This window comes from Pelmatolapia mariae, linkage group LG12 (assembly GCF_036321145.2).
Source record: "Pelmatolapia mariae isolate MD_Pm_ZW linkage group LG12, Pm_UMD_F_2, whole genome shotgun sequence".
NCBI classification, from domain to species: domain Eukaryota; kingdom Metazoa; phylum Chordata; class Actinopteri; order Cichliformes; family Cichlidae; genus Pelmatolapia; species Pelmatolapia mariae.
The window spans coordinates 14489940-14550887 of NC_086237.1; the positions used below are offsets into that span (position 1 = coordinate 14489940).

Below are 60948 nucleotides of genomic sequence, written 5' to 3' on the forward strand. Positions count from 1 at the left end.
GCCACCTCGACGGCACAAGACTCGGCGGTCCATCTGCATCTAAAGGACAAAGGTCACTCCTTCGAGGACACCAATGTTCACATTTTGGACAGAGAAGACAGATGGTGTGAAAGAGGAGTGAAAGAAGCCATCTATGTTCGCTGTGAACGACCATCTTTGAACAGAGGCTGTGGCTTAAGACACCAACTGTCTGCCATCTATAATCCAGTTTTGAGATCCCTTCCCAGATTTCCTGACCTCAGGAAATCACATGATAGGGTGGGGCTAGGTTTCAAAATGAGTTCACCTGAAACCATGGCTGATTGTGACCGACACCCATTTTCACACCTTGGCTCGTGTGATTAGGTAGAGGATCATTACACATGTGTCCATTGCCCCCCTTGGGGGGACACTCCCATAGGGCTTAAATCTGGGACTCTCCACCATTTCACCTTAGAACTGAAGAAGCTCAGATGAGAGGTGAAATGTCTTCAAGCAACTTAAAGAAGTCCAGACGCTTTTTTCTTTCCAAGCTCCTTAGACCACATTTTTACAAAATTTCTCCACTCCGCTGGGTCATGGTGGTGTCTGTGCAATAAAGTCTAGATCTAGTTCATGTATTCATGTATTTTTTTTCTTTTTAGGTTTGGCTCCAAAGTCTTTTCTCCAAGCACTGGAGTCATCCTCAACAACCAGGTGTATGACTTCTGTCATAAAATGGATAGCATCTCTCCTGGTAAGGGATCGGCAGGATGCATTTTACATTTAATATATATATGAAACACAAGTAATCAGAGCAGAGAAGCGTGCAGATGCTGAGCCATAGTAAGGATTCTTTGAAAGCTAACAACACAACGAGGTCTGGAGACACATCTAGCAGGCTGCTCAGGAAGTTTTTATTGCTGTGGAAAACATCCTGTACACTGATGTAGTTTCAGACATACAGACAACTATTCTTTTCTCAAACAACATTTTAAGACAGTTAGATAATGTAAGTAATAATACAAACACCAATCTGTTGAAGGATAAAAATAATCCCTTAATTTTGTGGTGAATGGAAATTTTGTGAATTGGATATTTGAAGATCTCTCATGGATGCTGTTGCTACTCAATAATATTCTAAACATATAAACACATTAGAATACCAGTATTATGAGCTTTCTCTCTTTTGGTAATTAAGCAAATTTGAACTCATCTGCATTAGAACTGTTGCTTCACTGCAAGAAGGTCCTGAGTTCAGCTCCACCATCAGGCCGAGGTCTTTCTGTGTGGAGTTTGCAGGTTGTCCCTGTGTTTGCGTGGGTTCTCTCCGGGTACTCCGGCTTCATCCCACAGTCCAAAGTCATGCAGTTAGTGGGAATGGGTTAATTGGAAACTCTAAATTGCCCATAAGTGTGAATGTGAGTGCGAGTGTGAATGGTTGTTTGTGTCTATGTGTTAGCCCTGCGACAGATTTGTCGAGGGTGTATGCTGCGTCTCGCCCTAAGACAGCTGGGATAGGCTCCATCTCCCCTGGCATTGCACCTCACAGTTTTGAGCTTTGACCATCCACTTGTTCCAATTACACACTCGTTCTGGTAACTTCACCCCTTCATATTATAATGAATAATAAATAAACACTCAAAGAAGCAACACAACCACAACAAACATGACATGCTTTTTTATTTTATATAATATGTTCCTTCTCTTTTAAAATTCCAGCCTTTGTATTAACAGGTAAAGAACACCATGTGGTCAAGTAAGGTTCTGGTTTTGTAGTCCATCCTCTGCACATTGTAGTTTTTTTTTCACAGCAGACATACGGTGTCATATTGTCAAAGAGACTAATGTCAGCGTCAGTGTGGTCGGATTCTCGGTGCACCACTGTGCTCTTTTCCTAAGTCCTTGTGAATTCTCCTGCACATCTTTCTTCGACCTCTTTAATTGAAGTTAAGTTTATTCAGTCTTAAGACATCTTAACATTTTTGAAGACAGCCAGGCCTTCATCATTTGTTTATGCATCGGGAGAAGCACTTCTAAATTTGTTTATAGAGTATAAAAAAAATGCAGGTATGGAAACAATGATGGATCACTGATTTATGTGTGAAGCATTTGTACACATGATTCAAGCACAACTTTGTGTGTCCACACTGTTTTCTGTTTTCTTCTGGGTTTTCTCATCATTCACAGAGATTCATGGATACTTTATAGACTGTTGGGTTTTTTTTCATGCCACTCAAAGCCTTTGTTGTACTCCTCAGGGGAGCGGCCTCCCTCCAATATGGCTCCATCTATGCTGAAGTCTAAGTCAAAGACACTGGTGATAGGAGGGTCTGGTGGGAGCATGATCACACCAGGCGTGGCCTCGGTAAACATACAAAGTGCCATCGAGACAAATTAATTCAGACTGATCCCCCTCTTTGTTATAGCTTGCATCATAATCAAGAGCGTCTTCACCCTAATCCATCCTATAATCATCACTTTGTCATCTCAAAGATTGACATTTAGTTTTCTATTTCTCTCCAAGGCGATCATGAACCACCTTTGGTTTGGAAAGAGCCTTAAGGAGGCAATTGATTCTCCAATTGTTTATGTTAACTCTAAAGGTGAAGTAAAGTTTGAATCCAAGACTAAAAAGGTAGTAAAGTCAGTAATTTATATGATAAAATGATAAATTCTGCAGCTTTTGTTCCATCTGAGTCTTTTCTCCTCTTTGCCTTGTAGGATGTAGTTGATGCTCTTGAAGCTAAGGGACATCAAATATTAAAATTTTACAATGTCGTTAACTCTGTGGAGAAGGAGAGCGATGGCTGTATCTCTGCATGGTCTGATGAAAGGAAAAAAGGCAAAGCAGCTGGTTACTGAGACCAAGAGTCAGTGATGTTACATATACAGCACGGCTTTAAGGTTATGGACACTCCTGCAGCCAAGAAACCACAAAGTAAAACAGTTTTCTGATTCTCAGTAAAGATGATCAAGAAGAAACAGCTCATCTGTGACTGAATCTGATCTCTTTTCACTGTTCTGTTCAGATAAATTGTGCACATTCTGACTCTTTGCTGCCATTTCTCACAGGTTAATGGTGAGCTCAGTAAAGATCACTGTCCATGTTTATTTTTCCAGCTATAAACATCTGTGACTTAATCATACACTTATGTTTTACTTGTGTGTCTGAAATAGATTTTTATACTGAAAACATAATGTGGCCATCAGATTATTTAAATCCCAAATTTCATTAAAAGCAGTGCAAAAACAGTGTTGTAAAAACCATGCAGTGTTGTTACACCAGTGCATTGGCTGAACTTTCAGCCAAATTGTTATCTTAAACATTAATATCTGCATCAAATTTCACAATCAAGATTCCTTATTTTAATCTTAACAATGTTTTCAGAAAGTTGGGGCAAAACACAATGGAGTGCAGTATTATGTAAAGCTGAAAAACAAAAACAAAAATACATATAGAATAGATTCTTAAACAGCTTTCATGTTAGAAAGCTTTTTAAGAATCCACCAGCAGGAGGCGACTCTGATCGCCAAAATATTCATTTGTAAAAAGTCTATTAGAAAAACGGTTAGAGACTTCCTGCTCCATTCCACCAGTAAACACATTGTTTAATCTGTAAATTTTAGCCCTCATGACTCCCAATAAGAGAGATAAAGTAGGGTACACTTTAGGCAGCCTTAAGTTATTTACCAGTTGATTTGTGTTTTTTTAAAAACAAAACAAAACAAAACAGTTAACCCCGATGTTAGACCAACCTTTTTAACATATCTGAGAGCCTCTCTTTCCTCCTTCTCAGTTTGCGTCTGTTTCACGCCTTGCGATTGCATAGTTTCATGTACAGCATCCCGATGACCGATGATCCCGATCCTCACTGTCTCAAAGTTTGTCTCCTACCCATTTCTGAGGCAAAAGAGCGAGCCAAGAGAAAAGTGAATTCATAGTGGTAAACTTTGTTTTCTTTGAAAGCAAAAAGACTGACCCTTTTTTTTTCTTGATTGAGGAATAATGACCAAAAGTTTGCTTAAGAGAATGAGAACAGTTTATATCTGTTTGACACTTTATGACTTCCAGCTGGGCTAATCAAGGTTTCTTAAGCTTTACCCTTGTTACAACCTCGATGTTATTGTGAATCAAACTAAAACAAGTTAATGCCCTTGAGTGCAATTTTGAATATTTAACGATACCAATCTTGGTAATATATAAAGTCAAATTATAACAAAGAATTAACAAGATGTAACAGTCAAAATGCTCAGTTTCAGACTTGATAAATGAAACTTCACAGTGTCTATGTTCTTCTTTTATATACAGTATAAGTGAAACTCACAATTATAGAGTCCAACATCACCGGTGCAGTTGTTGTTACAGGTGTGTCAGCATCAGCAAAGCGAGATCTCGCTGTTAGAGCCAAACAGAAAGATCAGCTCATTTTTTTGTCTGAAAATACTGAGCCAAATACTGATTTTTATTTTTATTTTAGTTATTAATTAAAATTAATTGGTTAATTTTAATTCTAAATTGCCCATTGGTGTGAATGGTTGTCTGCCTCTCTGTGTTAGCCATGCATCAGATTGGCATCCTTCTTGTCCAGGATGTACCCTGCCTCTCTCCAAATAAAGATAAACAGAAGGATGGATATTAAGATTTTGTGCTCCATTAGTTTGTCCTGCTATTGTGTATATATTTTTGTATTATGTATGTATATGATTGTCATAAATCAGTGTGACAATTTATAAGCTGTTGCGCTCAGCTTAAAAATTTGTAGGGTAAGCAGGTCGGGGAGCAACAGTTTCCTGACTGTACTTTGTAGTTGCTTTGCGTGTTATAGTGAAAGGAAGTGATAACCCAGACTCCAGCTGGATATGTTTGTTTGGTAATGTTGATGTTGTATAAAATACATTTTAAACATTTTTGTACATCTTCCTTGTTTTATTATGGGACTACATCCAAGCTGCCTTTTATGAAGTACAAGAGTCAAACGGGTTACTTTAAAGGTTCATAATATTTCTCTGCTCATGTCACAAACACGTACACAGTTTTTTTTTGTGCAGCCAGTGATGACTGGGAAGTTCTTCATGATCAAACACAGTGGTCTGAGCCAAAGTCTAAATATTTAAGGAGCTTTTTGGAGTAAGTGCAGGGTTACTGGCAAGGCAGATGCTAACTGTAAAGTAGCCAGCTCATAACACTTGTGTTGACCTTAAGGATGGAATGACTACCAAAGAGCTTTAGGACAAAAGAGTGAGGGCGGCTCCAGAGCCATGCAGTCAGAATCTGGAGATTTTCACCAAAGAAGTAGGCTGGATGTGACAGAGCTCAGAAAGGAATAGCAGACCTCATCAGCTGAATGCTAAAGCTAGCAACCAGTTCAGAAATGCTCAGTGTAGGTTGTTGATATTCAAGATCTGTTAAATGTCAGGCAGCAAAACTGAGATACAGAACACCCAACAGAGCAACAGAGAAAAGCTGGAAATGGGACATCAGCAATACAGGAAAACATCTATACAAGTATCTAATATATGTTGGTTGTGAGAAAAGAGTCGTCAGGAACCAAAAAGAAGAAATAACACGAACTCTGCTCAGCTTAGCCAACAATAATTAAACCCAAAAGAAGAAGGAAAAGAACCAATTGATAAAGATGGACAAACTAAAGTAAAAAGCTGAAAAGTTCCTGACAGAAACTCTGGAAAAAAGGTTTCCTGAGGAAATTTCCATGATGGAGACTTGTAAAGATGGTAGCATAATATTATGCAAAATGCATTAAAACAGGTTATAGGTAGTCTTTGACTGCACAGCCACATATCAAAGCACTTCCCTGATTTCACAGCTGTGGCAGGGAAAGACCTAACTAACTCCCTCATTGAAGGAACATCTCACCAAGTCCTGTTGAAGCTACAGCATGCTTAGATTTTTGTGATAGCTACAGAGAGATCTCTATCAAGAACTAAAAGAATACAAGTTGCTCGTTAGCTCATTTTGTGCAACTGCGTCACCGAGCTGGACAAGCTACATGCTGCAAAACTGTGCTGAGGACAACCAGACACAGATCACCTCACAGGCAACAAAACGTGTAAAGTGTAAAGCAGGCAGTGGAGATAAGTCAACACAGAATTGCAAAACCAGAATCTGAGTGGTCATAGAAGCTGGACAATGTGATTATCAAGAAGTATAGGAAACTAGTAAGTGTATATTCATAATTTGAATTACCTGTTGCTGATTTAATTCTCAGATTAAAAGTGCATACTCATGCCAAAAAAGGAAGAAAGTCAAGACTTCACTTCCTGTTCTGCCACTTTAGGTGACATGGCAGAGGCAGAGATATAGATCGTGCTCTTCAGTCAAGGGAAGCAGTTCTGTGGAAAAAATGCTGAACAACAAGAAGGAAAGTGGTTATCAAGAGGTAGCCTTCTATATCAGTTGTCGCCAGTCATGCATGCAATCAGGCATGCAAAGAGAAGGCAAAACACACTCCGATCTCAGACAAAAACCTCTCTAATTTTCATATCTCCACACGAGGAGCTTGGCAAGATGCACCTCTTATCAAAGGTATGACAGCAGTGCTGGACATATGCTGCTGTCAGGAAAGCTCTGTTACAATCTAAACTGTGTGGGCATCGTAATGGAAACATTGAAAGTCAGATTGTGGTGAGCTATGCGATGGAAGGATTCATACCTGATGAGGCACCATTCATCGAAAAGGGAGGAGCAGGTTGCAGTGCAGGCTTTGGATAATGTAGAGATCTGAGTTATCTTGGTGTCAAAAGGCATCGCATGGTTACTCAAAGCCCCAGCTGCTTTGCAGAGTAGTATGAAAGCTAAAGATCCTGTAATTGCACAAAGTGCTCAGTTTCACTGTGAAAGAGCAAACGATTGATGAGGAGGGCCTGCACACATTGATGTGTGAAGTTAAGCGATTATCAATAGCCAACCCATCTCAAGAGGCCTTAAACCCAAACCATGTGCTGCTAATGAAGGCCAAAACTCTGCTTCCTCCTGGATTATTTGACAAGAATGATCTTTATAACCCAGATGTAGATTGCTCTAAGTCCAGTACTTGGCACACTTGTTTTGAAGACCCAGGATTAAGGATAATCTAGCAGATATGCAAAAGAGTAAGAAGTGGTTCTATCCACAAAGGAATATAAGTTAAGGCAATACAATCCTCATGTGCATAAGTAAGTCCAAATTCATGGGTGATTGGTCAAGACATGTACAAGAAATTTTAAGTCCTGAGGAAGCAGATTACAGCTATACAGTGGATATTTCACAATCAGAATCAGTAGTGTAGAAACAGAAATATTAGTGGCTAAATATCAAGATAAATATAGAGATATAGGTAAAGATGTGAACATATATATACATATAAATATAAAAGGACAAGTATGTGTGCAAATATATATCATGGTGTACAAAAGTGACAGAGTGCAGCGCTGTGTGATTAATCCTGTTCCACATGTGTCGATGTGACCCAAGTGGAAGGAAGGAACGACCTCCTGTAGCGTTCCCTCAGACAGCGGGGTTGAAGGAACCTGTTGTCTGAAACTGCTCTTCAGATTGCCCAGTGTAATATGGAGGCAAAAGAAAAATTGGTTCATATAGGTTGTTTTCAAAAAACCTGAGGAAACACCTTGATGCTGAAGAAACCTGTGGAAAGAGAGGTGAGTCAGATAGTGAATGAATCAGGTATTTTCTGTGTAAATTAAAACTTAATTTCAATGCCTGAGCACTTTACTCAAATATATCAGAGTAGACAAAAAAGGATCTTTAATAGATTCTTTAATAAACAAAAGCCCAAGGAAGGTAAGTGATGATGAAGAAAACCACTCTCCTGGTGCATGTGGGGCTTTCATTGAGGTTCTGAAACTGCAGAAATGTGACACGTTACAGGAGGTCCACCACTTTGTTTGCTGCATTGTATTTACAGTATTTTCTGGTAGTAATGGTGGGAGGGAGATGCATGTTTAGTGAACCACAAAGTCTTTCAATGAGGCATTGAGGAGTCATCTGCTCCCACTGATCACACAAATCATAAAGATGTAACATCAAATGGAGTTATTGTGTGTAACATAACTGAATGCTTTTTTAAATCCGTACATTTTTCTTACTACTTTTTTTAATGCTTGTGTTTCAACTCATTTCTTATTAAAGTTGGCAGACTTGATTTTTAAAGAAGAGGTGTTCTCATTTAATGAGCGTGCATCAATGAACTCTGAATGGCCCAATGATTCCAGAAAGAAACTTACTGGCTTAAAATGCTCTTCAGTTGTCAAATGCAAGTTTGCTTTAGAAAACAACATAATTATATGTGATCAACAGATCTGTCTGAATAGCCTCAGGTGTGTGGCCAACATGAGAGATAGGTAAGGGAAATTGGGAATGCTCACAGTTGATGTGTTAATTATAGAAGAGTCATGTAACTTATGCTTCAGTTTATAGCAGACTGAGTGCACACTCTGCGGGAGATGGTTCCTCTGGACCTGTGTCGGTGAACTACCAACTGTGTGTTTTTTCTTCCCTGTCAGTATGTGTGTGTGTGCTACAGTCATACAGGAACCAAGACTGGAGCTAATAAATGTACAGAGCTGACTGGAACCAAGAACCATCAAATAAATTCATTAAAAGATGTACATCCAACAGGTGGATTCACTGTCTGTGATGGACAGGCTTCAGATAACACTGATGTAAATACTGCAAACTTTACTAGGAGCCCACCCAGCCTGTAGCAAAGAAAGGAATGTCCAATACTATTTCTATTTGTACCTTTCAAAGTAAAAGACGGGGAATGTTAACAGTAAAGTTAATTTACATTAAAGTCAGCAACAAGCAGTACTCGCTTTAATCTTGATAAAAGTATATTTCACATACTTAAGTTCAAGTTGGAGGGTGTAGAAGAGACAAAATACAGACTGGTCCAGATCACAGTGGAAGAGGTCGTCAGGATGGGACAAGTTTTGTAATTATGTCCTAAACTGTCCACTAAATTATGTCCACTGATACACACACACAGCTGAATTCCACTGATACACTGTGGGTGTAAGTTAAACTGAACTGTACCAGAAATCCTGGTAACCAGCGTGACTGAGGAGGACACTGAGCAGATGGGTCTATGCAGACTTTGGGAAGTACTTTGAGCCACTTTGAAACTAAGAGCTTGCACAGGTAGTTTTAACACATGAGCCTACTGGAAAATTGCAAAACAAATGCAGATGTGTTGAAGATAGTCAACTGCCAACAGTTTCCAAATTTGCCATGGGTGGTTACTTTACTTTGAAGGTAATATTGACTTATATCCATTTTTTGTCTCATAATCTCTTCACTGAGCTGGGAGGTCCTTCTCATGGCTCGCCCATCGCCTGTGGTTTGAGAGTTTGGTAGTGCTGTGCAATACAATAAATTTTGGTATTGATCTGAAACCAAGTAAATACAGGGCCACCATTGCCAATACCAATACTAATAGGAATACTTTTAACTTATAAAGGAGTTTGGTTCAGTGTTTCGTGATGAATCAGCATCACTTTGCAAATTCTTTTGCAAACACATTTTAGTGATGATGAAATCAGTTTTACTTTCCAGAGCACATCTGTCAGCTTTATCACATTTTTTGAAGCTTGCAATAAGGCCCAAAAGAAGGTTATTTTGGAGATCTGGAGTATCTGGAGTCTGTCTATAATATATGTTCCTGTCTTTAAAACAAAAGCTGGACACCGTACAATCATTCTGGGTTCCACCACAGGGAAATCTACAGCCGTGCACTCTCCTTTCTAAACGAGACTCACTCGTAGAACAAGCACAACAACATATAGTAACATGATATGGCACTGTTACCTGTGACTTCTTTCTGAATATCATTTTGACAGGCCCTGGCTGGTTTATGTAAAAGGCAGACATTTTCTTAAACACTTGTGAAGATATCACACAAAAAGCAGCTTCCAGGCTAAAAGAAGACCCCTCCTCCCCTCCCACGCCCCCACAAAAGATTAACGGCAACAGTAGCACATCACAGGAACAACTGCACATCATGAAACCTCATATTCTTGACGATTTAAGCTGTAATGTTTTTGTGCATCTCCAGCAAATCCTAAAATTCTGCACTATTATTTTAATAAGCACGTTTTATCGAGCTATTCGACTCTATCAACTCTATGATTTCTCTGCGCAAAGTTCTGGGACTGGATCAGGAGCTGGTTTCTTTCCTGTCCTCCTCTCCGAGCGCTTATCGCGGTGGGTGGAGCCAGGCACGTCCCAATTTATTCATCAGGTTGTAAAATTTTAGAGAAGTAGTCGGTCAGATGAAGTGGTGACACAGAGAAACAACAGCCATGGCGAGGTCTAAGGCGAGAGTGTACACTTGTTGCGCACTGATACTACTCTGCTTGGTTGTTATAATTGTGTGTATTGCTGTACTTGCGAGACGCAAATGCCCAACTGGCACTTTCTCGAAAGCTGCAGTGGCCGCAGACTCAGAGAGATGTTCAGAGGTCGGACGGTGAGTGACATTTGAGACTTTTCAACCAACTTGCTCTCTTCACTATGTTCCAACGAAGGCAAAATATGCTGGTTTTCTTAACCAAAGTTTGGCAAACACTAAAACATTTTGGGGATCTTAACCTGGATAATTATCATCACGGAAGTGGAGGATTATGGTGTTTCTCTATTTACGAGGCAGCTCCTCACCCAAGCAATGAGTTCATTTTAAATGATAAAAGAGCTTCTTTAGCACGCTTCAGTATGCGATTACATAACCATGTAACATTTCATAAGAGAGGAAATTGGAGGTGATTTGCAAAACAGCGGTCTATGCAAAACATAAACATTTCCCTACTTTTAAGGCGCACTCGATAACGAAAATAGGAACGCAAAGTGATGAAGGACATTCTTCTGTTCTTTCAGGGACATTCTTCAGAAAGGCGGCTCGCCAGTAGATGGCGCCATTGCTGCGCTGCTGTGCACCTCAATCATGAATCCACAGAGTGCGGGTATCGGAGGGGGGTCCATATTCACAATTATGGACGTCTCTGGTAACAAGACACCCTCATTTCCCTTATTCTAATGCAGTGCTTCAGGCCTGCCGGGGAGAATCAAGTTATAATGTCTCATCTTTTCAAAGGTAAAGTGAAAATCATCAATTCCAGAGAGACCGCCCCTGCAAACTTGAACCCTGACCTGCTTAAGTCATGTAACAGCACTATTCAAGTTAAAAAAGGTAGGCTGCTTTTCTTTTGAAAGACTTCTGCATCAGTTTTTTTATTCCCCTGCGTCTTTTGTAGGCTGTCTTTCTTGTTTTAATCTTTCCATGTGTCATGCCTAATTACAGGCTTGAGAAGCTCCACATTGAGTAATGAATTTACAAGCTCAGGGCTCAAAGTTTAAAGACTTCTGTTTGGTGGTTTGTCATGACATAAGCAGCAGATCCTGTCAGACCATTCTGCAGATATATTTTCTTTGACAGGGATGACTTCAAGTAGCTGTGATTACATACCCAAGGTCCTGCAAGATCACACGTGCTGGAACAGCAAAGTGATTAATCTTCTATTCAGTTTAGTGTAAATGTAGGCGGACATAAATAGAAAGTAAAGTATGTAAATGATATTGTGTAAAAATTATTAAGCCAGGAAAACTGTAGACATGTAAAAGCAAATAGTCAAATAGAAACATGGGCCGGCTGTAGCTCAGGTAGTAGAGCGAGTCACCTACTAACTGGAAGGTTGTTTCGATCCCAGTCTGCTCCAGTCTGCATGCCAAATATCCTTGGGCAAGATACTAACCCCAGGTTGCTCTCCGATGCATCCATCGAGGAGCTCGACGGATGCATGTTAGTTAGATAGCACTAAAAACCTAGCAAAGTGATTGGGTGAATGAACAAGTTGTATAAAGCGCTTTGAGTGCTCAGATAGAGCGCTATATAAGGATGATAAAGGAGTTACTCAAAACATGAGTAAATGTATGTGTTACTGTGATCAGATAGCAGATGGATTGGGGTTCCTGGGGAAATTCGAGGTTATGCAGAGGCACACCGGCTGTATGGGAAGTTGCTGTGGGCCGACCTCTTTCAGCCGACCATCAAACTGGCCAGGGAAGGATTCCCTCTTCCTTACGTCCAAAGTCTATACCTCCCAACCATCAATACAAGCAACACCCAGTCACTGCGGTATGAAATATGTCGACAATGTGAGCTCAAAAATATGAGGAGCAAGCAATTAATGTTTTATCTCCCTGTCTTTGTCTTTTAGGAAACTATATTCAGATGAGAACGGAAACCTTCTTAAAGCCGGTGATACTGTGAAATTTGAGAAACTGGCTGACACTTTGGAGATGATCGCAAACGAGGGACCAGATGTGTTTTACAACGGAACAATAGCAAAGGATTTAATCAGTGACATACAGAAAGAAGGTATTGTCAGACAGGTTTCATCCTGCTCTCTTTTCTGACCATTTTCTATGTCTGCCAGGCACAATGATCTAATTACAAACGAACAAATCAATTGGCTCTGTGAATCTCTGCCATGATCCCTCATAGGCTACACTGTGAGCTGTCTGGATCCATTAAAAGTTTTGATTATGAGATGCACTGTGTTCAGTTGTGCTTAGCAGAACCATTTGTTTCAATGTTTTTGCTCAGGAGGAAACCTCACACTGCAGGACTTGGCCTCATATAAAGTTAACGTGACTGATGCGTGGGCTGTTCCTTTGGGAGAGTACCAGATGTACTTCCCTCCGCCCCCTGCCGGAGGAATCATCCTCAGCCTCATCCTCAACATCATGAAAGGTTCCTGTTAGACACTGACTGCAGAGATTCTGATCATCTATACTTTGAAATCACGAAGTGATGCTTTTGGATCATTTTATTTTTTGAGCTGAGCTGTTCAAATTATTGCATTTATTGGTTGTTGCATATGGTGTTTTTTGCATGGAAGAAACAGGTCCTATCAAATCTTTACAAGTGTGATACAGTGAGAATAGATTTTTAAATAAAAGAAATAACAATTGTTTATATTTTCAGGATATAAAATGAACTCAGAACTTAAGACGACTGATGAAAAAATATTATTTTATCACCGTTATATTGAAGCTTTCAAATTTGCCAATGGATTAAAGAAACATATCCGAGATCCAAAGTTCCACCCAGATAAAGTAAGTATCTGAAAATGCCACCAAGAAGATTCAGGCATTAGTTTTTCCAACAAGTACAAAGTCATGTTTTCATGTTTGGTTGATATTCTGTCTCCGTTAAAATGAAAGTACCATAAATTAGAGACATTTCATTGTAAACTTGCAAATTAATCAGGGGATCAAGTAATTATTTCCCCTTCACTGTACAGTAATGTGAAAAAGAACTTGCAGGACCTTTGCTGTACAGTCTTGTTGAAAACTAAGTACACCCCATGATTCAGTGGTGTGTTGAACCACTTTTAGCAACACTATCTTAAAACAATCATTTTCTATACGGCTTTATCAGTCTCTCACATTACTTTGGAGGAATTTGGCCCTCTCTAGGGTCTGGATCATGACTGAACGTTTGCAAAACTGAACGTTTGCAAAAAAATGTCTGCCTTTTACATGCTTCACAAGGTGCCAAAGCCCAAATCGTCCCTCCTACTACTGTGCTTGACAGTTTGTTATGAGGTGTTTGTGATGATATGCTGTGTTTGGTTTTGGTCAATTCTGGTGTTGGTGATGTTCCATGAACCCAAAGTCAGTTTCAGTAACTGAGGAACACACCAATTAAGCCTCTGCCTTTGACTGTGGTCCAATCCATGCTGAACCAAACGCCTACATACAGCCTCACCTCTGGATGGTAGGTCCAGGATAGAGCTATATGGGCGAGATGGAGTATAAGTATTTTTGGAGTCTTAAGCAGAAAATGTAGCGGTCTGTTGTGGTGAAGAGAGATCTGAGTGTGAAAGCGAAACTGTCTATTTACTGCTCAGTCTATAGATTCCTACTCTCACCTATGATCACGAGCTCTGGGTAGTGAGAAAGGAAGAGATACAGGCAGTGAAAATGAGCTTCCTCTGAAGGGTGACTGTGCTTAGCCTCTGAGTTAGGATGAGGAGCTCAGGAGGGGCTCAGAGTTCAGCCACTACTCCTCAAGTTGAGGTGGTTTGGAGAAGGGGCCTTCTTCTGTCAACCCTTCCAAACAAGCCATTAGTGTTAATCTTTTCTCGCTGTACTGTGAGTTTAGAGTTTTTCTCTAGTTTATAGAAATTTCTTTGAGCAATGCACACTTTCACTTTGGGGTAAATTTACAGCAGTTTCCAGTCGTGGGAAGATTGTAGCATTGTGTTAACACAATGGAACACTCTAGACTAGCAAACGTCTTCTTTTATACATGTATGGGTGCTCACACTTACATCTGATCAAGTGCATTTGATTAACAGCATCTGGCTGCTACTTACCCTCTTAATTCTTATGGAAGCAGTAAGGGTGTACTTAATTTTTCACATTACTGCATAGAGTGCTTTCCCCCGTAAATCTGCATTTTCATTTCAATATGATAATTCTGACAGGTGGTGTAATGTTTGAAATAAATAAGTAACAAATAAGAGTTCTAAAAGCAGATGAACTCAAATCCCTTTTAGATTTGGCTCTAATTTGTTGTTTGTCTTGATATTCCTGTATTTTCTCTAATGCGTTTGTTTTTTGCCATCCGTACTTCTAACAGATGGCAAGGAATTTCACAGAGGGTAGCTTTGCAGACAACATACGGAGCTTGATCAGCAGCGACAAGACTCACGATCTCCAGTATTACAGCATCAGCTTGTATTTGGAGAGCATGGGTACCACACATGTGTCTGTGCTGACTGAAGATGGATCCGCTGTGTCTGTCACCAGCAGCATCAACCACATGTCAGTGTCTGGATGAATCTGTTTCACTGTTAGGAACCAGCTATCAAAAATGTGTCTTCCTTTGAAACTGAAAGATTAAAAAGGTTTAAGAGATTATTTTTAGAAGCTGCTTTGTACAATGGCTGTACTGCAGAATGAGTTTGTGTTGTCTGCGTCACAGGGTGTAGATCTAGTTGATTTAATGTTGTTTTCTTTACAGATTTGGCTCCAAAGTCTTCTCTCCAAGCACTGGAATCATCCTCAACAACCAGTTGTATGACTTCTGTAGAAGAGCTGATAATATCTCTACAGGTAAAGGATCGGCACGATGCATTTTACATTTAATATTTATGAAACTCAAGCAATCAGGGGAGAGCATTGTGCAGAAGAGGAGGCACAGTGATGATTTGTTAAATGGCTTTTTACTAATGGCACAGGGAGTTTATTTTTTACTGGTAACTGTTATTTTCCCTTTCAGCAGTGGGATTAATGAAACACTGCCTCATTGTTAGACAAATCTTGTGAGACCAGTTTTAAACTGGAGTAACGGGTGACTCAGAAGCTTGATACAAAGAAAACCCCCAAAACGTTATCCTACCTTACGTCAAGATAAACGAAGTAAACGCATCTTGTTGTGACTTATTATTATCTCACAGTTCTGAAATTATTTTCCTGACACAAGATATTTTTATTTTATGTAATTATGTCAAAAATTCAGATAAGGCTGCCGTAACTTTAAGACACATATTCCTCAAAATCAGGTAATGTCAGTGCCAGCCAGCTGCTCATCTAGGTCACTGGGACAGTTTGGGGCCCAAAGGAGAGACTTCACACTTATGATGTAGTTACATAAATCCAGAGAAATTTCCACAGTTCCAAAACAATTAGGTTGCAACTTACTATAATGATCATAGCATATGTGTGTATACATGTCTGTATGTACCCTATCACCTCCTTAACTGGTGACCTAATCTGAACAAAACTTTGCACAAACATCGTCACACATACAGAAATTATTAATATTATTAATACAGCAATTTTTTAAAAATGTTTTTTTCATCATCCCCCTGCAAATGCGACGTTACGTTTTCTGTTTTTGTTTGTTTCACATGTCACGTTCAGTGTACCCCACCTGTATCTAACTTAAAGGTGACCAACATTTGCATCTGTGTATTGGTCAAGTCACCACTAAATACAGAATGGTGTTTTTGCTAGTAATTGTAATAGAGATTTCGCCAACTTCAAATAGTCTACAAGCTGTCCAAGGTTAGAAATAATCTGTTTCCTTTGCGGCACATTTTATGTGTTTGTGGTTGGGCATTTGAATAAATCATTTTCTATTTGGATACTATTGTTGGTCCAGACATATTTGAAATTTCTTTTTATATTTCTGTACAAACACGTGAGTACTTAGCTACACTGGCACTTTTCTGTCGATGTATCATATGTTGATGTAATTGAGGTATTTATATACCTGATAAACATGCATATTTAATATTAGCATGTTAGGTTGTGAGCATGTTGGCATGCTAATTTTAGCATTTAGCTAAAATTAGCATGGCGACATGCTATTGTTAGCTGTTTAAAGCTCTGCTGTACCAAAGCAGGGGTTCATGACTACGGCTGTGCTGCACTTCAGCTAAAACTTCCCTCAAAAAAATGCAGCAGCGCTTACAGGCACTTACAAAAAACACAGCTTGAATCTATGTGATGGAGGGACAAAATCCTATGTAACTACAAATTCCTTGCAAAAATTCTAGAGCTAGTTAATATGAAGCTTTAGCACCTTTTACACCTTTAGCAGCCATGGATATCTTTCAGTTTTTCAAATTAGAAGAAATTTCTCATTCACAGACAGTGTTTTTATTGAGTCCCAATATGGAGAGTGTCCTTTGTACTAAGAGAGACTAACTACCTATAGATATCCACTTAATTAGTGTTGCCTGCTGAAGAATTAGGCTGAACTTTAGAATATTTTTTGTACAGAAATAGTTCTGTGAAAATTTTCCATCAGTGTCTGATGTCAGATGCTGAACAAAAGTAAATGGCACATGTCAGGGTTGAATAAATGCCCTTCACCCTCTGCTTCACATCATTCAGAAGCAATCATTTTGTGATCATTTTTCTCCTAACAGTGATGAGTGTGGATTGTAGTTTTGTCCTGTCACTCAAGGCTTTTGTTGTATTTCTCAGGAGAGCAGCCTCCCTCCTCTATGGCCCCAGTTCTGCTGAAGTCTCAGTCGAAGACACTGGTGATTGGATCGACTGGTGGGAGTATGATCACTACTGGAATGGCCTCGGTACGTGTCCAGGAAATAAAATGATGCAAACCCTCTTTGGTGTTAGAGTAAACATTGTAGTCAGAGGCGTTTTCAACCTAATCCATTGCTTAATTATCACTTTCCCATCTGAAAGACTGCAATGTATTCTACTATTTCTCTCCAAGGCACTCATGAACCACCTTTGGTTTGGAAAGAGCCTTAAGGATGCAATTAATACTCCAGTTGTTTATGTCGACTCTGAAAATGCAGTGAAGTTTGAACCCAACTTTGAAAAGGTATGTGTAAATATTCAGTGTATTTAAATGTTAACACAATAAGAAATTCTGCTTTGGTTCCATCTGAATCTCTTCTCCTCTTTGTACTTCAGGATGTAATTGAGGCTCTTAAGAAAAAGGGACACAATCATCAACCAGCAACAAGATTCTACAATGTAGTTAACGCTGTGGAAAAGGAGGACAGCTGTATCTCTGCATGGTCTGATGAAAGGAAAAAAGGCAAAGCAGCTGGTTACTGAGGCCAAAAGCCAGGGATGTTAGTTTAATAGCCTGGCTTTAAGGTTATACAAATTCTTGCAGCCACAAAACCACAAAATCTGTAGCAGATGGTGTCTGTCCTGCTGGAAAATCATTGAACAAGATGCTGATTATCTGTCTTCTTCAGCTGAGTACCTACAGAAGCATGTAGCAGTTGAACTTGTGGCCTCTAGACAGAACTGACTCTAACAGTAACATGATGGATTTCTGCTGCACAAGAAGAAGCAACAGCCTTATCTGTGACTGTGCCTGACGCCCCCCTTTTACTATTCTGCTTATTTGTACACATTTTACCATCTGGTATTTCTCTTTTCTGGCATTTCTTTCAGGTTTTTTGTTGTAAAAGCAACGGATACATATGTAAGATACATGATACAACACTCATGTTTCAGGCATGTGTATAACAAAACTGAATTTAATGATAAAATAATTCAATGTTCAAATCATAAAGCCCAAAAGAGTACAAAGAAAACACATACGTCGTAAAAACTGAAAAATTTGTATTATATTTTAAAAATGATTGGGTATATATTAATCGATATTAAATTTCATTATCTAAATTTCTATCAGCCAATTTAGGATAATAATTGGTCTGATATTTAACAGCCAAATCTTTCTCTTAGATGTTGATGCAAGTCTGTAAGTCACAATCATGCAGCTATTCAAAACATATTCTTTGTTTTGGACATGGCACCAAAAGACTGAATAAAAAAAACAACAATCATTCACATAGACTGTAGATAAAAGAAGTGAAAGAAGCGCATAGTTCAGAATTACTTAAACCTGCGTTCTTTCTAAGCATTGGGCCAGCAAGAGACAGTTGTATATAAATCTGTGGGTAAAAGGCTCGATTGTTTGTCCTTTGGTTCTAGTAAACACTTCCCAGGTGGATTTATAGGCTCAGTTCTTGCTTTTAAGTCTTATAGATTGCATGTTTTGTAAACTATACTTCACATGATTGTTCAGAGGGATGAAACAAAAAAATGGTGACAGGCATAAGACTTTAGAAATAGAACACTTCAAAGTAGTGGGTAAGTTCACAGTGCCCGTGCCCCACTTGTACAGGCTTTGTAAAACTCACAATTACAACTAAATAGGCTAAACCAAATAACACTGGTGCAGTTATCATTGTCAGCTTCACAAAATCTAGATGTAACAGACTATAGAGATTAATTCATAATGTTGTCTTAAATTGAGATATTCGTCCATGTGGTTGCATGGTGTGTCGCATCATTTGCGAAGTCATTCAATTTAAAATTCTTAAAAAAAAAAAAATACTAAATATTTTTTTGCTTCTTAACTTTAGTTTTTTTTTTTTTTCTTTTGGAACAGAGGTTCTATGTCTGAGATTTAAATACCTGTTCATGCATAGCATTTTTACCTTTTGCACATGAGCTGCTTTGTCACTGTTTATTTTATGTACATATATCAAATGAAAAATTTGCATTTGTGCAAAACATTTTCCCCGTGTGTATAATAATAATAATAATAATGATGGATACATCTTCAAAGATGCTCATTTTTATAATAAATGGTTGAATGGTCAGTACTTGAAATTTTACCTTAAAATGTTATAGATGCATTGAAAATCTGGTTTCTGTTTTTATTTATAAAACCAAAATGATAAAAAGTGAATACACAGCTGAAAATAAAGTAAACAAAAGGAAAAAAAAAATTCTGGTCGCAGTCGATGTTTGACTGCCAGGCAGTAATGGCTTTTTTGTGGATGCACCAATGTGCCCTTCTGCTGTTGGTCTCTCCCTCCAACCTGAGGTCACTGTTATTGATGTGTGCTCTGTAAATCCATTCCCCTGCACCGTAATGTAGTCTGAACAGTCTGTGCGGCCTCTCTGTGCTGTTTCTCATAGATCAGGTTGAAATTTTTTGGTGGGGGGACATTGTAGCAGTTGGAACAAGATAATCCGATCAAACGTTGACTCATACATTCAGCAGAGACGTTTGCTGAGCGAAAGTTTGACGCACTTTCCAGTGAACACCTACGGCACGCAATCAATTCTCACAGCAACGCAGATAAAATGTTATTTTACTCCTAATACAGGAAAATAAATCAATCCTGAAGGGAAAAGGTCAGATGATAAGATCCTGGTGATTTTTAGGGTGGGCTGCTTTGCCCCATCACATGGTATTTGGACCTCGGGGGGTGTGACAGTCACACTGTGCCCTGACCTTATAGGAGCCACCTGCTGCAAATGTCACATTACCATGTCTGGCAGCAGGAACAAAAGGTTGCCAGGAGAGGATCATGGGTAGGGCCTCATGCGATGACCACCCTGCTTTTCCCTGGCAAACAGTAGCAGTTCAGGCATTTCCCTGACAGCTCACAGCAGCGCAGATGATCCGCTGGCTGGGAAACAAGCACGACGCTCCAATAACCAATCCCAAACAGCACGGGCTGAGCTGATTTCTTTGATTGCCCTATTTGCAGCCTAATCTGCATAAATAAATAAATCCTCTTTTTGGGGGTCAGGTGCGGGCTCTTCTGGTGACCCAGATGTTCCAGCTGTTCGGTGTGTACTTTGACTGTTAAAATAAAACCCGACATCTGCTCTTAGTTTGAATTGGTTCATTTATTGGCAGTCAGTGTTGGGCATGAGACAGATACACAAAGGCTACAACAAGGAAGAGTTTGACATTGACACATGAAAACAAACTACAAACCAGGTGGACAGCCTTCTCCATCACTCACAGTAAACATTCGACATGAAAAGAGGTGTCCGCTCTGACTGTGAACTACATTCACTGATCTATTTTCTGTTTTATTGCGTCGTCCCATCGGCCGCTTCCCCTTTTGCTCTATTGCTCGAGCCAACAGCGGGTCGCAGGGCTCAGTTTCATAGTCGTTATTGTAACTACTGAGTCGGACAAGTGACGAAACACCGAAACAATAACACAAATCATTACAGCAATAATCGGACAAATTACATATACAAACACATATAACACACAGCAAACATTTATTATATATCTAGTGATGATTTTTTAATGATTGCTTCAACAATCAGGAGCCGTCATTTCCCCGTCTGCAGGTATACTTTCAGCTGTCTGCATCACTGCTTATAATCGATGTACACAGAGTCTATGCTATGATGAAACTGAAATATGTAAAAAAAAAACAAAAAAACAAACTGCCTTAAAGTGCATCGCAGTGTTTCGGTCAGTCTAACTTAAACATCATGTGCTACTACAAGCAGACTAGAACCAATAGATAACAGTCATGGCTGCGTCTGATTAGAAAACACAGGACCACTACAGTACAGCATCAATAAATGGGAACGACAACATATCTGTAGAGACACACGGCAGTAGGAAAGGGCAGCTTGGGCACTGCTCTGACTTAGTGGCCCGCACGAACAGCTGGCTGTGGTGTCACAAATGCACTGAAACACACAGTGGGGATGAGCACAACATCTCAATAATCACACAGAGAAGGGAATAAGAGCATTCGGGCGAGTACAAAAACAATCAGTGACAGCTATCCATTGTTTGGTCCTACCTGTTGTCTTCTAAGATTGCTTTGTTCACCGAAAAGTGCACAAAAATAGCCTGTGGAAACACAACAGAGCCATGTTTTGTGTCCTCATTTACAACTACACAAGGGTGTGCGTGGGTATTCACAAGTGGACATTTGGAAAGGGGGGGAAAACGCAAAAAGTCGACCTAGCAGTTTTGCCGGGCGTCACGTGATGGGTCGTCGGCTGTATAGTCTGTTGAACTTGTGTCATAGCTTTTGTTGAGAGATTAACAGAGAACACACAATGTGGAGCTAGGCCCTGCCTGCCAGAGATAGACTCAGTCCTGGTAGAGAAACCCGGAGGGACCCACTATTTCCAAACTGGCTCGAGTTCCTCTTCAGCTACCGCCGGGATGCTGCTCCTCGATCTGAGCAACTGATCTCAAACCTCCTCAAGATTGGCTTCTCAGCTGCCACTGTCACAGAGAGAAAGAGAGAGAGAGAAAGAGAGACAGCAAGCGAGAAAGAGAGAGAGCACTGGTTCGTTAATCCTTCCAGCCCCCCCTCCAATGAAACCGCACCTCGTTCCCAAGAGCACCATCCACCAACACAGTAAGTCATGGCCGCTGCGGCTGTCGCTTCATTGTCACTATCTTGTGTGGGTTAACTCAGAGATGGTTAGGAATAGCTTGGTAGCTGTGTCGGGACAAGAAGTTCACAATGTGGGCACTGGTCTCCCTCATGTCTTGAGGGGTAACTGGGCTCGTGGTGTGAGGGCAAGAAGGCGAAGAAAGTAGCGGAGTGCTGTGGGACGACGTTTCAACCACAGTTGAAGGAACCTCGGAGACAAAATGACCCCATCACCTCTCACAGTAGTGAAGGGTAAAGTCTTTGGAGAGCTGCTTCTCCCCTAACCCCCAGGGCTCCAGCTCAAATTTGTCCCCCACATCATCCTCATCATCTTCCCCATCTTCATCTTCCTCCTCGTCCTCCTCATAGTGGCTGGGCTCTTCAATGGAAGTCTCCAGGTGGTAGGAGTAGGGCTGACCCTCGGTGTACTCGTAGATCGTCGGCAGGCTGCTCTTTAGGCTGCAGCGCCGGCGCAACGCGACTAGCAGAGGCTGAGGCATGGTGAAAATGTCCACGTTGTTCCCTAGGTCGATCCAGGCCAGGCTGGCAAATTTCTTGGGGTCTTTGAGCATTTCGGTGAGGTCTTTGAGTATAGCCAGGGTGAGGCGGTTGCCATTGAGGGCTAAGGTGCTGAGTTTGGGCAGCGAGGCGAGGAAAGGCAGGAGAAACCTCAAATTTTCGTCAACAAGTTCGGTGAAGCTGATGTCTACAGCCACCACACTGTCTCTGTTGTTTTGGAGGTAGAAGGCGACTTGACGGACATCCCGGGTCGAGAGAGGAATACCAGACAAGTCGACGGAGTCGCTGGACATTTTTTTCTGTAGGGTTGTCTTGAGACTGTTGGGAATATGAAGAGAAGAGAGTGGTATTACTTAGATGTCTCTTGCACATAGACAGACAGAAATTGTTTTTGGCTGGAGGATGAAATGATCTTTGAATGATTCCCCGATTGATGACAAAAACAAAGCAGTAGTTTTATGCTGTGTTTCCTGAGCTGTATAAAGGGGGGGGGGGGGGGGGGGGGGGGGGGGTAACTGGTCCAGCTTGAGCGGAAGGCTGGCACAGAGACTCCAGCATGGGGATTTGCTAGTGTAAACAGAAGAGTCAAAACATCCGAGCGAACCAGCAGCTTGAGCTTAAAGCTCTGTGGGCCAGAAGCACGGGGATCCTTATAGCGCAAGGTCACAACCATTTCCCCCTGCAGAGATAAATTATGAAGTGCTTTGGAGGAACTAATCTGAATAAATCTGGCCATTTCAGTTATGGGGAGGCTAAAGAAAGACATGACTTTGCCTCTTTTCTTTTGTTGGTCAGCGACGTGCCACCTGATAACAGATTTTGGTGCAATTGAGCAAAGGAGTATGGAATCACACAAAACGTCCCCAGTTTGCTACGCATAACAGAATCTTCTCATGAGCCGTGGCTGACATGTTGTGTATGAATGTCTGTAACACATCATGATTAGGCCACAAAACATATGCCGCAGGAATGCAGCAATGAATAATGTGTCATTAATTCCCACTGCTCGCCATTAATAAATTATCACGTCAGAATGACTATTCATGCAAATAGCTAACACTTAATAAATTACAAGCTAAATATGATCCTCACACATTAAGTAGCCTGTGCCATAATAACTGTGATTCTATTGCTTTTTTTGTTTGTTTGTTGTTTTTAGACAGTAGCTTTTGACAAGCCTCTTTGAGAGGGAAGAACATGCAATGTGAGTTTGAAGTAGCCAAAAACATTTAGCAAGTGATGAATAATGTCACAGATAAACGATCATGAACTGATAAAGGAAAACTTGATATCAATCTTGTTTTTGGCTTCTGACTGTGGCTTGTCAGCATTACTCAGTACTGTATCTGTGGATCAGTGATTCATGCAGCAACATGTAGATGTACACCTGCCAGCCAGGTTTCTCAAAGCACCTTATGTATGAGGACTTTCATAAAGGTCGACTGAGCACAGTGGAAAACTGCAGTGAGTTTGGTGGCATAGAAATGAGTGCATTAACTCTGATACTAACAGGCATTAATTGATGGCACATTGGTTTAATTTGCTCACATGAACATACACTGATCTGGCTACAGTGACTTTACAACACCTCCTGCTATAAACAAGGCAGACAAACATTGTTTAAGCTCAGCAGATGCTTTAATGCTTGTCAAAGTAACACGTTTATAGCATGTTTTAAAAGTTCAGTCCCTCTGCCTGATTTTTCTGTCTCTAAAGGGGATTTCTGAGTTAAAATTCAATCAGGGAAGCTTTAAATGATTACTTTTCTGCCCAGGATTTCTATCTGTTTCAGTGCAGATTCAGTATAACCCTTGGAATATCTTCAAAATCCTTTCAGGACATTGCATAATGAAAGCACGATTTGAAGCCGAATCTAAATATAGGAGATATTATGATCCTTTTCTGCAGCTAGCATGGGTGCCGAAAACATTTCTGATTTACTTGCACGCTCCTTTGCCCCTTTGTTTGTTACATTTACAAGCGCCCGACTCCTCACTCACCTCCTCACCCCAGCCCTAGAGGAGGCAGTGTGTTTAACTTGAGCTGTTACTGAAGTGGCCTCCAAGCTGATTTGGTGTCAGAGTGAATTAAAGCATTCCCAGCGCCCCTGTGACTTACTGTGACATGCACCTGTCACTTGTTATGCACCCAAGTGGGGTTTTTTTGTGGTGCTGAAAATGGATGTGCCCTCAGCAGCATGCACAGCTCCGTTTTTTTAAAAGCAGGTGATGGGCTGATGATCAAATAACTCGTGAAAAAACCCCAAAAATCTGCAGATAACACCAAGATTTAAAAAGAAGTTTTAATCAGGTGCAGAGGACAAGAAATATGCCAAGCATGCTGCACTTTTATCAGAATCTTGTGAGCCAGAGTTCTTTCTCTCTTCTGTCTTTCGCAGCCTTTTTTACATGACAGAAACCTCATTTTAACCAGAGGCACAAAGGTCCTAATGGCCGTGGCAGAGGCTTCGCTCCAGGTGTGAATAGGTTTTGATCACATAGCTCCTTTCTTTTCAGACAGGCTTTTGAGCCCAGTCTGCACAAAAAAAGTATGTCTGAGGCATACACACAAGCTTCTTTCATCCTGCGTCAAGATCTGATACCAGAAAACATGAGCGCTACTGATAACTTTGAGTAGATGGCTTTTCTTATGGATTTTACATCCTCAAGAACATGAATATCAGGGCTCAGTTTAAATTATAATTTCTATTTAAATTAAGAAACAGTGCAGAGGTATGATGCTGGATATCTGTGGCTAAGTAGATGCCCAAAGAAATAATAATGGACACTGAATCCAGTAAGGACTTACAGTAATGACATCAGCCTTTAATAACAATGCATATTCACAAACAAACAACCTAATAAACACCCTTTACATAGTTAAGAAATCAATTAATTTTACATTGTGGTGCCATATATTAAGTATTCCCACCAAGAGTGCACCGCTTGTCTCTACGTGTTGCTCATCAGTCTCCAAGTGTCAGCGATTTAATGCAGCGAGGCCGCGTCCTAATTCAGTAAGCACAAATCAAATCGCTGTTGGGATTTAATAAAATAAATATTCATTCTAAAGCTTGCTGAGTAGAAGTGAGATTATATTTATTTTTTAAAAATTAAGAAACAGTTTTTCTAAATGTGCAGTTCAGTTTTCTCCTCATCTCCCCTCTGGGCTGTTATTGCATTACTCACGCCATTTTGTCTTTTTTGTCGAGTCATTTACGTTCAAACTTTTCTCTATTATTCATCTCAGTGCTCTGGTGGGTGAAGCCCATCTGCACGAGATGAGCAGTCTCGTCACATCTGCTCCCTGATGTCACGTATATTTTCCACTGCACGCTCATCATAAAGACGTACAGATGAGGTCGGCGTGCACTACAGATAGAAATCACACGCACATAATCCCTCTCAGCACTGCATTGTCCTTCATGCTGCAGGGTATTCAACCTCACACTTCACAATCCGTATCGCTAAAGGCAGTTCCCTCCCATGCACCAATCAGCCGCAACATTAAAGCCACTGACAGGGAAAGTGGATAACTCTGAATATCTTGTTGCAGTGTAATGGACTGCTGTAAAATCCTGGATCCTGGCGTTTATGTGGACATTATTTTGACATGTACCGCCTACCTAACATCCCTGCAGACTCGGCTGACACCCGTCCCTACAAGCCCCAAGCAAGTGCTTGAGGGAACTCGTGGTGCTTTTGAGGATCCTTTAATGACCATACAACACAGATTAAGCCTAAAAACTATATGATAGTTCAGGTTATTCTGTTTCTGAGTGTTAGGTGAGAAAACAAAAGCGAATTATTAAGTCACGTAAAGCTTATGGGAAAGAAAAACACTTCTGTAAAAGTCAAAAAAGAGAAAAGGTCACAGAAAGTGTCTGCAAATTTTATACTGACATGAATTTAGCCTTAAGGTGAGAGCACTTCAGTAGCGTATCTGGGTCACTGCATCCATCAAGCCCATTTTTTTTCATTGCACTTGGAAAAAAAAACCAAGTTTTCTAGCCAATCCTAAATAAACTAATTAGATTAGATTGAGATTAATGGGATTACTGAGTTTCAGATATTAATTCAGTGTGGCATTTCAGTCACACAAGTGTGTACAGTACTTAGAGGACTGCGTGTGCCGCACTAATGCTAGATAATGAAGGGATGAACAGTCCCGTGGCATTAAAAAGGACTGAGCTGTTTCTGTTTCCTCTGAGTGGAGAGAAACCTCACAGAAGTCGATTTGTTGCTTTTTTTTTTTTTTTATTACTTGCACAGAGGAGCCAGGCTGTCTGCAGCTGAACAAAGATGGAAGACAAAGGGAATATAAATCCATTCTAAATTTTTTATTTGTGACACACTTTCTTTGGTTTATTTGTTCTGTAAATTTAGACCAATAAAACCTTATTTGACAAAGGATAGACTTGGAAATTCTACAAAAAAGCTCTTATGGTTGTGTGATAGTTATAAAGCTACAGCCAAGAACGCAAGCAGCAGCCTAGCTGCACCTCTGAAGTTCACTTTTTTAAAAACAAAATATGATGTTTTTGTTTAATTATTGACAAAAAACACGGTTCTAATGGTTTATTAGACTCAAAGTTGATAGACTGTTTATAAAAGATGGACATAGTAACAAGTTTGTCTCCTACTGGTTTCTGTTGCCTTAGGTTTATCACTCGACTTCGGACAAGAGGGTAATATTGTAGAGCTGCTAGCTTACAGACTGTATATGAAAGATGGATGTAGCTACTGTGAAAAAGCCGAGGGTTTTCGCCTGGGTCATCTGTGTGTTTAAAACCAGATGTAATTGAGCAAGCGGTTCTTTTACAGTTTATAGCCAACGATGACTAGCCGGCTTGGACAGCAAGGCACATCTATAATTGACTGTGAATTATCTGTACTCAATGAACTCCACAAACCAAATTCGACTCTCTTGTGTGACTGAACTCGACGATACAGCACCCAGCTGTCACTCAAAGCTGCCATTCCCTAAAAACACTACTTTCTTCTTCTGGCCACAACAGTAGTGTAATAATATATATTTTCTGTACCTACAAGGCAAGTAATTACAACACAAGCACAAAATTATGCCACACAGTATAATACATACTTTAGTTACTGTAAAAAAATATTCACAAGCTTTAAGTTATATAAGAATTCACCATCTTATAGTTCTCAACGAAAGCAAATTAGCTACTGAGGTTTTGAAGATAAGTGACTGTTCCCGGTCACAAAGGCCTAGAGACTGGATTGCGACAATTTAGCAACCACTAGTAATAAGGGAATAAATATTTATTCCCTGACCTGCTAGTGAGTGGTGCCTGACAGTTGATGGGAAATTGATCGGGTACATGAAGGGTTTTGGTGCATGACCATCTTTACAACCGATCTTATCCAGTGACAGCCAGCAACCAGTTGCAATTTACTTGGGGAATACACATTTTTTCCTATTGACCAATGGCTGTATTACAGCTCAGTGGTGGACAGCTCTTGTTCAAAGTGCACATAATTTTTCTTAATGTACTAGGCTTTGTTTATACAATAGTGTCAAAAATGAAGAAGAGTGTCTGTGGAGGCTAAGTCACTTTTTACTTTATATCTCAGAGAAAAAATAAATTATATGGTTTGATTTTTGTGAGCTTCACAGATGCTAGCAGATGTCCTAAACATATCTAACAAAGTCAAGCTTTGTGCCTAATTTTAGTAGTTATTCCAGGCTAAGCTAATTGCTAAGCTAAACTGCTAGAAGAGGCAATGCAAGTTACTCTAAATGACCTTATGAATATTTGAATCAGAAATAAAATGATGAGTTAAGCTCTTAACTGGAAAAAGTAGGCTATCTCCAAAAACTTAAGTTTGGGAGGTGAGCTTCCTTTTCACAGTCAGCAGCAGACTGGACCTGTCTCATCTCTTTCTAGCCTTGACAGGTATTTGTTCATGGACACAACAGCAGGCGAAGCTGTCAGAGATCACAACACCTGCTGTATTAATATTCTGTTTTAGGGTGGATTTCTTGTTTTAATGATTCATGTTGCTCCTGCTGTCTCAGCCAGTGTCACATCGTCTCACTGCAGGTTTATGAAGCCAACAACAAGACTAAGTGAAAAAGAGCATTTAGCTATCGGAATTTAGCGACTGTATGATTCCACACATTTTCAGAGAAGCTGTCAGTTTCAGTAAAGTCGTGTTTTTTTCCTCTTCCGAGCTGAAATAAATGTCCGTGAGGACAACAAAGCCCTGCTTGTGCAGCTGAACAGTGAAATGTCTGATCTACATAAGCTTTTCTTCCAGTTTTTGCGCGTCACCTCCGAATGACTCGCAATAAACCCGTCTGATCTCGCTGAGCTCACATCGTCTCGTTTTCAGCCCTCAGATTGTTTTCATCTCTTTAAAATTAATCCATTATTTGCAGTGTGTAGCCAGATGTAGAATAAGCAATTACACGAGAAACAATTATGATAGGCTTTTTCTGTTCATGAATAGGATTACCAAGCAACACCTAGACACACAAAAAGCCTTCTTGTGTGCAACCTAATTCTCTATTCATCATTTGCACATCAAAAGCATTCCACTTTTTCATGAAAATGGCTACAATTACATTTTAGCACAACCCTCCCAGCTTTTTTTGGCACACAGATGGACACGTTTGCTGCCACTTTTGAAGAGCGAAAAGCCAGTAGCGATGCAAATCCACTGCACGGGCCTCTCAGATATGATTGACAGCTGTGGTTATTCTTAACGTTTCTATCAGGTCAGCCCGTGGCCAGCTCCGTCCTATTTCAGTGTCGGGTACAAAGATGAAAATCTCTACTGCTTGACATGGAGCCGAGCCCTGTTCTCTGTTGTGTGTGCGGCGGCTGATTTATTACAGACTGAATGTCTGGACAGAAGGGCTTACCAGGCCTGGGATTTCCGTCTGGACATGCTCTGCCTCAACCACTTTGAGTGTGGGGTCAGGTGATAGATCAGCTGTCTGCAAATCTTATCAGAAGACTTTATGGTGTCTGCATCCTGTAGACGAGGACAGAAAGAGTGCTGATAAAGGAACACAGAGCATGAGAGTAATAGTACTAAGGCAGCAGCTTTTTCTGCCTGTGGAAGTAAAAGAGAAAAACAGTTCTTTGCAGCTCTTTATATCTCTCAAGGTTTTAAATCCTGCCAAGTTGCCTCGATTCTTTTTTTTTTTAAACTTATCAACCTGTAGCTCCACCATATTTCACCTGAACAGAAAAAAATATGGTTTATTATTATTCTTGAAGCCTTGAGCTACTCCTGAACAAAACACAATTTAGCTGACTTGCTGGAGCAAGGAAATCTAATCACATGCAGCATGCACTGGGAAGCAAAACACAGGAAGTAGTGAGGAGAGGTGAGATACAACAGCTACTGATAAACCCAGATAATTTCAATGTATTAATCATGCTGTGGCTCCTGGTGACCACTGCCTACATAAAAATAATAATAATAATAATAATGATTCAGTTTTCATCTTTGATTTTTCAGACAGGCTGAATTACACATTCCCATCTGCACATAAAATTCAACCTTATTCCGTTTCAAGGTGCTATTTTGATTTATTCCAATTTTGCCGGCACTGTCAGGTCACTCCGGCTTTATGAGTTTCAGGTATGAAAAATTTAACAAACTGCATTAAGCGGTTTTCCAGGATTCTTACTGAGCAGCTATTTCTAGCTCCTCGAGAGTAACATGTGTCGGCGGAATTTCTTTCGAGCATCTGTCTGCAGGAATGTCAATAACATCCTCGAATGAGATTTTCTTAAGAAGACAGCGATTCACAAAAGGAATTCATAAGGGAAATGTTCTTAGGAGAAAGCTTTCCTTTGCAGAGTGCTAACACCAAGCTTGTCAGGGACACACACAAACACACAGAAAAAAGGAAAGAAACCTGACCTTCTTAGGACACTGCATCTCTCGAGCCAGGCTGAGCAGCAGCTCATGTGAGATGGGATCCACTAGATTGAGGAAGGCAGCGTTTTTGTACAAGATGTCGTTGAGCGATGTGCCTTCTAAACCCAGATCCTACCAGAGAAGACAAGATAACAAAAAAGAATCACAAACCCAGCAAGATGCAGTTGCAGAAATACACAATTAGGGGTCTAAGAATGTAGATTTAGACCGACAAACAGGTCCCTACTGTGTCAAGGGCATCGTGACTCCTAATGGAAAGATAAAAGAAGCGTTTTGTTTTAAATATTCATTAAAGAAGACGGGCTGCGTTTTCATCTACAGTAGCAAAGTGAAATGTAGGTGGGGGGGAGTCACTGGGGAGAGGCTGTGTTTGGACATATCACCCCTCGGTGGCACTTATCCACAGGGCATATCTTGACATGCCATAGTGCATACTGTTTGCACAAAGCAACCCATGCCTGACTCTCTCTGACCTCATGTTAATACCTCAGATCAAACATTGATTTCTACATGCTCTACTTTCATTGGTCGTTTAAAACTTGGGGAAAAAACAACTCAACCCAACAACTTTGAAATGCACTTAATATCTCAGTGCACATGCATCTATTTTTCCTAATTTATAATTCTCTTCTTGCCGTGGCACTTCAATATGTTAGAGTTTGAATACATTTCATTTATGCTGCACGTAAATACATCTGCAAAGAGGTCAGAACTGACAGCTGTCATGGCAGCTTGCACGCAGTTATGATGAATCCGAGAGGATCTGCGGTGAAAAAAGAAATCAAACCAACTAAAAAGAGGAGACGTCAGATGACCTTTAGAGAGTGATGAGACAAGCAGCAGTCAGCGGTGCTGCTGTGCGCGCTGAACCGTACCAACTCGCCTTCATCCACATGTCCATCCTCAAGGTCCTAATGAGCCAATCTATGATGGCGAGCACTTGTGCAGCCCATGCAAGTTTAATGAGAAAAGAAAGCCTTTGAGACACTACATACGGTACGCACACACCTGCGCGCACGCACACAGATTCAGACACATCCGCTTTTTTTCCTTCCTTAAACACAATCTGCATTGATTGTAAAAGACAGTTGGAGTGGGAGGCTTGGCAGCTCCACATTCCCGGCACTCCTTTTAACAAGGGTGGCAGTAAACACAGACTGAACCCAAAGCACGGGAGAAGCTGCTTTTGCTCTTCTAAGAAAGACTTCTAAGAAAGAGAAGGTGTAAAAATATCTCCCTTCAGTGTTCATGCCTGATCAACTGTCACGTGCGAGTGTGAAACCAAGCCATGGATCCGTCCTCATATCTGCAACGAAGCTCAGATCTCTTTCCTATCTGCGGCAGAGCTCGCTGTTACACACCAATTAACTCTGCAGCTAATTCTGAGAACAGAATCTCGCCGATATCTGCTGCAAACGCTGCAAGAAAAAAAAAAGATAAAGTGAGGATCATTTAATAAAAGTAGAGCTCATTTAGGGGAAAGTGAGCCTCCCGTCCCCTGTGATGTGGCTGTCATGGAGCCTGGCCAGGCCAGTTTATCTCCTTGGCTTGATTAAGGAGGTTCCACTCTCTCCTGTGTCAAGGCTTCAGAGTAATTAACACCGGACTGGACAACAGCTAAAAGACAGAGGAAAGCCCTAAGGGCAAGCAAACAAATTAGATCACTTAGGATATTGCTGTATCTTTGATGTGTCCACATATCCTTTCATGCGTGTTTTACACATTTGCCAAAGCAGGCGAGAAGAGGCTTTAAAGAAGCCCTTTGATTAAGATCCTGTATGGTGGAGTGTAGGACATTTGAGGTCATGTGTACAAAACTCGTCCTACGTAATGTTGCAAAAACTACATCAAATCATCGCACTGAGTGTGTTCTTAGCTTGATGATGATGCATTTTAGAGGTAATTGATTTAGTTTCCTCAATTCATTTTAAAATGACAAAAATACCAAATCTTCACATGACTATAGGCACACACACACACACACACTAGAATATTTACAAAAATAAATAAATAAGGAAAGCAATGACAGTGGCCTAGATTTTCATTTCTTTAGGTAAGAGTTAATAAAACCTTTTGAAGTGGAATAATATTTTGTATTGGTGAACACAAGACTTCAGGGCTCTCATTGTTGCTGCTGGAGCACAGGCCATTACAGTGAGAGAGAGAGAGACATTAAGAGTGGGGAGTGATGGAGGTGCTAGGTCGCTCTAATGGGCACATTAGAACAGCCTAAGGAAAAGGTGAAACTCTGGCTTTTGAAGGGAAGGGAAACAAGGACAAATGCAGAGAGGGATGGAGATTTATTTGTGCTCTGCATTTCAGGAAATATCCAGAACCATCAGGAGAAAATCAAATTTGAGGTAATGTGATGACACAGTGTGGAGTTTGAACATTTCCTCATTCAGTGGGTAGGTAATCCTATCAAATCTAATGTCAACACTGTGCACGTTTAGCCACAGTGAGAGAGAGTGGTGAGTCACGTGCTGTGTCTGCCACTGAAACACTGTGTCACAGGTACAGTGCTCTGCCAGTGGCCTACTTTCCATAAAAAACAAATGCTTCAGGAGTGAGCCCACACACGCGTATAGTAACCGCAATGGGAAATGAACGAATAATGTGGGCTGAGGTCAGAGGTCAGAGGCCGTTACAGACACTGCAGGAGAACACTACAGTGCACCTGTGGCACCGCTACATTTTGGATATGCATGCAAAAGACTCACTCACGCACGTACACAGTCCCTCATCGCTCTCTGTGAGATGGGAAAACAATGCATGCCCGCATCAGCACCACAGCAGGCTTTAGGGCAGCGCTGCTGTTGGCAAACAACGTCCGACTTCACCATGCCCTGTGCAGGTTCCTTCCTTACCTTCCTCAGTAATTTGAGCACGTCGGTCGCCTGGTCTATCCTGCGGTCACGGAGCAGCTTCTGGATCTCTTTGATCCACGCCACTCTCCTCATGTACGGGCTGTGGTTAGTCCTTCGCAGCATCCCAGGCAGTTTGTCTGATTTGAGCATCAGCGCAAACAGAAAGTCCCCGCCGCCCCGACCTCCCCTCTCGCTCTCTCCGGCGCTGTTCAGGAGCTTGCGTCGCTTTTTGGAGAAATTCTCGTTGTCCAGGCTGCTCTGCCTGCTCAGTCTGGAGCCCATGGTGTTGTTGTTGTTTGTTAGCTTGTTTCTTTCTTTTTTTTGACACAGTCAGACAGCACCACTACCAAAAGGACAATCCCATGATGAGCTCCAGTTGCCCGTTTCCAGCAGATGCTCCTAAGTGGATGGTAGAGAGAAAAAACAACAACAAAAAAAAACAGCGCCGTGTTGTCTGGCTCTGCGACTGGCTGTCAGATGGCTGGGGATCCGGTGCAGAGCCACATAATATCCTAGAACGCTCTAAACGATCATCGTTGCCTCGTGCACCCGTCACGCGCTAATATATCTCGCTTTGTTTTTCCCCTCCGTCGCTGCCACCGTGCGCTACGTGCGCAAGGCTCAGATGATGATGAAGATGCTCCGGCTGCTTCATCCTCCGGTCGTGTCTGCCTTTACGCTGCTGTTTAGATTTGTGCAACGTGGAGAGTCCGACCAATCACAGCATCTGGTGCCTGCTGCGCGTCTCTCCTCCCCGCCATAAACCCCCCTCAGCCCCCCTCCCTCTCCTCCCCGTGCAGCTGCAAAAAGGGAAATTAAATCATAAGAATATTCAGCACGTGAGCAAACTGTGAGCCCAATGTAGGCAAAAGAATCGTTGAAATAAAGGGAATTTTTTAAAAATGCTCTGAATGTGCCACTTTCAGTTTGATTTTTTTTTTTCTCTTAGGGGGGTCTTCGGTTTATCCTCCAGAAGACCTGAAAGTTTGTCTTTTAGCTCCAGCTGCTCAAGTACGTGCTTCGCCATGGGCCCCGGTATAAATCTGAAATTTCTCTTTTGGCAGTCTTGTTGTTGTTCAGCCTTTGCATGAGCTGTCAGCTCCTGTTTGCATCAATCACAGCTTCACTAAGTCACAGAATTCACTGAAAAACATCCACATCCCGTCTTTTTGTCACATTGCCATCTCTCTTTATTTATTTCCACGGAGGTCGGTGAATGGGGGGCCCCTGAGGTGCAGCCAGCGACATAATAGACAGCTCTCAGTTATTTCAGCCCCCATCCACACCTATTCTATTTGTAGCCCAGCTCCCATCATTGTGGCTTTAAGGACTTTGATCCTGACTTGACCTTATTTGCTGGCATGATTCAGGCTCACTTTTGTTTAGTGGAGAGCACAGCGCTGTGATCTGTTCTCTAATAATTATTTTCCCTGGCTGTGGACCGGCCCAGCTGCATATTTTTCTAGAGGTTGTAATTATGATTGACCGGTGCCCTTAATTTAATGCAGCATCCTCACGGCACTGACTTGTTTTGTCAGATCCTTGACTCTCCGAGCAATGCTGGTAAAGCGACCCAATTGAACAGCTTGCTCTAAATGAACTGGTCATTCTGCTTTCCTGTTTCAGGTTTGCAAAGTTTTTGTGACAAGAGAATTAAATCTGCACCTAGAAACAGTTAATGAACATTAAAAAAAAAAGATTCTCAACCCAGTGGCCAACTTTTGGTGGGGTCTGGTGATGATTAAGGTGCACCACTTTTACAGATTCTGTTCGATTTACATATCGCAGGGAGCACTACTCTGTCAGCTTTATTATATCCTGTGTGATTGCAGCTTCACAGTGGCAGCGGGGTTGTCGCTCTTAGAGCTGAACAGAAAGGGTTTGAAAGAGACTCACATTTAACAGGCAGAGAGGGTCTAATGGGACAAATTTAGTGAGTACACATACATAAATTTTTATTACTATTTTAAAGCTCTTCTAAGCTTTGCATCAACCCATTATCTACAATATGGGGAATTCTCTTATTGTAATATTCAGTATTTGTTGTCCTTTTCTGTCTTGACAAGCCAAAGCACGTTAATCTATAACTGTTCTAGCTGAAGATGTTTATGAACTGCAGGTTAATTGATATCAACATGATGTAGCACGACAAATGAAATAGTAAAAAAAACAACAACAAAAAAAAAAACAGGTCATGGTCAAAATAGCAAAGAAATCATGCAACCCAAGAGGATAACAGTGAAACAGTGATGTCATTTGCTTGCCCCCAAGCAGCTTAGTGGTTAGGATGCTGACTCTGAGTAGCAACCAGTGTTGAAGTGAGACAGTTTTCTGGGGTTGGCGAACTGAGACCATTGCTTTTGTTCTGCTTGTTGAATCCGTGTAGGCTCAATAGTAATGTTCTATTGTGGCTGTTTACTACTGTCACATTTAATTATATTATGATGACTCATATATAATAAGCAATTTCTTCTTCTTCTGGCCTATTCTCCTATAGATCACCACAGTGAACATTAGCCTCCATCACGCCCTATCCCCAGCATCGTCCTCTGTCACACCAACCCTCTGCATGTCCTTCATTTCTTAGTGGTCTCTCTCTTTTCCTCTTGCCTGACAGCTCCATCTTGGACATACTTTGTCCAATATATTCACTATTTCTCCTTTGCACAAGTCCAAGCCATCTCAGCCTTGCCTCTCTGACTTTATCTCCAAGCTGCTCAGCCTGAGCTCTCTCTCTGATATTCTAATCCCATCCATTTTCGTCACACCCCAAAAAATCTTCAGCATCTTCAGCTTTGCCTTCTCTCTTTTTGTCAGTGCCACTGTCTCCAAACCAAACATCATAGCACGTCTCACTACCATCTTGTATAGTTTCCCTTTCATGCTTGCTGCTGTTCTTCTGTCACATATCACCCCTGTCACTAATCTCCACCCTACCTCCACTCTCATCTTCCCCTCTCTTGTGCACTGTCCGTTGCTTTGGATGGTTGAACCCAGGTATTTAAACTCATCCACCTTCATAACCCTTACCCCTTGCAGCTTCAAAGTTACACTCGTCTCCCTCACATTCACACAAATGTATTGTTTCTTGCTTCTGCTGACCTTCCTTCCTCTTCTCTCCAGAGTATACCTCCACGTCTCCAGGCTCTCTTGCACCTGTTCCCTGCTCTCACTACAGATCACAAAGCTGTCTGCAAACATCACAGTCCATTTAGACTCCTGCCTGACCTCATCTGTCAGCCTGCCCATCAGCACTCCAAACAAGAAGGGTCTTAGAGTTGATTCTTGATAGAATCTCACTCCCACCTTAAACCCATCTTTCAGTCTTATTGCACACCTCACCCTATGCTCCCTGTCCTCATACATATATCCAAAAACAGCTGCTGTAGAAAAAATGTAACTCCAGTTCTCTTAATTTGTGCACATACCACCCATCAGGTTTCACTGTTGTTGTGTGGGCATATTAAAGTAGTGGCTGTGGCCTTCAGTTTTCCCACTCCACCTAGCAGCGATACCCTCACTTCAAATTGCACCCCTTGGCCTATAACTTACAAAATCAGTCAAAAATCCCCCCCAACACTGCACACTGTGTTAAATTTGACCCGTTCATGCACAACCTACACTGTAAGAGGTTGCAAACAAAAAATGATTGGGTGGCCTCTGTTCTCCCTCATTTGTACAGTGCTGCTATGACAGAAGCAGCTTAGCTACCAACTCCTAATTGCAGCACACATCCCAGAGCCTGTCTGTGGCGTCCCTATCATTAAAAGGAGCGCAGCCGCCAATAAAAACACATTACATCACCTTTCTGCTCTCAGTGTTTCTGCAGGCTGCGTTTCACCTGTCGCCGAGGAACAACAGCAGCGTGTGATCAGATCTGCTGCTGCGTATACAGGAATAAACAAGCCTCCCTCTTTATTGTACGAAAAACAACTGGAGGGAAACATGGTGGGTAGTGTGAGTGCATCGCTCCCATCAAAGTCAAAACGAAACCTATAAGCCTCTAAGCTGACGGATAAAAATATGAAAAGAGCTCCAGCTGATATTTCACAACAACCCCGGTGCAGTGACAGTGCCGTTCGCATTAAAACTGAAGGAAGCAAGGCCTCTGTGATCTGTAACTAAACAGAAATGTAATTGCTCTCTTCTGCTATAAATCAGCTCTGCCTGCTGAACAAAATCCCCTCTCTTGGGGTGGCTCTGAACATGGGAGATCCAGAACAGGATATAGTAATTAGATTTAGAGACAATCATAGCAGCAGCAGCAGCAGACCACAGGCTCCTTTGACAGCACTTTATCAGTGTGGCCCAGCAACAGGAGTGCACGCTGGATTAGCCGAGGTACCGCAGAAGGGTATTTGCTGTTCTGCAGCTACCGTCACCGACGCTGCCAGCTTGGACTTGTGCTCCCGGGCGAAGGCGAAGGCATCTTAATCGGTCTGAGGACGCCTGCAGAAAAAGCCAAATAGAATGTGACACGGTTACTGAGCATGGCAACGCTGCTGGCCGAGCCAATCACACAGAGCCCCGAGTCAGAGCTGAATGCTGCTTGCATCTGTAAACAGATCACTCTCACCTTCACTTTGGCAAACCTGGCAGATTGATATCCGAGTGAAATGGAAGGTTATAGAGCACCAGAAAGACAAACTTGAGAGCTTCACTCCAAAGTGATGAATGATGGGAAGAGCAGCTGTTGTTTGGAGAGAGAAATATGATGGAAATAATAGATTGCAGCACCCAAATTCAGATTTTTTTTTAAAGAATTGAATGTGGATGTCTGCAAATGTGTTTTTTTTCTGTCAGAATTTTGAACCTTATTGTTTTTCTTCCAACATCCCCAAGAGCTAACACACACACAGTAGGCACTCCAGAAAGCTTTGATGGTGATTGCTTTCCACCTCTCATCTTCCTCTATGCTTTTTTTTTCTCTCTCTCCATATATATACACATTTATTTTTCTTCTTCTTACTAAAAAAAAACAAAAAAAACCCCCAGCATGGCTCATATGAAAGGACTGCTCATCAGAATCACAGTGTGACACCCAAGCGAAGTCACACCTACAAACCAAGATGACACAGCACACACCAGCGGAGACTTTAGTTAGTTATATAAAACACACTGTCATTACTGCTAAGGCTCAGTAAGAGTCAGGTCATTCCTTCTGTTCTGTCCAGCATTTCCAATGAGTCTGTGAAACAAACAAACCAAAGGTGAGTGAAATAAAAATGTGGTGTTCTTTTTGCTTCAGATTGTTAAACGTATGTAAATGTTTGGTTCCCAATTAAAAAATAATGATAGGCGATGTCTGGAGGAGAAGACTGTTGCTTCTGAGCTGAAGAATCCGGTGTCTTTCCGAGGTGTGCTGATTCCCCCCCCCCCCCCGGCAGAGAAATGGTTGGGAAGTCCCTGATTGCTGGTCTGGTGGTCCTTCTGGTGGCTGCAGTGAGCCTGTTCCTGGGGGTGTTCATGGGTTTGGGGAAGAAAAACACACCTCCCACTTCAGATCACTTCTACTCAAAGGCCGCCGTGGCTGCTGATGCTGGAAAGTGCTCGGAAGTGGGGAGGTAAGACGACATATAGCAGATGCCGTGCTCTTCTGTGCGCGTCTTAGCTGTTAAGTGTATTCTCTTGTTTCCAGGGACATTCTGAAGAAAAACGGCTCTGCTGTGGATGCTTCCATCGCTGCCTTGCTGTGTGTTGGCCTTTTGAACGCTCACAGCATGGGCATCGGAGGAGGGCTCTTCTTTGTCATCTATAACGCTTCCACAGGTGAGCGTGCCTCATTAGTTAGAAATTGCCAGCACAGACCACCGAGTAGACACTGATCAATCAGTCCTCGTTTTCTGCTCAACAGGAAAGGTGGAAACCATCGATGCGAGGGAGACTGCACCCATGAACGCCACTGAAGACATGTTTGGCAACAACACTAAGCTTTCTCGCACAGGTAGCACCTTGCTGTGCTCTGCTGGAGTATTTCCCGGGTGCTGATTGGCCAAATGTAGACCAGATTTCATTTAATTCTCTAAGGTTGTTGATGCTACCCAAGATCAAACAGGGATTTAGAGTCCATCGAGCTCTTGTCAGATGTTCTCACATTCTTAACAACCTTATTACACCTTCCTTTGCCCCCATTTAAAAGCTCTGGGATGAGAACACTTTATCGATAGATATCTCGCACTATCTTGATGTCTCTTAGCACGGTGGTCCCTGACTCAGAGAAGGGGTAGAAAGAGAGAGCTTGTGAAATTCAAATCAGTGGTACTGCTGTTTCTGCGTGACAGGTGGACTGTCCATAGCCATTCCGGGAGAGATCCGCGGTTATGAGATGGCACACAAAAGGCATGGCCGGCTGCCATGGAAGGAGCTGTTTGAGCCCAGCATTGCCTTGGCTCGTGACGGATTTCCGATTGGAAAAGCCCTGGCTCATGCAATCTTAAAAAGCAAGGATTCCATTCAAGGAGACGCCAACATGTGGTGAGGGTGATATTCTCATATCTGAATACTTAATAATACACTGTAAACCGAAAGAAATAGATATTTGGGGAAATATGTTCACTTTAACTACGAGTTAGAGGAGAAAAACATACTATGCTTATGCCAGCATGTATTAAGCTACAGCCAGTAGCCTAATACATGTTGTAGTAGATATTCTTGGCTTATTAGACTATTCTTAGCTTAGTTCAGCATCAAACCAGAAACAGGGGAAAACAGTTGTCTGAATCTGCTGCTGCTGGAGGTAAAGCAACCCACCCAGCAGCACATCTAATGATAAATGCCTCATCATTACCCCAGACTCTGAGCCAAATAAATGGCTGACCCTGTTTATTTCACTGAAATAAAAATAAAGTCTTCCTAGAGCCTCAGCCAGTGGCTTACACGATTTCAGAAAAATTTTCAACACATAAATTATTCTAAAAGCATAACTTATTGCTTGTAGATTAAATGAACTAGATTAACCCCCTGAATTAATGAGCTCTATAGATGTAGGTAGTTAAACCAGACCTGTCCTGGCAATAGCGTTCAGATATGTATCACAAGAACTGGGTAGTGGATTTCATGTGTGCTCCCACCTGCTCAAGCACTTAAAAATACCATCAAATCCATCATCTGGCAGCTTGCATGTTCTCTGTGGGTATTCCAGTTTCCTCACACAGTCAAAAGACATGCAGTTAGTGGGGATAGGTTAATTGCTAATGCTAAGTTGCCTGTAGGTGTGAATAGTTGTCTGTCTTTCTGTGTTAGCCCTGCCACAGACTGGCTTTTCATTTTTCTTAGTTCTGTCCAGGGTGTATGTGAATCATGCAAAGCTACTTTAGAGAATACAAGAATAAGAACATGGAAATGAGCATAGCAGGAGTGCTTTAGCAGAAGTGACAGAGGTACCAAAATCTAAATGAATCAAAATGTTAGATGGAAATAAAATATCTATAATAACTGTGTTCCATGTCAAACTGTGCCTTTATATATATATTTAAAAAACACATTGTGAAAATTATTCAGATATTACTCAGTGGCATCTGTGTTTCATTTCTGCACCCTTATCTTGCTCTGATAATTGGGTGCATTGCTGTTTACCACAGCGGTTCTTTTTAAAGGTTTCAATTTCTACTTACAATGGCTTTAATATTCTTTAATACATGTTTTCTTTTCTTCCCTCTCTCAGCGAGGTGTTTTGTGATTCTCAGAAAAACATCCTGAAGGAGAATGATATTGTTAGATTCCCAAAGCTGGCTGAAACATACCAAAGAATAGCAGAAGAGGGGCCTGATGTGTTTTATAACGGGACGATGGCACAGAGCATCGTTGAGGACATCCAGGCGGCAGGTGCTCTGCTGTATCCTCATCCGCTGTTGTCTTCAGATGCTTCAGTTGTTACTCCTCCTATTGAATTCACCACGACACTTCTGTACTGGTTCCAGGTGGTATCATCACCCTGGAAGATTTGTTGGAGTACCAGCCCGTGCTGAATGAGAACCCTCTGAAGCTGAATGTCGGGGAATACACCATACATGTCCCAGATGCCCCCTCCAGTGGCCCTGTGCTGGCACTCATACTCAACATAGTGGATGGTGAGCAGCCTGGCTGAGTGTTTGTGCAGCCATGCAGAAGAGAGGATGTCAGGTTTCCCCAGGTCGTCTCTGGAATGTTTCTCTCCCTTCTTTGGAAGCAGAAAACTGAGCTGCTGCTTAGTTCTGCCTGCCAAATTTAATTTACCATCAACACTCCATCTGTTCAGGCAGAGAATCATTAAGCCATGCTTCATAATAAAAGTGGCATCATTCATTTAAATTGAGCACTGAATGTGTTCATATATGAAGTTGGAGGGGCGCATGCCCGCACATTTATTCTATTTGTATTGCAGTTTTTAATAACATGCCACTGACTTTTAGCACAATAACAGAGAAGATCAGATCAGGCCAGTAAATTGTCATCTGACTGTCATTCGCTCCAGATGTATTTTTCCTGTGGATATATTGCAGGGTATAACTTCTCCGACACGAGCGTCTCTACAGCAGAGAAGAAAACTCTGACGTACCATCGCATTGTAGAGGCTTTTCGTTTTGCTTACGCCAAGAGGAGCAGATTGGGGGACCCTCGGTATCTCAACATTACTGATGTAAGGGCTCCCGCTATAATCCTCTTCATTCTTTTTTGAGCATTTATGGCATAATTTTTCTCACTGTGGCCATAAAATTGTCTCCTGGAAACTCTTTAACTCTTAAACAGTCTGAAACGCCTGTTTTCTCCTCTTCAACTGACTTGTTTTGCTCCTTTCAGCTAATCCAAAACATGACCTCAGACTACTTTGCTGATGGCATAAGGAGCAAAATTACAGATGACACGACCCACCCAGACAGCTACTATGAGCCCGAGTATTTTGTTCCAGACAACCACGGGACAGCTCATCTGTCAGTCATTGCTGAGGATGGCAGTGCTGTGGCAGCAACCAGCACCATCAATCTATAGTGAGTTTCTCTGACAAGGCTGACATCAAGTCAGTAAATGTGCCTCTCAAAAGCCATGCATGTAAATGAACTGTCTTCCCTACAATGTAGCGCACTGAGTGAAGGTTTAAAAAATGGTTTTATTTCCCCAGCTTTGGTTCAAAAGTCATGTCTCGATCTACTGGGATCATTTTTAATGATGAAATGGATGACTTCAGCTCTCCATACATGACCAATGGGTTTGGAATCCCCCCTTCACCCAACAACTTCATTCAACCAGGTGTGACTGAATTGAGTTACCACACTAGTACTTCTCTAATCCCCTGTGGGGCAGTGACCTTTAGTCAGTGTTGATGGATATCAGTGTTTGCTAAATTAAGCCTCAGGTTTTTCAAAGATAGATGGTGTTACTAGATTCTTCCTCTGGTTAGGATGATTCAAAGGAGGGCCTTTTACTCATCCTCAGTTTTGCTGCCATACAATAAGCTAATCGCCTCTCTCACTCTGTGGGTCTGTGGGTCACCGGCTTGTTGTAGTGTCTCAAATGGACTATGATGTGATTGAGCTGAGTTGTTGACATTCAGCATGACTTTGCTAAAACTATCAGGCAGTCAAATCCACCTTCTTTTTACAATCTGTTTCTAGGCAAAAGGCCGCTGTCTTCCATGTGTCCTACTATCATATTTGACAAAGAAAACCAAGTGAAGATGGTTGTAGGAGCATCCGGGGGCACAAAAATCACCACAGCCACAGCATTAGTAAGTCTAATTCATTCAAATGCATCACCCTCATGTTGACTTGGGTATGTGAAACCTCACATACATGTTGTTATTTTTCTTACCTAAAAACAGGTCATCCTCAACTCCTTGTTTTTCAACTATGACCTAAAGAAAGCCGTGACAGAGCCACGACTTCACAATCAGCTTAACCCAAATATGACAGTAGTGGAGCAGGGCTTTGAAAAGGTGGGTCACACAGACAGCAAAATAGCTTAGGAGTATTACAGTTGTATCATAAGCAAAGAATGTGCATGTGTGAATGTACCATGCATGTGACCATTAGTGTACTATAACTATTAAAATAGCTGTGAAAACATCTGAAATGTCAAAACAGGATCAAGCACAAAAGTACAAAAATATGTGTGACAACGAGAATCCAACGACAGCAGAGTTGCAGTTTTTAAACCTCTATTATTGACTAGTTTTCCAAGGTCCAGCTGTCCTGCTTCTGTAGCACACACAGCCTCCTGAAGAACGTCTTTAACAGGGGACGCATGATTAGGTGATGAGATCAGGTGTGTGAGTCAGCCTCCCCTGACAATACACCCTGAATTCACTGCTCCATCCCTCCCCTGCAGCTGAGCCACAAACCACACCCCGCCACAATATGTTTATGCATATTTTGGAGAATGAATTTGCTGTGTTCATACTTAGATTGTATATTGTTTACAATAGTTGTTTATTGTTTTAGAGTGCAGCATTTTGCTACTTAGCTGAGTGTAGTGGGAAGTATAAAAGACTTTAAACTTTACACTTCTTTAAAAAGGTTTTTTTTAGCCTTAAAAGAGTGAAAACAATTCATTTCAATTACATTTATCGAATCCTTTTTAAATAAAGAACCAAAAAACAAAAACAGCCTCCTCAAGGTGCTTTATATTGTAAGGTAAAGATCCCACAATGATACAGAAAAACTCCCAATAATCTGACAACCCTCTATGACCAAGCACTTGGTGACAGCTGGATGAAAAATCTGCCTTTTAACGGGAAGAAACATGCAGGAGAGCCAGACTCAGGGAGGGACAGCCATCTGCTATGACCGGTTTGGGGTGAGGGGAGCAAGGCTGGGCAAAAGACACACTATGAAAGAGAGCCAGTAGATTAATAATAACTAATGATTAGAAGTGAGTGAACAAGAAACCTTCCATTCATTGTGGGAAGCCCTCAGCAGCCTAGGCCTATTACAGCGTAACTATAAGCTTTATCAAAATGGAAAGTTTTAAGCCTAATCTTAGAAGTACAGAAGTTTTCTGTTTCATGAATCCAAACTCAGAGCTGGTTCCACTGAAGAGCTCACTCTGAGACAGGATGTTATGATATCACAAATGTTGCTGAAATGCAATAAAGCAGCCCTACACTATACTGCCAATAGTATTTACTCACCCATCCAAATCATTAAATTCCAGTTCCAATCATTTTCATGGTCACAGGTATATAAAACTGAGCTCCTAGGCATGTAGACTTCTTCAACAAGCATTTGTGAAAGAATGGGTGGCTCTCAGGAAGTCACTGAATTTCAGTGTGGTACCATGATAAGATGTTACCTGTGCAACAAGTCCAGTTGTAAAATTTCCTTGCTACTAAATATTCCACAGTTAACTGTTAGTGGTATTATAACACAGTGAAGTGACTGGGAACAACAGCAGCTCAGTCACAAAGAAGTAGGTCACATAAAACCACAGAGCAGGGTCACCGGATGCACAAAGTGCATAGAGGTTGCAAACTTTCTGCAGAGTCAGTTGCTACAGACCTCTAAACTTCATGTGACCTTTAGATTAGCTCAAGAACAGTGTGTAGAGAGCTTCATGAAATGGGTTAGCATGGCCGAGCAGCTGCATCCAAGCCTTACATCACCAAATGCAAGGCAAAGTGTTGAATGCAGTGATATAAAGCATGCCAACACTGGACTCTAGAGCAGTGAAGAAGTGTTCTCTGGAGTGACGAATCACGCTTCTCTGTCTGGCAATCTGATGGATGAGTATGGGCTTGACTTTTACCAGTACTTCCTGGAAACAGTTTAGGGATAGCCCCTTCCTGTTCCTGCATGACTGCACACCAGTGCATGGGTCCATAAAGACATGCATGCATGCACAAGTTTGATATGGAAGAACTTAACTGACCTGCACAGAGTCCTGACATTGATGTATTTGTTTAATATATGCCCTGAAGGACTTATCCTGCTCAAAAATTATTCCAAAATTCCCCCTAGTGTAATTAGAGGCCAAGATAATACCATTCATTGTATCTGGTTAGAGACCACGTTTCTAAGATTTTTAGGGCCAAGTAACAACAGTTTTATCTGAATTTAGCACCAGAGGTCATCCAGACCTTTAGGTCTCTAAGATATTCCTTCACTGTGGTGTGTCGCATCTGGCTTCATGGATAGATAAAGCTGGGTATCATGTGCATAGCAATGAAAATGTATGCTATGCCTTCTCATAATGTTACAAAATGGAAGCCTATATGATGTAAACAGAATTGATCCCAACACAGAACCTTGTGGAACACCAAAATTAACATTGGTATCTAAGGAGGAATCCCTCCCTACCTACAGCACACTATAATCTCTGTAATAAAATATTACGGTCATCAGTATCAAATGCTGCATAGAAGTCAAGCAGGACAAGAGTCCACTGTCACAGGCAATAAAAGGATCCTTTGTACAGAAGCTAGCACTCTTTGTGTACTGTGACGAACTCAGAATCAGGACTGAAACTAGCTGTTTTGCAACTTTTTTCACATTTATCAAATGTGACAAATTAAACTAAATGAGGTGTCCTGAAATATACGCAAAAAAAAACTACATCATTTGGTCCTGATTAGATGGAAAGCAGCAGGTGACACTTGCCAGCACATGCAGCCCATTAACAGAGACAGACTGATTATATATGAGATTGAAGCATTAATTAACGGCAAGACTTCTTTGAGCAGTCTTAATGGGTCCTAATAGACAGGTGGATGGTTTATAGGAAGTAATTATTGAAATTAACTCAGAAAGATCAATCAGAGTCCTTTTTTTAAAAAAACAAATAGAGCAACAAACTCGTTGTTAATCAGATGCCATTTCTCTGCAGCTGACAGTTATGTGCTTTAAATTGTGCATTTGTGAGTTACACCAGGGAGTCCAGCGCTTGTGATTTGATGCTTTCTTTTCTTTTAGAGGAACCACACTATCTAGGGTTGTATGCTGTGAGGATGTTACACTTATAAAGAAAATAATCAACCTCAGTGGGAGCAGAGTTTGGGTAGCTGCTCTGTACTGTGTTGGCACACGGTGTTGAAGATATTAAACTTAGTTATGGCAGTTTTAGAAAGACATCTACTGTAATGAAATGTTTAATGTTTAACTGTGTAATTCCACACTGTAAATTTAAATGTATTAAGAAATGATCAGACAAAAGAGGGTTTTCAGGGAATACAGTCAAATGTCCAGTTTCTGTGCCACATGTCAGAGTAAGATCAAAAGTATGGTTAAAGAGTGAGTGGTCTCACTTACATTTTGAGAGAATAGATTAAATGCCGTGTTGAGGCAGTCATTTTCACAATCTACATGGATGTTAAAATCACCCACTACAATTGAACTGACAAAACCAAACAACTGAACCAAAACAGATAAAAACACTGACAAATCAGACAGAATGGATGGGGAGATGGATGAAATTTAACAAAAAATAAAAATGTTTTTTTATTTTTCTTATTAGAGTGTAGGTTAGGTTTTCAAATGAATTAAAACTCTGTCTCCATCTTTGGTTGATTAAGAAGCTAGAGTGAAAGATTGTTGCTACTCCTCCTCTGTTCCCACCTCCGAGGATTCTGACCGTTAAGATGACTCGGGCATGAAAGTGTTTGATTTTTTATTTCCTTTTCTTTCTGTGAGGCCTTCAGTCTCCCTAAATTGGCAATTGGTCATCAGACCTTGCACTGAAAGAAAAGCCATAGTCACAAGGATTCATCCTCTGGACACATTGGAGGTCTACACATTTTTAGACATCCCTTGAGCAGGGTTAAAAACACATAGCAATGAGATTTGATAATAAGGAAAGGGAATCAAGTGTTTCTTTGTATATTACTTATCTCAACCAAGTTTCAGATTTATGCACATTGACTGTTACACATGTACCAGTAGTCAGGAAGGTAAAAAATATTTCCACATGTGTGCTATGCATTACAAAGCCAAACTCCTACACAAGACTATCTCTCTATGTTTTTGTATGTGTGGTGGAACTATGCCAGAGTGTCCTGGAGGGTCTGGTCCAGAAGAACCATGTAACACAGCTGCTAAGGACTCCAGACTCTGTGGTCCAGGCTGTGGTGCGGCAGGGAGAGCGTCTCTGTGCAGAGTCTGACCCCAGGAAAGGAGGCTATCCTGCGGGATACTGAACATCGCTGCAAATTCTTCTCAGCTCCCCTCAGCGGGACAGTCTCCTCAGAGACACTCGGACAGAATCACAATGAGACGGTGTCTGCACTGAAGACTTAAGCATTATTTAAGCTACGGAGACACAGCCACTGCGCCTTCTCTGAGATTAATTTAATCAAACATGGAAATTGACTCCACTTCAATACCTCTTTTACTCAATTATTTAACATTACTTCATTTCTTTTTTTTTGGCATTAATTTTGTGTTCTGAAGTAAAATGAGAAGTTGTATCTAGTTTGACTCTTGTATCATCACTACTGGATACTGGTCAGGGTTGTATTTGAGAACTGAAGCAGAAACCATTTGAACATTCATTTCAGTTCATGTATGACACATCATTATTATAAACATCCAAATATAAACCAACACTGGGAATGTCATATTAAGAAATGTTCATAGGTTTCAACAACAAGTTGGAGGTTGTCCGCGAGGTAATATCATTTCTTTTGTAAGGAAAAACTCTTGTTAATACCTGGACAGTTTGTTTGGAAAAGGAGGGTTTGTTTATGTGAAACTGGTAAGGGAAAATAAAGAAGCATGAGTTAAAAAAAAACAGCTGCAAGCAGGTATACCATGAAGACATCTCAGGTTGTTTGCCTGTTTTACTCAAATGTCTGCCTACATCTTTCTCCTGACGTAAGCTGATCCTGAAATGGACACTATTCAAAAGGAAACTGGCCGTGTTGTTTTCTACCGTGACACTATCACTTCTGAATTGTAAATGTTTAATATCGAGTAGAGGTTAAGTCGATGTATAGTGTATTCTGAAAAATACATTTGCAGATATATTTTTCTAAACATGCATTGTTCATATGCCATGTTTGTTGCCATGCTTGTTATTAAACATTTTGAACAAAGATGTTATATTTTACCACAGAAGCTGTGCTATTTCTGAACCGGGATATTTGGCAAGAAATCTGAGGTTAGTGAGAGTTTGTTTTCCAGAGCATGGATTCAATGTCAGAATGACCCAAAATTCAATGTTACTCAGATTCTGTCTGTCTGTATACCAGCGCTATCATCAATTCTTTTTCATTTTTAACCTCCTAAGACCCGAACTCAGTATAATGTCCTCGTAAGTGGATATCAGGCCCTTGCAGAGAAAATTTAAGTATTTTGTGGACATCACCCAAAATGTGATGTCCACATATGTGGATGCCAGGTTCTAGGAGGTTAATAAATCAATTAAAAAAAAACAAACAACAACCTTTAATATCCAGACCTGAAGAAAACTACTATAAGCACACAGAGCTATAATGTTGTTTTTTAGCTAAATACCAATCATACTGACCTGTTAATGTGAGCGAGATGGAATGTTTACGCTTCTCTTGGTGCATTATACTAATATAATAACATCTGCCAAAAACAAACAACAATTACAGCTGAGCCTCATGGAAATGTCAGTAGTTACAGAGGTTACAAACAAATTCAAGTACTTTGCCTAAGTTAAGAGGATCTCTGGAGTTACTGAACCTTCGTAATGGGAAAATATGTTTTAATGCCAAATGTTGGGAAAATTATCAGTAGTTGTTGACAAATTTTACTATGAAGCTCACGGTGAAACAAGAATGACTGTGATGGCAACAAATATCTGCACCAAACTTCCAGCTGCTCAGACTTTTCAGTCTGAAATTCTGGATTAACTGAACAGCCGTTTTTAAAGTCATTCATTACAGCAGCCTAATAAACCATAGACTCAATATAAAAGACTGACACTATGTTGTCACCCATTGGTTTTGGAGAGAGCCTCAGTGTTGGTGTTGTTAGCGCAATTTGGTGGGGCAGAATTTACCCATTTGAGCACAAATGGGTGTATTTCTATGTTATTAGCTAATGTTAGCAAACTTGGCTAGCAAGCTGCATCCACAGATTCTAATGGTGCATTCACACCAAATGTGAAGCAACATTATTTCAAAATGCAAACTCTGTGTAACAAGATGCTTTGATGTGAGATTGTGTGCAAGTGAAAATATTTCAGCTACAGCAAAAAGTTTGCTTAACACTGTGTTGCAACAATCCATCAGTTGGGATCCATCAGAGTCATGAAGAGTCTCCTGATGTTATTGATAATAAGAAAAGCAGGTAGAACTATAAGGTTCAATTTCTCTTTCAGATGGACAAAAAAACAAAACAAAAAACAAATAGCTAGGAGCATTTGCTCAGGCTCCTAGCAAATGCACTTATGGTATAATTTGAAAAGCCTATGTGGCCTCATTGTCCAGTTATTGCATATTCAGGCCACACACCTGCCTGGTGAGCAGACAATACCCCAGCCTTATACGGCTGAGGAGTAAAAGAAAAGGACTTGGAGAAAAGTGAGTGAAATCACAGGACGGTAACAGTAAGGATAACAATTTGTGAAAAGAGGTTTCAGTAGCTTGATTCCAATTATCAGCTGTACTCTGCCTCAGCCTGTGTCCTGTGAGGGGTGAATATTTGAGGGTTTCCAACATGATGAAATACTAGTAGACAATGGGAGATTTCACTTTGCATCTGGTGTGATTAACAGCACAAGAGACCTGGTAAAATTTGGAATATCCTTCACAAACTTCTTGTATTGGTCTTTATATAGAAGCGGGAAGCAATGAAGTGAAAATACATTGTTACTGTACTTAAGTACAATCTTCAGGGATTTGTACTTTACTTGAGTTGTTATTTTTTCTATTTTTTTTTTTTTATTTGCACACCTTCTTTGACTTGCTAGAAACCAACTAAAAACAGATGGGACAGTTGTGCTAAGACATTAAATGTCAATTGCATTATGGCTGTAGACTAATGACAACATCAGCCTTCAGATTGACTCCCTTTTGTCCTGACTTTAGCAATGAAATTTTGTCTCCCACTGGGAATAACATCTCCCAAGGTAATGGTGCGATCTTGAAAACAGAAAAAAAGAAGCATTTTTGTTTTCGAGATCGCTTTCCATAATGGATGCTGGACCTGGAGTAACCTTGCAACCTGTATCAGCCACCCTGCATCTGCCTTCTTTAATGCCCTTCTGGGGGAGGCAAAGAAGTCAAAGCAAGAGAGTCACGGAAACTGCAAGTAAGACAAGTATAAACCTTAGACGGGCATTCACAAGATGGAAAGCACTCAGGAACTTGACAGGGCTCAAAAGCAACATTCAGTTAGATTATTTCCACTAGATCAGTAAGAAGCAAAACCTGCCAACTTATTAGCCTTATACAGAGTGGGGGGAGGGGTGCAGGGACTGCTTCTACTGCCGTTTTATATATAGCAGCTACACAAACTATGAATAGATACATTTTATACAATACACTATTAACTTGTTTACTTTAATCAGTAGAACACACACAATGAACAAAGATTAAAGGCTTAGTGGATGGGTTAGACACTTATTTTTTTCCTGTGTGGCCTTTTAATGCTGTGTGGCTTTTAAGGCAAAGGACTGAAAATAACTCAAAAGGAGAAATGGCATCATTTTCTTATAAACAAGTTTTTTTTAAGGTCTATTAGTGTTACTTTTGTGAAATTTACCTTTATTCTTGGAGACAGCTCCGCTCTGACCGGGTAAAAAAAGCACGCACTGAAATCCACATGCTACAAATCTCTATGATAACACAAACTGTCACTTTATAAATTGAGGAACTGCTCCATGAAGTCTACTCGGTGACACTTGCAATTATGCTAAACATGTAAATACATGTATTTTATGGCTCTGTGCCAATAACCACAGCACTGTGGTATTTGCATAGACAACAAGGCTGCCTTTACTAGAAATCTGTTTATCAACAGAAGTACAGGCAGACAAACACGCCGCTTAAACTCATTCAACTGGAATTTTTGGGGTTCGAGCACAACGACTGAGAACTTTAGCGTGGGCATGCAGTTTCAGTGACTTCTGCAAAGAAAACAAATCAAACACTAAAATATGAAGATATGCATAACTCTACCCAAACTACACCACAGATATTCCTCCTGCAGGTGTTTCCTGTGACTACTTTTGCCAGACCAAATGTAAATTAACCAAGATGAAGCCAATTATTTTCCTTAAGGAAGCACATGACATAATGAATGTATTACGCATCAGGCAGAACACATTAAATCAACATAACTGCTGCAAACAATTCAGAAAAATGTGGCATTTATATACACAGTATGTGTTGATATGATTTCCTAATATGGCCTTTGGCTTCATCAGTATTCCTCCTGCAAAATCGGGATCATCCACACTAGTGAATGCATTAATCTCGTCGCCAACTCTGATATTACCCTCATTCATCAAAACGCAGCGGGTGCATCAGGACGGCACGAGTCGACTTTTGATCTAAACTTTTGACTTTTCTTTTTTTTAAACCTACACAGGTGCGTGACATGTACTTCTGTCAGACTAACTTGCTATGATGGAAGGCATTAAAGCACATGTTATATTTAGGACCATCATTCAAATTCACATATATCTGTAAGTAAAGACACAATGGATACGTTTTTCTTGTACTGGAAACTCATTTTAATTCATGGCTGCTGTCATGTTACATTTTTAGTTATCATCCTGTTACTCCGTGCAAAAGGTTTCACAAACACCTCTCTTTCAACACAGCCACAAATGAAATGTTTTAGTCTAGAACACAGGACAGAGCCTCAGCACCATCTAGTGGTGAGTTGCAGTGATTCAGTTCAGTTTTTGTTGATGGGGAAGGGAGCAGTTTAGAGCCGCATGGAGACCGGCGGTGCTGGCGATTGCAGCTCCTGGTCCAACAGCCGGAAGAGCATGGCACTTTTGTTGCTCTCCAAGATTTGTCCCAGAGAGCGGTGGAGTTGAGCCTGCAGATAGTGCACGTCCCGCAGCCGCTCCTTACAGTTCAGCTGGGAGAAATAGGCGGCGGCCTCGTTTAGTGTGTCGAGAGCCGAAGCTGCTAAACGCAAATCTGCTGGGACATAAACAGCAGTATGCAAATGTAGATGAAAACCGTGCAGCACTTTGAGCAGAGGACCAATATGTGTGGTGAGGTGGTGTGTCAGGGGAGCAAACTGTTACCTGCTTGCCCTTGTCTGTTTGGCTTGAACCCAGCCACTGCCATCTGACAGCGGGCTGCCAGCAGCATGGCACGACCTTTGTCCATGACTGCTCTGTGGGCCAGAATAGGCTCGATGGCTTCATGCAGCACATTCAGAGCTTGCTCAGGAACCCCCAACATCAGCTGCAGAAACGAGAGACAACAAATGCAATAAATAAACCATGTGAGGATTTTTGCATAAACGCAAGCTGGTATTTGCACAGCTAAGTGAAGTCTCTTTTAATGCTGCAGCTGACCTGAGTGAAGGCCAGGTGAAGGATGGTTTCCGAGGCCAGTGACTGGAGGTGGTGCTGTCTAGCCAGAGCCAAGGCCTGCAGGAGGACGGGAAGAGCTGTGGAGAAGCCAGACGACTCCCAGTGGAGCTCAGCAGTGGACAGCATCACTCTGAAAGAGATATAAAATGACTTTGTGTGATCTCTGAAGCATAAAGGCCAAATTACATTTATGTTGGGATCTTTATATCTTACAGGAGAACAGTTAAGACTTGCAATGGTGATGTATAGTTTGAACTTAATTCCTTTAAACAAGTTTGATTGGAAAAATAAAAATAAATGATAGTAGAATAAGTGCATTTACTCAAATTGAATGGAACCGTAATGGTATGAGAAGACCGGGTCCTACCTGATAACCATCTCTGTACACTTAGTCTTCTCACAGCGAGCCTGCAGCTGCTGTAAGATGTGGTATGCTTCAGTGCTGCGGTTGAGAGCCTTCAGAACTTGAGCTTTCCTGTCACAGAGCACACAGTTATTGTGCAGCTCAAATGAAAAGTGTATAGGACGGCAAATGTTATAAGAAGGCCTGCAGATTCACTTATTTGTGTTACCTGTAAAGACCCTCTGTCTGATTTAACGCAGCGATAGCTGTGACTAGAGGCTCTGCCAAGTGATATTTCCCTTCGTTCATATGTCTCTCAAACTGGATTTTCAGATCACACAGCATCCAGAGCTGCATTTGGGACACAGAAAAGAAATTTCATTAAAGTGAAATTATACCATGAATTACAGAATAAATGAACTCTGTAATGTTTGTTTTACTAATTCTACACGGCTCAAGAAAGATTAAGTAAAACACTTGATCATTAGACTACAACATAAAGTTAAACTTTGGGGATCAATCTGTCCAGTTAGGAAGCACAGACCTTTATGAATTCATTTCACCTGCTTTGGTGCAAATGAAAGAGGACTAGAGAGGCAACAATAAGACAACCTCCAAAAAGTGAATGCTGGGCAAACACCAATGAATGGGAACTGGCAGGTCTGCTACTGGCACCCCGTTCTGTTCACAGATGAGATGAGGTTCACACCGAGTAATGTGTCAGACATGGAAAAGTCTGAAACACTGTGGCAAATGTTTCGATGCCTACAACATAATCTGAAAAGATGACAGGATAACAGTAACAGACAAGTCAGTTCTTGTTTACTCCGGCGAATACCAACTGAGCTGCATCGTTCTGGGCTGTGAGCACAAAGGACGTCAGGCCCTCAATCCACCCTCATGAAGTCCATTTGTGTCTGATCAGAAACATGTGTGATAGCCCATGGAAGATCATTCTGTAGGGCTTCTTTTGTTCCACCTTGCATAAAGAAATGGACATTGGTTCTGCTGCTGGGCTCATGCCTTTCTACCGCCCTGATCTCCACTGCACTCCTAAACTCTGCACATTGGGTTGTACCATCCTGGAGGAGCTAGACTACTTTTGCAACCTGAATGGACTGCGGGTACTGTGCCATGCTACTAACAGTGAAAAGAAAACTATGGAGAAAAAAAAAAAAAAAAAAAAAAAAAAAATCACACAAGTGGAAGAAAGAGAAAGCAATGGCCTGGGGCCACAACCGGCTAAACCATTCCCTTTTTGGGAATTCTTGCCTTTCCACTGCGCCTGTTGCCACTTTCATTTTTACCAAAGCAGGTAAAGCGGGTTTGCACTGCTTTATTCTTCTTAACTGGACACACTGAAATCCCTGACGTATTAATAATTTTGTGTTATACTGATGATTATTAGGTGTTACTTTAATATTTTGGTAGTGTATTACATTTAAGTTAAAACAGCGTGTACAAATATAATTACAGCATATTCTGTCTTCCACAGAGAGACAGCCAACTGTTGTTACAGCCAGAGAACTACATCAGTAAACACGACCAGAGCTTATTTCCCAACTGTTTTAATTAAAAATTCTGAAAGTGACACACATGGTAATTAGTTTGCTATTTGACACAAGGAAGCAAAATATAATTATCATGGGGAAAACAATCCTCCACATGAACTACTGCTAAAAATCAGAGTAACTAGATCTGCCTTCTCTGCTTTAGGCTAGACTCAAATTATTAATGCGGGTTGGTGAAGTTCATCCAACTTTAAATCTCATATTTAATGGTAAAGCTGAGAAGCTGAAAGAACATAATCATTTCCCTTTTTTGTTTCCAAAGCACAGACTACATAAAAAAGATGGAGGTAGTCACCATAACACCATCATCTAGTAAGCAGGCTCCTGTCTCAATGCTTCGAGCCAGCATTTTGGCTGTTGCCTTGGCATTTTTAAACCAGACGTGACAAGTGACTGAGAAATCAAAGAACACTGCAGGCACCTAACACGAGGAAGCCCACCCTAAAGCATACTCAGCTTTACCACCCTCTCTGACACTAAATGGGATAAACTGCTAGAAAATCTTGTTATATTCAGAAAGATTTGAAACTGGCAAATGCATTCTATAAACACACCATGATAGTGTTTACTGAAGTCACAGATCAAGTGAGCCAAAGAGATATTTTCCCCACAGATATAAATACAATCACACTTTTTTCCCCCCCACAGAAGTCGTCACCTCCTGTGGGCTCATTTGAAAGAATACAGGCATTTTCCTGCCCATGTCCACTTTTCATGTACAACCTTTTATGTACAAAGTGGCGAGTAAACTCTGTGATACGTGTCAGTTATTTTCGAGAATATAAAAATATCTAACAAGGCTTTGGAACAAGTTTTTCTGGGTCTGAAAACTTAAAACTCTTATTTTTCGACTTTGTCCTCTTTATAGTTACTGCTCTGATACGCTGAGAAGCACAGTGTGTTTCAGAAAATGTACCTTGGCATGCTGTGTGTGAGGAGGAAACTGTTCTTTCAGATGCTGAATAATCTCTGAAACGACACCGTACAGGCCCTGCAACACAAGCAGAGGTAGATGGGATCGTGAGTTACGTTTTGAACTATAGCCAAGAACACGAAAGCAGACCTGGTCAATTTTTCTTTAATGTCTAAGATATGCAACAGCAGGGCAGACAGCAGGCAGACTACATGAAATCAAACGCGTTACCTGCTCAGCGTGTAGCTCGGCCAGGTGACAGAGGACCACAGCGAAGGCCTCTGTGTTGTTCTGCTGGACCCCGAAGTTAACTGGCTCAAGACTGCTCATGTTGAGAAGCAGCTGGGCCTGTTGCAGAGACATCGTGCTGCAGGAGACACAGGAGGCCGCGTTAATTACTTACAAAAAAACCCATGTTTTTCTGCACTTGAAAAGTCGAACTTGTGTGGGAGATGTCTGGCTGTCCAAAATATTAATCCATGCGTACAACATCAGGCATTTCAGCCACTTCACTGATTTGATTTAATATGAATGGTTAAGAAGCTGCCGTGTTAGTATGCAGTCAAAAGTGAGCAGAAGTGGCAACTGTGTGTTATGGTGGCAGAGTGAAGAGCCTGACCTCTTTCCATACATCCTCCATATGGAAGTCGTCTGTGCCAGGCTGATCTCGATCAGCTCCGACAGACTGTGCTTCCAGTGAAGAATGTCTGTGTCCTTCAGGGCATCCATCAGCTTGTGTGCCGTTTTACCCTGTGTCGCCCCCTGCTGGACCAATGACTGAATGCCCAGAGATGCCAAATACTGTAAATGGAGAGGATTAATAACATTTTAAAATCTAATAATAAGTCAATTTCAGTGAGCAAATATAATATTTTGCTGCTCGTGTGTTATCCAATTATTTTCTGCATAGCATTCTCTGAGAAATTTACATGCTTATGAAAATTGGGCCAAAGCAATTTACAAATAATAAAGATCCAAACCACTTTAATAGAGGAATTCATATGTGACACCTCATGTGGCACTCACTGGCAGGCAGAAATGGGCAGCCATTTTTACTGAATCCTCGGTTAGCACAGTGCTGTCAGAACCCTTCATCTGTTCCAGTGTGTAGAGCCAACTCTGATGGAGGAGAGCGTGTTAGATTCAGACGTAATTAACAATCCATCATGGCACAATCACTGAAGTGAAGATAATGAAGTGGGAACTGTTGTACCAGACAGTGCTGCAAGCACACATGATCATTGGACTCTTGGGCAATCCGGATAGCCTCCTGTAGAGCCAGATCAGCCTGTTGACTAACAGGAGAGAAAAGAGAAAACATCTTTGTTTTTTTATTCTTTTCTATGGAACTTGTCCACGTATTTGGACTCCTCCATTAGTACTCACTAATGGCCAAAGCGACAGTGCAAGCTTGCCAAGTTAAGAGCAGCGTAACGGAGACTTCGACCATAGCCCTCGTCCCCATTGCTCTTTCCGTCATTTCCAGACAAGATGAGGCGATCAAAATAATGTAAGAGACTGTGGGCTGACAGGAAGATGTCCTGGACTCTCATGCTGTTCAAGTAGTTCAGATAATGCTGAGGAGAGAGAGAGAGAGAAAAGAGAGCTAATGAAGGAGACACCGACCCGCTGACTGATCTGTTTATATAGTAAGGAAAAGTTAAGGACATGAACTTTACCGCTTCAGCAAAGTCAGGATTAAACTTCAGCATGTTGTTGAGCTCTTCCTGCAGAGCAGCGGGCTTTAGAGCTTTATTCTCATCATTCTTGAGTAGGTATGCCTGCAGAAAGAAGTTTAAACATGGTGTCTGTAAATACTATAACTGAATTTTTAAAATGTATTTATTGCATTAAATCTGTTGATATGAAGACTCTAAAGCTGTATACACATTGGTAGCAGACTGCAGCGACGATGAGACCACAGAAAGTGAACGATGCTTGACGACTACCAATGACAGTGAAGAATACTGTTGATTGATATATGACCTGCTAGCAAATACATTAAAGCGTCACATATGCAACTGGAACTTGGACTGTGTGCAAGCAACCAGCAATCATCTTCAAGGAGATGTGCAAATGGCTTCCAGTGTGTACGCAGGTTTAGTGTCCCACCTTAAAGTGGACATGAAACACTGCATGTCTTAACTAATTTACACCATGAAGCCCTGCTCTAAAAAGCTATCATAGCTTTAACTTAGTGCCTAGTGCCAGTGCAGAACATGACGTCACTGGCTTGGTTGGTTGCTGCTAAGAGATTTAGATTAGTTTATGCTAGCTACAAACATAAATCAGCAAATCAGCACATCCGAGCATGACTAACAGGTGGATTTTCCTGTTTCAGCCAAACAAAAAAAGTAACTTTCAACAGTTATTTCTCAAATTTGGCTTCACAGACTTTCACAGACTGAGCTAAATCGAATGCAGTTTTTAGAGTAGGGCTTAATTTAGTGTTAATACATGTAGTGTTTTATGCCCACTTATAATCAACACTCACCTGTCTAGCAAGAAAGTACTCTGCTTGTTTTTGTGAGAGGGGACCTCTGCTTGGAGTAATGTCACTTCTGCAACACAAATTAGGAGGTGACGCCAATCAAAAACAACAACGCCAAAATATTTAAGGGCACAGCTGAAACACTGGTGCTTATTTCACTCACCGAAGCTCTGACTCGTGCAGTGCAGTGTCCAGCTCCTCCTTGTCCACTCTGTCACCTACAGTATCCTCAATGCTGGTCAGGTCCATCTCCGAGTCGTCTGCGACCAAGGCCGGCACCTGGCCGTCCATAGGCTTGGCATAGTGACTGTGGTAGTAGTGCTGCAGGGATTTGTACAGCTTGTAAACCTGACTGAAAGAAAGCTTGTTGTAGGCCAGAAGCATGTGTCGCATAAAAAGACCTGAAAAGGGGTGAAAATATTGTTTAATACAATACTTTTCAATTTCAACAATTCTCAAATCAGACTTCCACTGAGTTATAATTAGGACTGCAATAAGCTGCAAATTACTCACCTACTACACTGGTTTTGTAAGCTTCGGTATCAAAAGCTGTGAATGGAGTGGGAAGAGTAGAAAAGAAGTACTCCATGTCTTTCAGCTCTCCATCTGCCATTTCGTGGAGCCTTTAAAGGAGAAACAACACTGTGATCAACTACAACATCAACATTTAAACTTTATTGTGTTTTAATATTACACCAAGGGAAGTGAAATCTAAGGCCCGGGGACCAGAATTTAAATGGCAAAGACTCCAGTCGAGCCCAATGGATGGCTTTGGAATATGTGAAAGAGGGCACAAATTTGGGATTTTTAACTGTATTTTTCTAAGTTTTATAGCTTTTCCTACTGATAAAAATCTCAGCAATGGCCTTTCATATTAAACCAAAAGTAATGATATAACAGATAAAGAGAAAAAATCCTGTTTCTTTCATTATCCACTTTTGAATATTTTCTTTCTTTCTTTTGTATTTCTTACAATGAGCCACAATAAAAAAGATTTTTTTATGGCTTAACAAATCCTCTCTTTTGTATATTTACAGGACCAGCAGGTCAATGAGCTACCAGGCCTTCCATTTTACACATTTATTTCTTACAATTAAAGCCAAAAGAACTGTGCTTACAGATTTCTTTTAATTTAATAGAACATTCCTTTATCATGTAGAAAAATTGAGCTCTACTGCTAAAATTGCTCTTCTTTCCTTATACTGAGATATATAAGGGATAAAAAATTCCGTTAAACTTCTTTACACTGCCCACTTAGATCAAAATTAGCTAATATATGGCCCACACTACAAATTGAGGTGGACATTGGCGTGTAGATTTCTCCATGTGAACATAAAGCATCATCTTTTTTCTTTCACAAATGGTAGAATGAAATCAAATGGGACAAGATCGATTTCTACCTCAGTTTGACAGCATATGCAGTCTGTGGACAACACTCCTCCACAGTCTTGAGGAACTGGCCGAGAGTCAAGTCTGGCCCCTGGTAGATCACAGTGAGCCAAGGTAAACAATGCTTCAACAACAAGGTGGACAGGTTCTAGGGTAGTTTTAGTTTCCGACATTCATAAAAACCAACCTGCTGTAGGGGGAGGATGAGCTTGTTAAGTCGCCTTCTCTCTGGCAGTGTTATCTTGGAGGCAGTCATTTCATACAGCAACGCTAACACGGAGATTTTATACGGAGTCACCCAGTCTTTAATGCCAAACACGTTAGCATGGACGACTCCGTTCGTCATCATGGGATTAAAATACAAACTTTCGTGCACACTCGCCATCTTCAAAGCGTTCACATCGATTCTGACGTGCGCTCGGTCAACATTTAACAGAGAGGAATTTTAACGACAGTCGGCAGCTGCACATCACAGCGGCGGTGACTAGCTAGTTAGCCAGCAACCGGGCGTACCGAGTCAATGTAACGCTAGCTAAGTCGTTTGAAAAGTAAAAATACATCAGAGCCTATGCACGGCTAGCCTTTAGGTGTACTTTTTTTAATGGCAACACGCAGATGTTTTATCTTATGAGTAAATTTGGCGTATTTTAAACGTGTTAAAAATATTTTCCCTCTCTGCTTTCAAACCGCCCTCCTTCTGTCGCCTTAAAAATACGTCATAGAAACTGTATTTTTTTTTTTTTACATAAAACTTTATTTTCATGGTTCAAGGAAGGCTATGGCGGCAGTGACAAAACGGGAAATAATGGCGTTAAAGGAACAACTCTGAGCACAGACAACAATACGCATACGTGGTGCCGTTTGATTTTTGAAGCTATTCTCGTAACTGTAGCCTGAAGGACATCTTCGCTTTCACAGTCGTCACCCGAAGGGATTATGATGACTCTACACTGCCCCCTGTGGTAACAATATGCATTTTTTTCATATGTTATAGAGATTGAAAATGTGACGTCATTCAGGGGTAAAACCGCAAAGGATTCTGGGAACTTGTGGCAAGAGGTACTAGCGCACACAGGCTTTCAATTGAAATCAGTTACACAGCGATAAAAAGAAACACAAAAAATGGCAAGAAGCTGTTGTATTATTAACTGCAATAGCCGGTCGCATGACAGCCACGGGAAGCCGACGGATAAAGAGATCGTTTTTTTTTATCGGATTACGTCGTTGAAGAGAAATGTTTTAAGCGATGTTTCCAAAGTAAGAGCTGACGGATGGCCTGGATATACCAAATATAACGTCCCAGAACACTCCAGCTCACATGTTAGTCTGCTCCAAGCATTCCCACAAAGGTCAGTGTTTTGTAGTAGTTAATACGTCATTTTTCTTAACATAATTGGTGATATAGGTTACAAGCAAGTCTGGCGCTGAACAGAAATTGTCGCTATGCTCCTTTGTTTATTGTGCATAAATAGTGAATTGTCCTGACACAATATTGCGTTTCGCTTCTGTTATTACCATGGTACATTGACAAAAACATATACTTTTATTCACAGGATAAAACAGTTGTTTTGTATCACTAATTGTCCAGTGCGATTACAACATACAATATTATTGTCACTGTTACATTTCTGTAATGCGTACCAGAAATTATTTCCACTACTAATTAATTACCGTGAGCTCAAAGGTCCTATTAATAAACGGTTAACGAATGTGTATTTATGAAGACGATTTGTGAGACTGGTAAACTTACCTTTGTTTGTACGATGGTCTTCTTTCGTTCTACACAGTGCATTTCAA

The 60948-nt window shown here is 41.1% G+C and overlaps 5 protein-coding genes across 6 annotated transcripts in view; 3 read left to right on the forward strand and 2 right to left on the reverse strand.

Annotated features, from left to right (window-relative positions):
• Positions 1 to 2823, forward strand: part of LOC134639279 (glutathione hydrolase 5 proenzyme-like) — a 9008-nt gene extending 6185 nt beyond the window's left edge. Inside the window, exons 10-13 of the mRNA XM_063490400.1 lie at positions 624 to 715; positions 2220 to 2326; positions 2486 to 2596; positions 2683 to 2823. Coding sequence (XP_063346470.1) covers positions 624 to 715; positions 2220 to 2326; positions 2486 to 2596; positions 2683 to 2823 — 451 coding nt within the window. The remainder of the gene's footprint in view (positions 1 to 623; positions 716 to 2219; positions 2327 to 2485; positions 2597 to 2682) is intronic.
• Positions 2824 to 10278: 7455 nt separating this feature from the next.
• LOC134638691 (glutathione hydrolase 5 proenzyme-like) lies at positions 10279 to 19237 on the forward strand. The gene is made up of 12 exons (XM_063489507.1): positions 10279 to 10445; positions 10850 to 10977; positions 11067 to 11162; positions 11921 to 12107; positions 12190 to 12350; positions 12579 to 12725; positions 12960 to 13090; positions 14622 to 14806; positions 15006 to 15097; positions 16979 to 17085; positions 17232 to 17342; positions 17435 to 19237. The coding sequence occupies exons 1-12, from the start codon at positions 10279 to 10281 to the stop codon at positions 17579 to 17581; spliced, it is 1659 nt and encodes a 552-aa protein (XP_063345577.1). The 3' UTR covers positions 17582 to 19237.
• Positions 19238 to 20169: 932 nt separating this feature from the next.
• Positions 20170 to 33735, reverse strand: lrrc75ba (leucine rich repeat containing 75Ba). The gene is made up of 4 exons (XM_063489508.1): positions 33011 to 33735; positions 30126 to 30254; positions 29113 to 29225; positions 20170 to 22539 (listed from the first exon to the last, which is right to left on the reverse strand). The coding sequence occupies exons 1-4, from the start codon at positions 33290 to 33292 to the stop codon at positions 21933 to 21935; spliced, it is 1131 nt and encodes a 376-aa protein (XP_063345578.1). The 5' UTR covers positions 33293 to 33735; the 3' UTR covers positions 20170 to 21932.
• Positions 33736 to 38401: 4666 nt separating this feature from the next.
• Positions 38402 to 47111, forward strand: LOC134639177 (glutathione hydrolase 1 proenzyme-like). The gene is made up of 12 exons (XM_063490271.1): positions 38402 to 38574; positions 38649 to 38779; positions 38865 to 38954; positions 39292 to 39484; positions 40674 to 40834; positions 40930 to 41079; positions 41491 to 41627; positions 41789 to 41976; positions 42108 to 42235; positions 42601 to 42713; positions 42807 to 42920; positions 46965 to 47111. Exons 1-12 carry the CDS (start codon positions 38402 to 38404, stop codon positions 47109 to 47111), a joined length of 1725 nt encoding a protein of 574 aa, XP_063346341.1.
• Positions 47112 to 51615: 4504 nt separating this feature from the next.
• anapc5 (anaphase promoting complex subunit 5) lies at positions 51616 to 59849 on the reverse strand. 2 transcript variants are annotated; one of them, XM_063489674.1, is made up of 17 exons: positions 59339 to 59849; positions 59163 to 59242; positions 58276 to 58385; positions 57926 to 58163; positions 57766 to 57832; positions 56951 to 57052; positions 56658 to 56848; positions 56485 to 56566; positions 56298 to 56390; positions 55891 to 56072; positions 55503 to 55638; positions 55275 to 55349; positions 53017 to 53138; positions 52812 to 52919; positions 52427 to 52574; positions 52151 to 52313; positions 51616 to 52040 (listed from the first exon to the last, which is right to left on the reverse strand). In XM_063489674.1, exons 1-17 carry the CDS (start codon positions 59534 to 59536, stop codon positions 51820 to 51822), a joined length of 2316 nt encoding a protein of 771 aa, XP_063345744.1. In that variant the 5' UTR covers positions 59537 to 59849; the 3' UTR covers positions 51616 to 51819. The 2 variants fall into 2 exon arrangements, with proteins under 2 accessions (XP_063345744.1, XP_063345745.1); XM_063489675.1 differs by lacking the exon at positions 59163 to 59242 and having other exon boundaries at positions 59339 to 59436.
• Positions 59850 to 60948: the final 1099 nt, after the last annotated feature.

What these genes read in the sequence shown, in the direction of transcription:
- lrrc75ba (XM_063489508.1), bottom strand. Translation starts at nt 33,292, where the DNA reads ATGGGCTCCAGACTGAGCAGGCAGAGCAGCCTGGACAACGAGAATTTC. An exon ending in TGCTCAAATTACTGAGGAAG is followed by an intron (nt 30,255 to 33,010) that starts GTAAGGAAGGAA and finishes CTTCTCTGGTAG; the next exon opens with GATCTGGGTTTAGAAGGCAC. An exon ending in AGACGGAAATCCCAGGCCTG is followed by an intron (nt 22,540 to 29,112) that starts GTAAGCCCTTCT and finishes TATTCCCAACAG; the next exon opens with TCTCAAGACAACCCTACAGA.
- anapc5 (XM_063489674.1), bottom strand. Translation starts at nt 59,536, where the DNA reads ATGGCGAGTGTGCACGAAAGTTTGTATTTTAATCCCATGATGACGAAC. An exon ending in ATCCTGACTTTGCTGAAGCG is followed by an intron (nt 56,849 to 56,950) that starts GTAAAGTTCATG and finishes CTCTCTCCTCAG; the next exon opens with CATTATCTGAACTACTTGAA. An exon ending in TGTGCTTGCAGCACTGTCTG is followed by an intron (nt 56,391 to 56,484) that starts GTACAACAGTTC and finishes CTCCTCCATCAG; the next exon opens with AGTTGGCTCTACACACTGGA.
- LOC134638691 (XM_063489507.1), top strand. Translation starts at nt 10,279, where the DNA reads ATGGCGAGGTCTAAGGCGAGAGTGTACACTTGTTGCGCACTGATACTA. An exon ending in AGATGTTCAGAGGTCGGACG is followed by an intron (nt 10,446 to 10,849) that starts GTGAGTGACATT and finishes CTGTTCTTTCAG; the next exon opens with GGACATTCTTCAGAAAGGCG. An exon ending in CATCCTCAACATCATGAAAG is followed by an intron (nt 12,726 to 12,959) that starts GTTCCTGTTAGA and finishes TTATATTTTCAG; the next exon opens with GATATAAAATGAACTCAGAA.
- LOC134639177 (XM_063490271.1), top strand. Translation starts at nt 38,402, where the DNA reads ATGGTTGGGAAGTCCCTGATTGCTGGTCTGGTGGTCCTTCTGGTGGCT. An exon ending in CAAGGAGACGCCAACATGTG is followed by an intron (nt 39,485 to 40,673) that starts GTGAGGGTGATA and finishes TCCCTCTCTCAG; the next exon opens with CGAGGTGTTTTGTGATTCTC. An exon ending in CAACAACTTCATTCAACCAG is followed by an intron (nt 42,236 to 42,600) that starts GTGTGACTGAAT and finishes ATCTGTTTCTAG; the next exon opens with GCAAAAGGCCGCTGTCTTCC.